Source organism: Macrobrachium rosenbergii, chromosome 53 (genome assembly GCF_040412425.1).
Source record: "Macrobrachium rosenbergii isolate ZJJX-2024 chromosome 53, ASM4041242v1, whole genome shotgun sequence".
Taxonomy (NCBI): Eukaryota; Metazoa; Arthropoda; class Malacostraca; order Decapoda; family Palaemonidae; genus Macrobrachium; species Macrobrachium rosenbergii.
The window spans coordinates 51,259,430-51,331,518 of NC_089793.1; the positions used below are offsets into that span (position 1 = coordinate 51,259,430).

The following is a 72,089-nucleotide window of genomic DNA, read 5'->3' on the forward strand; positions in this document are numbered from 1 at the left end:
AACATGAAACTTCTTGGTGTGACAACATTGTCCTTGGGAGTGTGACAACATGACAATTCATGGTCTGACAACATAACCCTTCTGACAGCATGAAACTTTTTGGTGTGACAACATCAGCCTTGATAGTGAAAGCATGGCATTCCATGGTGTGACAACATGAAACTTCTTGGTGTGACAACATAGACCTTCATAGTGTGGCAACATGACACTTTTTTGTCTGACAACATGAAACCTCTTGGTGTGACAACACTGGCCTTCATATTGTGGCAGCATGACATTTTGTGGTCTAACAACATGAGACTTTTTGGTGTGACAACATTGGCCTTGATAGTTGACAACAGCAAACTTTGTGGTCTGACAACTTGAAAATTCTTGGTGTGACAACATCTGCCTTGAGTGTGACAACATACACTTTGTGATCTGAGAACATGAAATATCTTGGTTTGACAACAGGCCTTGATGGTGTGACAACATGACACTCCTCTTTCTGACAACATGAATTCTTGGCTTAGAGCAATATTCACTTACAACGAGATCCTCCTCTCTTGAATAATTTCCTCTTTATAGCTTTGGTTCCATTCACGTTGAGACAACTTCATGAGCCTGAAGCTTTCAGCTTTATTCTCTCTCTCTGTCTCTCTCTCTTGAAAACTGAGTCAGGAATGTTGTCAGTAGTAATGGAAGATGTCACCTCGAGGCTTCTGCTGAGATGCTGAGGCAACTCCGTGTCTGCCGAGTGGATTTCCTCGTCCGTTTTCTAATCAAACAAACACTTAAATGTGTGTGGAGAGAGAGAGAGAGAGAGAGAGAGAGAGAGAGAGAGAGAGAGAGAGAGAGAGAGAGAGAAATTTGTTTGACATGGAGGTTGTAGATTCACTTGGGACTGCCACACGCTTTTATCTGAGCTTTCAGAATTGCTGTGCAGTTTTGTGTGAATGCAAATTTTTTTTTATTTGTCTTTGATTTAATTTCGCTTGTTTTATGTCCTGTAGCCCTATTGGTATATTTACCAACATTTTCTTTATATTTTGTCTTTAAAGATTGTTCCATTCTGAAGTTTGCACATGACAATATCAAGATAATAATAATTATGGACTGACGACTGACATCTACAAAGCAAACAAATAACACCACTGGAAACTTCTTAAATGAAAAACTCTCAGATGAAGAGCGAGCACAGAGTGAGGCCCCGTGGAGGGAGGGAGGGAGAGGAAACGCAATTAGTGAGAAAGCAGAGTTCTTTCACGCCAGTTGCATCGGAAAACTGAATTTCTACGGTTGAAACGAAGAAGGAGAATCTGAAAACTTGAGATCTCCTTGAAAAACCTTGCAGATTCTTCGAAGTGGGAGACCAGGCATCAACTTGTAAACGACCAGTTTCTCAACAATCACTGATTTCATATTGGATTCAGTTTCACCTTAAATAGAAAAGTTCGATGTCGTCAGAAACCTTAGCCATTTTTCCTTCTGAGAGAGAGAAAAAGAAAAGAATATTCAAAATAATAACAATGAAAATGTAGTACAAAATACATGAGAAACTAGGCTACTGTTCATGTCGTAGTTAAATGACTACTGGGCGAGTTAGAGGACTCGGAATGGAAGAGGGTGAAATGGTGTTGATAAAAAAAAACAAACTATGGAATGAACAATGGAACAGAGGCGGTTTGGCTATTGAGTGTTGGTGATTGTTGTTTGATACGGAGGAACTCTAAAAAAGGAAGCGAATGGCTGTTTTTTGTGTGTCCGAGTATTTGAAAATCACTGTAGTTGTATGTGATGGTGGCAGGATATGGCATGAGTCTAATGGTACAATTTTCTTTTCTGCTTAATGCTGAGCCCATACGATGGCTGACACCTCTATGAGAGTCGACGCGTACCTTAAAAGTAGGCGTTTGGTACATCCCACATAGGTCCCAGAATTACATTTAGGGCAATTAAACTTGTAAACTGCGCAGGCACGCACAGTAAATCTGAACTTGTCAGCATACGAGTACAGATGGCTCAAGAGTGACGATAATTTGCGTTTGATTAGGACAGAATTATCAGTGAAAGGTAGAGAAACATATATTATCTTTTTGGGAACGGTGCAGACTACAGTTTTTAGCCTGAAAATATTGTCTAAAAAGTCTTTGACGATTTTGTTGAACATGTTCAGAGGATAGCAATTATTCTTCAAAGGCTTCTCTAAAAGCCTAACTTCCAGGTGAAAGGTATTCCAGTTGTTAGAGTTAAAAGCCTCCATGAGTCAGAGTTCTACAAGAATTAGCCTTGAAAACAAGGGGACAGTGGCTAAAAAAGTTCAACCCAAGGCCGATAAACGTCTTCTTTCTAAAAATGCCAGTCACAAAGCTTCCCTCAGAACGGGAGACCAAAATATCTAAAAAGGAAATGCGGACATTACGTTCTTTTTCCATATTAAAAGTAATATTAGGATGAAGAGTTGATAAAATCTAAACTGGCCATGACATTCTTTAGTAATAAGTAAAAACGTGTCGTCTACATAGCGTCTATAAAATATGAGTTTAAAAGTATCAGGGCACCGATTCAAGAACTATTCTTCTAAATGGCACATAAAAATATGAGCGAAAGAAGGTCCTAAGGGGAAGCCCATGGTCACGCCATCTGTTTGCTTAAACCTTCGCATTTAGAAGAACAATTTTTTAATCAGTGCCCAGATAATTGTAAACCCATATTTTATAGACGCTATATATATATATATATATATATATATATATATATATATATATATATATATATATATATATATATATATATATATAGAGAGAGAGAGAGAGAGAGAGAGAGAGAGAATTTTATGTGCTTGAACCGGTCCTCTGTTGCCAGGGGGTTTCGCGGACCGCTAACCGTCAGGGGGAACTGTTAAGGCAAACCATTATGTCCAAATTGAATATTCCTACGATTGACGTAAATTATAATAATTTCTCGTGAAATAACTACATACTCACATCACGTTTCTTACTGTACGGCGCTACACTCGATCGCAAACCACCGTACCTACTTGAAGTAAGAACAGTCCAGTTAAATGACCACTTCTAACACAGAACGTGCAAACAAAGGTTAAGTCACAGCTCCTACGAAAATATGATACGACAATGTCAATAGTTCATTTTGCCATCACTCAGAATGAACTTCGGCCACCAACAGGTGGGCCTAATGTCTTTCAGGCGACCGAATTGCCGGAAGGGCAGTTACCAGACTCGCTTCCTCACTTCTGAAGTTTTTCCTCCTGTGCTGTGATTATCGCCCCGCCTCCTCCGTCCTTTCGGCACAAATCTGGAAGGAAGGGGCCTTGATATATTCTTCCTCATTATGGCCGTCATACTACTACCCGTGGCCGGCGATCAGGTGCTGCGTTATTCGATATCAGTTTTTTTTTTATATATTTTTGAATATTGTGTGTGCACGCTTGAAAATAGTTAACATTAACGCTTACGTGCAACAGGATTACAGATACAACGAAGCTGCCTGTCCGACACGAAAGCAGAAGTTCGGGTATGTTGGCATCCGTTTACCATTATTTTTGCATGTTTGCTTTTTCACATGTCGTTGATACTAGAAACATACCGCGAGTCAGTGGAAGAATCCTTCTTGTTTATTCTAATTTGAAACAGGTGGTCAGATGAATGTTAGTGTTCTAATTATTCGGTCAATATTGGTCACTGGCTGAAGTTAGCATAAATTTGGTATCAGCTTTTGACTGAGCGATGAAGCTCGATGGCTCTGAGAGAGAAATTTCCTTATTAATCCTATCTGTGCGAGATTTGTCACAGTCGAGGAAGCAGACTGGACGCGCATTGATGTCTTAGGGCTTTGGTTTCTGTTGAACACCGACTGCACTTGATCGATGGCCATGGGGACAAGTGAAAACGGTTGGGTTTGGCTCAACATTTGAATGCTGTTCAGGTACTGGATATTTGGATTGGATGGCTGACTGGGTAGGCTCAATTTGTGGGGTATATGGAATAAGATATTTTGGATTTGTAGAACGCTTCCTCAGTCACTTGGTCGGCGAATTTTGAAGATGATAGTGGTTTGTGATTGATTTCAGTTGTGGTCTGAGTATTTTGGGAAGCAAATCCCAAGGGTTTATAAAGATACATTTCTGGCCACAACTATTTTAGCTCGAGATAGTATCATGGTAACTGAAGTAGTAAATGCAGTCTGATGCAAAACCAGTTTTATATAAAGGGCGAATACGTACACTGCATTGTCTCCCATGATTTGCCGAAATCGGTGAAAAATGAACTAAAATATCCCTAACCAGGATTCCAGATTAGTGAAATATCCTCTCGATATGTCATTCAAATCTCTTCCTGTGGTTTTATAGGGTTAATTATCACCGTTTCAAGTCAAGTGCTCCTCCACATAGAAATTATTTGAGTATATCATTCTCGAGCTTCAGTCGGGCAACATGCTGGTTTGAAAACATTTTAATATTTTCACTGTTATATTCTAAATAACTTAAGTACACTCCATTTCCCTCTAAGATAGTAATTACGGACCAAAGGGCAATTGGTACGTGAACTGCATTAATTACTGCAGTCATTTCGTGAGAAATAAGTGATTCTTGAGGAAAGGATGCATATATTTTTGTGTAGAATTTGTGTATAATCATGTATATATAGCTGCTTATTTGGACAGGAAAAAATGTAAGAATTTTTTAATTATACATCTCTTTATATGCATTTATCAGCAAATCTTTGAATGCCCTCAGAAAAGCTGTTTATGCTTGCAAGCGTAAGTGCTAAGAACATACGTATTTACTCTCTCTCTCTCTCTCTCTCTCTCTCTCTCTCTCTCTCTCTCTCTCTCTCTCTCTCTCTCTCTCTCTCATACATACACATACAAGACCTCCTTCCCTAAAGACTCCCCCTCTTCTTCAGTTTGCTTGGTGATGCGTCGTTTTGATTGATGTAATGAAATCGGCTCCTCTTCCTTAATGACTGGGCATTTTCTCTTATGGTACGAATTCAAAAGTCTCTTATTCTTCTTTCTCCTCCTCCTCCTCCTCCTCCTCCTCCTCCTCCTCCTCCTCCTCCTCCTCCTCCTCCTCCTCTTCTTCTTCGTCTTCTTTCTCCTCCTCCTTCTCCTAGTCTTCTTCCTCCAATTCTTCCTCATCCTCCTCCTACTCTTCCTCCTCATCGTCATCCTCCTCCTCCTCCTCCTCTTCTTCTTTTCCTTCTCCTCCTCTTCTTTTTTTCCTCCACCTCCTCCTTTTCTTCTTACTCCTCCTCCTCTTCGTCCTACTCTCCCTCCTCCTCTTTCTCCTTCCTCCTCTTTCCTCTTCCTCATGTTATTCCTCCTACTTCTCTTCTTCCTCCTACTTCTCTTCTTCCTCCTACTTCTCTTCTTCCTCCTTTTCTTCCTCCTACTCCTCTTCCTCCTCTCTCTTCTTCCTCCACCTCCTCCTCCTTCTTCTCCTCCTCTTCTTCCTCCTCCTCCTCCTAATCTTCCCCTTCCTCTTTCTCTTCTTCCTCCGAGGATCCTCCTCTTACTCCTCCTTCTCCTCTTCTTCTTCCTCCTCCTCCTCTTCCTGTTCCTCTTCCTCCTCTTCTTCTTCCTCCTCTTCCTCTTCCTGTTCCTCTTCCTCCTCTTTCTCTTCTTCCTCCATCTCCTTCTCCCCCTCTTCCTCCTCCTCCTAATCCTCCTCTTTCTCTTCCTCACACTGAGGACCTGGGACAACCCGAACGAACTGTTAGGTCTGTAAGGTAAGGTAAGGTCTCTTCCTCCTTCTCTACGTCTTCTTCCTCCTCCTCCTAATCCTCGTCTTCATCCTACTCCTTCTCTCCTCTTCCTCTTCCTCCTCTTGTTCCTCCTCCTCCTCCTCTTCTTCCTCCTCTTCATTCTCATCCTACTCTTCTTCATCCTCCTTCTCTTTCTCCTTTTCCTCCTCCTACACCTCTTCCTGCTTCTCCTTCTCTTCCTCATCCTCCTCTTCTTCCTCTTCCACCTCCTCAGCCTTCTCTTCTTCCTCATCCTCCTCACCTTCCTTCACCTCCTCCTCCTCTTCCTCTTCCTCCTCCTCCTCCTCCTCCTCCTCCTCCTCCTCCTCCTCCTCCTCCTCCTCCTCTTCCTCCTCATTTCCCTCTTCCTCCTCCTCCTCCTCCTCCCGCTCCTTCTCTTCTTTCTCCTCCTCCTGCTCCTGCTCCTTCTCTTCTTCCTCCCCCTCCTCCTACTTCTCTTCTTCCTCTTCCTCCTGCTCCTCCTCCTCTTCTTCTTCTTTGCCCCCTCTTCATTCACCTCTTCCTACTTCTCCTTCTCCTCACCCTCTTCCTCTTCCACCTCTTCTTCTCTTCTTCCTCTTTCTGCCCTCTTCTTCCTCCTCTTCATTCTCTTCCTCCCCTTCTTCATCCTCCTCTTCTTCTCCTCCCCTCTTCTTCCTCCTCTTCCTCCTCCTCTTACTCCTCAGCCTCCTCCTCTTCCTCATCCAACTCTTTCTTCTCCATCTTCCTCCTCTCCTCCCCCTCGTCCTCTTCCTCCTCTCCTCCTCCCCCTCTTCCTCATCTCCTTCTTTGTCGTCGTCGTCCTCCTCCTCGACTCCATCTTCCTCCTCCTCCTCTTCTTCTTCCTCCACCTCCTCCTCTTCTTCCTCCACCTCCTCCTCCTCCTCCTCCCTTTTCTTCCTCCTCCTCGTCCTCCTCTTCCTCCTCCTCCTTTTCTTCCTCTTTCTCCTTCTCTTCCTCCTCCTCTTCCTCCTCCTCTTCCTCCTCTTCCTCCTCTTCCTCTTCTTCTTCCTCATCCTTCTTCTCCTCCTCCTCTTCTTCCTCTTCCTCCTCCTCCTCTTCTTCCTCTTCTTCATTCTCATCCTCCTCTTCCTCTTCCTCTTCCTCCTCCTCCTCCTACTCTTCTTCATCCTTCTCTCTTTCTTCCACTGGTGATAAAGAAGGAATGCTATATGCATATAAGGGACCTAATAACGAGACAATCACAAATAAGGAAGCAGTTAAAGACCTTGGTGTGATATTGAACAGGAACATGTTATGCAATGATCAAATTGCAATACTAATTGCAAAATGCAAAGCAAAAATGGGAATGTTGTTCCGGCACTTCAAAACAAGAAAAGCCGAACACATGATTATGCTTTATAAAACGTATGTACGTAGTCCACTTGAATATTGCAATATGATAGGGTACCCACACTACCAAAAGGATATTGCACAAATAGAGTGTACAAAGGTCCTTTACTGCTAGAATAGAAGAAGTTAAGGACCTTGACTACTGGGAAAGACTACAGTTCTTAAAATTATATAGTCTCGAAAGGAGAAGAGAACGCTACATGATAATCCAGGCATGGAAACTGATAGAAGGAATCACCGAAAACATGATGGAGCTAAAAATATCAGAAAGAGCAAGCAGAGGTAGATTAATAGTGCCCAAAACTATACCAGGAAAACTAAGGAAAGCACACAGGCCATTAATCCACTACGCATATATATATATATATATATATATATATATATATATATATATATATATATATATATATATATATATATATATATATATATATGTGTGTGTGTGTGTGTGTGTGTGTGTGTGTGTGTTTTGCATTATACACTGACCGTGCATAAAGTGCAAGAAACTAAAGCATGCAGACATTAAGCGGACTTTATGATAATTTCGAGGAGTCATTGTTTAAACAAACTTGAACTCAGGTCGGAGTGACCCCGTTCCTGTATATGGAAGACATTAACCTCTGCGACTCTGTGCTATAATATAAGCCTGAGTTCACTTTTATGGGCGATTCGTAGTTATTTATGGAATTTGATTGTTTACGGTCTCTTGTCTCTTGGGAGTTATAATTTTTATATTACGTACATTGATATTTGATGTGGTGCACACACACACACACACACAAACATGTAATATATATATATATATATATATATATATATATATATATATATATATATATACATATATATATATATATATATTATATATATATATATATATATATATAATATATATATCTGTATATATATACATATATATATATATATATATATATATATATATATATATATATATATATATATATATATATATATATTACAGAAACAACACGCATGTGTAAAGGTAATACAAAGGTTTCTTCACATAAAGGAGACAAAATAAAGTGATGGAGTATAAAGTAAGAGTGTAAGATAATGGAATAAACTACAGTATCAATATATATCTTAAACAAATGGCGCAAAGGGCACATATAATCACACACACACACACACACACACACACACACAGTGGCTCAAAAACAACACGGTGTCAACTGCCCTATTCATGCTTCTACCACGCGGTCGTCAATGAATCATGTGGGAAAACTTCCAAAATATTAATCGCTTCAGACACCGACAATAAGATTCATTTGCAGTAGGCTACAGTCCACTTCCACCTTGATCGCACTGCGGCAGCTTTCATTCCAAACAAGTTTTCGTTTGAACCCCAGAAGCTGCTGGAACGTTGCATTGTCTGAGGTTGCCGCTGTTGCTCGAGGAGAGAGAAGTTTGAAACCCGGAGCCAGGATCCCACCTGGTACTCATAGACTAGACTGAGCTATATATGATAGACTAAAAGTTAACAGCTTATGATTCTCGGAACCAGCGACAGTTTGAACTAGTAAAAAATGCGCCGAAGTTTCTTCAGAGCAATGAGTTTTCTGCACAGCGTGTAATGAAGGCCACCGAAAACAGATCTATCTTTCGGTGGTCTCCGTATAATGTATATGAGCCGCGGCCCATGAATCTTTAGCCACGGACCGGTGGTGGCCTATCCTATATCGTTGGCAGAAAAACGATTATGGCTAAATTTAACCTTAAATAAAATAAAAACTACTGAGGTTAGAGGGCTGCAATTTTGTATGTTTGATGATTGGAGGTTGGATGATAAACACACCAATTTATAGCCCTCTAGCCTCAGTAGTTTTTAAGATTTGAGGGCGGACAGAAAAATGCGGACAGACAGACAGACAAATCTGGCACCATAGTTTTTTTGTACAGAAAACTAAAACAAAATGCCTATAACAAGAAAATATTGAATTACAAAAGGCTTCAAGAATTTTGAAACCACTTAAGTATTAGAACGTATTTACCTTTCACGATAAAACTGCGAACATGGTGAATATATATTTTTTGGAATATCTTTAGTTCACAAAGTTAAACGCTACTGTCTTTGTTTAAGCATAAGAAGACTTTTCGCTTTACTTGTAGTCTAATGCATAAGTTAGCGAAAGCATTAGCATACGGACTTGAGTTTCACTGAAAATTCATTCTTCAAACCAAGAACTAAACTGTAAAGAAAACAGCTTAGTTGCAATAACAGAACCAGCGGAATTCTGGGCTCTTCCTCACAGCCAGAGTTTAACACTATATTCACTAACCTGCAAATATCTGGAGAAAGTTTATGTCTTGCCACTGTGACAGCAATACACAATTTTCTGTCGAAAAGGTAAAGTAATGATACGACTCTCTATTAACAAACATGGCATGGAAATGTACTGTTTAATCCTGAAGGAATTTATTATTATATTTCTATTTTGAAAATGGGCTAAATATATCCATTATCTCGACCTTTTCAGTAGTCATTTGGATGAAATACCTTCTGACCTTCAGGAATTGCAATATATCCATTGTGGGAGCTTCCATTATCTCGACCTTTTCAGTAGTCATTTGGATGAAATACCTTCTGACCTTCAGGAATTGCAATATATCCATTGTGGAGCTTCCATTATCTCAACCTTTTCAGTAGTCATCTGGATGAAATACCTTCTGACCTTCAGGAATTGCAATATATCCATTGTGTAGCTTCCATTATCTCGACCTTTTCAGTAGTCATTTGGATGAAATACCTTCTGACCTTCAGGAATTGCAATATATCCATTGTGGTAGCTTTCATTATCTCGACCTTTTCAGTAGTCATTTGGAAGAAATACCTTCTGACCTTCAGGAATTGCAATATATCCATTGTGGTAGCTTCCAGTAGTCATTTGGATGAAATACCTTCTGACCTTCAGGAATTGCAATATATCCATTGTGGTAGCTTTCATTATCTCGACCTTTTCAGTAGTCATTTGGAAGAAATACCTTCTGACCTTCAGGAATTGCAATATATCCATTGTGGTAGCTTTCATTATCTCGACCTTTTCAGTAGTCATTTGGATGAAATACCTTCTGACCTTCAGGAATTGCAATATATCCATTGTGGTAGCTTTCATTATCTCGACCTTTTCAGTAGTCATTTGGATGAAATACCTTCTGATCTTCAGGAATTGCAATATATCCATTGTGGAGCTTTCATTATCTCGACCTTTTCAGTAGTCATTTGGATGAAATACCTTCTGACCTTCAGGAATTGCAATATATCCATTGTGGTAGCTTCCATTATCTCTGACCTTTTCAGTAGTCATTTGGATGAAATACCTTCTGACCTTCAGGAATTGCAATATATCCATTGTGGTAGCTTTCATTATCACGACCTTTTCAGTAGTCATTTGGAAGAAATACCTTCTGACCTTCAGGAATTGCAATATATCCATTGTGGTAGCTTCCATTATCTCGACCTTTTCAGTAGTCATTTGGATGAAATACCTTCTGACCTTCAGGAATTGCAATATATCCATTGTGGTAGCTTTCATTATCACGACCTTTTCAGTAGTCATTTGAAAGAAATACCTTCTGACCTTCAGGAATTGCAATATATCCATTGTGGTAGCTTTCCATTATCTCGACCTTTTCAGTAGTCATTTGGATGAAATACCTTCTGACCTTCAGGAATTGCAATATATCCATTTGAAGCTTCCATTATCTCGACCTTTTCAGTAGTCATTTGGAAGAAATACCTTCTGACCTTCAGGAATTGCAATATATCCATTGTGTAGCTTCCATTATCTGACCTTTTCAGTAGTCATTTGGAAGAAATACCTTCTGACCTTCAATTGCAATATATCCATTGTGGTAGCTTCCATTATCTCGACCTTTTCAGTAGTCATTTGGAAGAAATACCTTCTGACCTTCAGGAATTGCAATATATCCATTGTGTAGCTTCCATTATCTCGACCTTTTCAGTAGTCATTTGGATGAAATACCTTCTGACCTTCAGGAATTGCAATATATCCATTGTGGTAGCTTCCATTATCTCGACCTTTTCAGTAGTCATTTGGATGAAATACCTTCTGACCTTCAGGAATTGCAATATATCCATTGTGGTAGCTTCCATTATCTCGACCTTTTCAGTAGTCATTTGGAAGAAATACCTTCTGACCTTCAGGAATTGCAATATATCCATTGTGGTAGCTTTCATTATCTCGACCTTTTCAGTAGTCATTTTGGATGAAATACCTTCTGACCTTCAGGAATTGCAATATATCCATTGTGGTAGCTTCCATTATCTCGACCTTTTCAGTAGTCATTTGGATGAAATACCTTCTGACCTTCAGGAATTGCAATATATCCATTGTGGTAGCTTCCATTATCTCGACCTTTTCAGTAGTCATTTGGAAGAAATACCTTCTGACCTTCAGGAATTGCAATATATCCATTTGTAGCTTTCATTATCTCGACCTTTTCAGTAGTCATTTGGAAGAAATACCTTCTGACCTTCAGGAATTGCAATATATCCATTGTGGTAGCTTCCATTATCTCAACCTTTTCAGTAGTCATTTGGATGAAATACCTTCTGACCTTCAGGAATTGCAATATATCCATTGTGGTAGCTTTCATTATCTCGACCTTTTTAGTCATTTGGTAGTCATTTGGAATTGAAATCCATTGTGGTAGCTTTCATTTCTGACCTTTTCAGTAGTCAGAAGAATTGACCTTCAGGAATTGCAATATATCCATTGTGGTAGCTTCCATTATCACGACCTTTTCAGTAGTCATTTGGAAGAAATACCTTCTGACCTTCAGGAATTGCAATATATCCATTGTGGTAGCTTCCATTATCTCGACCTTTTCAGTAGTCATTTGGATGAAATACCTTCTGACCTTCAGGAATTGCAATATATCCATTGTGGTAGCTTCCATTATCTCGACCTTTTCAGTAGTCATTTGGATGAAATACCTTCTGACCTTCAGGAATTGCAATATATCCATTGTGGTAGCTTCCATTATCTCGACCTTTTCAGTAGTCATTTGGATGAAATACCTTCTGACCTTCAGGAATTGCAATATATCCATATCCATTGTCAGTAGTCATTTGGAAGCTTCTGACCTTCCATTCCATCTTCCATTATCTCGACCTTTTCAGTAGTCATTTGGATGAAATACCTTCTGACCTTCAGGAATTGCAATATATCCATTGTGGTAGCTTTCATTATTATCAGTAGTCATTTGGAAGAAATACCTTCTGACCTTCAGGAATTTTATCCAGTAGCTTTCATTATTCAGTAGTCATTTGAAGAAATACCTTCTGACCTTCAGGAATTGCAATATATCCATTTATCATTATCTCGACCTTTTCAGTAGTCATTTGGAAGAAATACCTTCTGACCTTCAGGAATTGCAATATATCCATTGTGGTAGCTTCCATTATCTCGACCTTTTCAGTAGTCATTTGGATGAAATACCTTCTGACCTTCAGGAATTGCAATATATCCATTGTGGTAGCTTTCATTATCTCGACCTTTTCAGTAGTCATTTGGAAGAAATACCTTCTGACCTTCAGGAATTGCAATATATCCATTGTGGTAGCTTCCATTATCTCGACCTTTTCAGTAGTCATTTGGATGAAATACCTTCTGACCTTTCAGGAATTGCAATATATCCATTGTGGTAGCTTTCATTATCTCGACCTTTTCAGTAGTCATTTGGAAGAAATACCTTCTGACCTTCAGGAATTGCAATATATCCATTGTGGTAGCTTTTCATTATCTCAACCTTTTCAGTAGTCATTTGGAAGAAATACCTTCTGACCTTCAGGAATTGCAATATATCCATTGTGGTAGCTTTCATTATCTCGACCTTTTCAGTAGTCATTTGGAAGAAATACCTTCTGACCTTCAGGAATTGCAATATATCCATTGTGGTAGCTTTCATTATCTCGACCTTTTCAGTAGTCATTTGGAAGAAATACCTTCTGACCTTCAGGAATTGCAATATATCCATTTGTAGCTTTCATTATCTCAACCTTTTTCAGTAGTCATTTGGAAGAAATACCTTCTGACCTTGAATTGAAATATCCATTGTGGTAGCTTTCATTATCTGACCTTTTCCTGACCTTCAGGAATTGCAATATATCCATTGTGGTAGCTTTCATTATCTCAACCTTTTCAGTAGTCATTTGGATGAAATACCTTCTGACCTTCAGGAATTGCAATATATCCATTGTGGTAGCTTCCATTATCTCGACCTTTTCAGTAGTCATTTGGAAGAAATACCTTCTGACCTTCAGGAATTGCAATATATCCATTGTGGTAGCTTTCATTATCTCGACCTTTTCAGTAGTCATTTGGAAGAAATACCTTCTGACCTTCAGGAATTGCAATATATCCATTGTGTAGCTTCCATTATCTCGACCTTTTCAGTAGTCATTTGGAAGAAATACCTTCTGACCTTCAGGAATTGCAATATATCCATTGTGGTAGCTTTCATTATCTCGACCTTTTCAGTAGTCATTTGGATGAAATACCTTATGACCTTCAGGAATTGCAATATATCCATTGTGGTAGCTTTCATTATCTCGACCTTTTCAGTAGTCATTTGGAAGAAATACCTTCTGACCTTCAGGAATTGCAATATATCCATTTGTAGCTTTCATTATCACGACCTTTTCAGTAGTCATTTGGAAGAAATACCTTCTGACCTTCAGGAATTGCAATATATCCATTGTGGTAGCTTTCATTATCTCGACCTTTTCAGTAGTCATTTGGAAGAAATACCTTCTGACCTTCAGGAATTGCAATATATCCATTGTGGTAGCTTTCATTATCTCGACCTTTTCAGTAGTCATTTGGAAGAAATACCTTCTGACCTTCAGGAATTGCAATATATCCATTGTGGTAGCTTTCATTATCTCGACCTTTTCAGTAGTCATTTGAAGAAATGAAATACCTTCTGACCTTCAGGAATTGCAATATATCCATTGTGGTAGCTTTCATTATCTCGACCTTTTCAGTAGTCATTTGAAAGAAATACCTTCTGACCTTCAGGAATTGCAATATATCCATTGTGGTAGCTTTCATTATCTCGACCTTTTCAGTAGTCATTTGGATGAAATACCTTCTGACCTTCAGGAATTGCAATATATCCATTGTGGTAGCTTTCATTATCTCGACCTTTTCAGTAGTCATTTGGAAGAAATACCTTCTGACCTTCAGAATTGCAATATATCCATTGTGGTAGCTTCCATTATCTCGACCTTTTCAGTAGTCATTTGGAAGAAATACCTTCTGACCTTCAGGAATTGCAATATATCCATTGTGGTAGCTTCCATTATCTCGACCTTTTCAGTAGTCATTTGGAAGAAATACCTTCTGACCTTCAGGAATTGCAATATATCCAAATTAGCTTTATTATCTCGACCTTTTCAGTAGTCATTTTACCTTCTGACCTTCAGGAATTGCAATCCAGTGCTTTCATTATCTCGACCTTTTCAGTAGTCATTTGAAGAAAACCTTCTGATGAACAATATATCCATTGTGGTAGCTTTCATTATCTCGACCTTTTCAGTAGTCATTTGAAGAAATACCTTCTGACCTTCAGGAATTGCAATATATCCATTTGGTAGCTTTCATTATCTCGACCTTTTCAGTAGTCATTTGGAAGAAAACCTTCTGACCTTCAGGAATACAATATATAACTATCCATTATCTAGACCCTCAGAAATACCTTCTGACCTTCAGGAACAATATATCCATTGTGTTATCCATTTTATTATCACTTCGATTTTTCAGTAGTCATTTGGAAGAAAAACCTTTGCAATATATAGCTTTCAATCTCGACCTTTTCAGTAGTCATTTGGAAGAAATACCTTCTGACCTTCAGGAATGCAATGTAAATTGTTCCATATCTCAACCTTTTCAGTAGTCATTTGGATGAAATACCTTCTGACCTTCAGGAATTGCAATATATCCATTGTGGTAGCTTTATTATCTCGACCTTTTCAGTAGTCATTTGGATGAAATACCTTCTGACCTTCACGAATTCCAAACCAAATTAGATTTATTTAAACTCCGCAATATTTTGCCCCTCCAAGCAGTGATGGAACTTAGAGCTGAGAAGATGAACTATGCGCATTTCGAAATGTGATGTGAAATATTCGAGATAGGTTTTGGATATTCTTTGTACGAAAATGGGAATACTCATAACTATGCCTAGACCAAAAAATATATAAAATGGTATATCTGAAAATGTTATATATAAAAAAAAACCAGTTTATATATAAAAATGGTTCCTTATTAATCGTGGCCATTTGTTAAGTTAAGAATATTTTAGTTTACCCAGACTACTGAGCTGATTAACAGCTCTCCTAGGGCTGGCCCGAAGGATTAGATTTATTTTACGTGGCTAAGAACCAGTCGGTTACCTAGCAGCGGGGCTGGGCTCACAGACCCATTAACAAAACTTAGGATTTCTAGGCAATACGAACCACCTTCTTCCTGCAGAATGCGTGCTAATGAAGAGTACCAAAAGTAAGTTTTAAACCTCAAAAGTCCTTGGTAACGATTTTTGTCGAATACTTGACAAAAATCGTTGTAGTTTCTCAGGATCCTGAATATACTTGCTTATTATCATTCCCTGGGATTTTTTTTTCACTAACTGATGTCATGACAAGAACGCACGCAACATTAGAACAATGTTTTCTCGCTGACAGACCTTGAAATAAATGATTTTTTTTAATAGGGAGCAATTTAATACCCCGGTTATGTTTAATTTTATAAGACATGAATTTTTATGTTACTAAGAAGCTACGACAGAAAACTGAGCCACTGACTCGTTGTGTAATGGACAGATAAAAACTAATTATTTTGGAATAATAATAATAATAATAATAATAATAATAATAATAATAATAATAATAATATTAATAATTATTATTATTATTATTATTATTATTATTATTATTATTATTATTATTATTATTATTATATTTAATTCTGCCATCACTAAGCCTCAGTTTACTGCTTTCGTCCACATTATTATTATTATATAATAATAATTCGTTAATCATTTTTATCAGATTTTCATGAAATATGAGGAAAAGAATTTCTATGGTAATCTGATTATTTGTTCATTAATGATCATGAAAGAGGTCGACTCTTAAGGTCAAAAGGTCAAAAAAAAAAAAAAAAAAAAAACGGATAATGATATCTCACTAAATATAATTTCATTTGCCCATCAAATCCCAGTCACATGTCACCTCAAAGACTTTGGTACCTCCTCCTAAGGGGTGGATTATGAAACAAGTGTTGCATAAAATAGGTTATGACTCCGTTACCTTAATTCATTGATTTCCAACCCCACACTGAAATGCTGAAACGGTTACTAATACTATTCTCCTTACATTTCAATACATTTTTATCTATTTGTTGATTTATTCATTTTTTTTTCCTTTTTTAATAAGTGAGTGGGATCTCCTCTTTCTGTATTCCTCTTTATCTCCTCTTACTTCTTCCTAATGAACACCTTAATATTCTTTGGAAGCTTGAATTTCAAGTCAGTGGCCCCTTTGGTGGCCTTGTTCCATATGAATAGGTTTCATCTTCTGAATAATAATAATAATCATAATAATAATAATAATAATAATACAACTACCTAGAGGACAAAAATACCATCCCCCACCAGCAGAAAGGCAGCAGAAGGATGTGTTGGGGCACAAAAGACCAGCTCCTAGTAGACGAAATGGTAATGAAGAATAGTAAGAGAAGGAGAACCAACCTAAGCATGGCATGGATTGACCACAAGAAAGCCATCGACATGATACCGCACACGTGACTAATAGAATGCCTGAAAATATAAGAGGCAGAGGAAAACACCATCAGCTTCCTTAGAAATACAATGCGCAACTGGAATACAGTACTTACAAGCTCTGGGATAAGACTAGCAGAGGTTAACATCAGGAGAGGGATCCTTCAAGGCGACTCATTGTCCCCACCACTCTTTGTAGTAGCCATGATTCCCACGACTAAAGTACTGCAGAAGATGGATTATGGATACCAACTCAAGAAAGGAGGCAACAGAATAATTCATGGACGGCATCAAGCTGTCTGGTAAGAGCATCAAGGAAATAGATACCCTAATGCAGACTGTAAGGATTGTATCTGGGGACATCAGGATGGAGTTTGGAATAGAAAAATGCGCCTTGGTCAACATACAAAAAGGCAGAGTAACAAGGACTGAAGGGATAAAGCTGCCAGATGAGAATAGCGTCAAACACATAGATGAGACAGGATACAAATACCTGGGAATAACAGAAGGAGAGGATATAAATCACCAAGAGATGAAGGACACGATCAGGAGAGAATATATGCAGAGACTTAAGGCGATACTCAACTCAAAACTCAACGCCGGAAACATGACGAAAGCCATAAACACATGGGCAGTACCAGTAATCAGATACAGCGCAGGAGTAGTGGAGTGAACGAAGGCTGAACTCCGCAGAATAGACCAGAAAACTAGAGAACACATGACAGTACACAAAACACTACACCCAAGAGCAAATACAGACAAACTATACATAACGCGAAAGGAAGGGGGGAGAGGGCTAGTAAGCATAGAGGACTACGTCAACATCGAGAGCAGAGCACTGGGGCAATATCTGAAAACCGGTGAAGACGAGTGGCTAAGGAGTGCATGGGAAGAAGGACTGATAAAAGTAGACAAAGACCCAGAAATATACGGAACAGAGGAATGGCACAACAAACCAATGCACAGACAGTACATGAGACAGACAAAAGAACTGGCCAGTGACGAAACATGGCAATGGCTACAGAGGGAAGAACTCAAGAAGGAAACAGAAGGAATACTAACAGCGACGCAAGATCAGGCCCTAAGAACCAGACATATCCAAAGAACAATAGATGGAAATAACATCTGACCCATATGCAGGAAGTGCAATATGAAAGACGAGACCATAAGCCACATAGCAAGTGAATGTCCGGCGCTTGCACAGAACCAGTACAAAAAGAGGCATGATTCACTAGCAAAAGCCCTCCACTGGAACCTGTGCAAGAAACACCAGCTAGCTTGCAGTAATAAGTGGTACGAACACCAACCTGAGGGAGTGATAAAAAATGATCAGGCAAAGATCCTCTGGGACTTTGGCATCAGAACAGATAGGGTGATACGTGCCAATAGACCAGACGTGACATTGATTGACAAAATCAAAAAGAAAGTATCACTCATTGATGTGGCAATACCATGGGACACCAGAGTAGATAAGAAAGAAAGAGAGAAAATTGATAAATATCAGGACCTGAAAATCATAGGAACACTAGGCACGATCCCAAGATCCCTGAAAAGGATTCTGGAAAAACTAGATGCCGAATTAACTCCAGGACTCATGCAGAAAAGTGTGCTACTAGAAACACCGCACATAGTGAGAAAAGTGATGGACTCCTAAGGAGGCAGGATGCAACTCGGAACCCCACACTATAAAAACCACCCAATCGAATAAGATGGCTGTGATAGACAAAAAAAAATTAATGATAATAATATGCAGAAAACAATGTGTTAGTTAGTCAGTCTTAAACTCGACCACTGCATAAATTGGGCAGAATCTAAAGTAATTTTTAGAAGTAAAGATGTTGGCATAAGAAGACTAGTGGAGGGTGTGATAGATAGTGATTTATCTATGGAAGGCAATAAATCTTTGACACAGGAAGATAAATTCACCAACAACCTTATTTCCAGGAAGTATATTAAAGGTTTTAAGAATAAAGACCATTATGATAGTGTTGTCTCGTTAGCCAAATCTGATGCTGCGGTTGCCTCTCTTTCTCCCGTTCAGGTAACTCGGTTACTTCCAGTAACCGATGTTGCAGGCGCCTATGCAGCTGATGACCAGCAAAACGACCACATCGGGCAAGGACCAATTAGACGTTCCAGATGACTGGAAAACGACGGCATTGCCTGATCTTTGTTTGACGACTGGTTCCATAGTTTATAAACAACTTTGCTTGTTTTGAGTCCCTTTGTGTTTACTTGCTTGGAGTGCTACATCAACACGTCAGATTGAAAAGGGGAGTGGAACAAGTTCCCGAAAGCTATCTGCACTGATTTACCTTTAAATATATGTACATATACATAACTGTGGATTTGCTTCTCCAGTAATAATACTAATATTAATAATGATATGGTGATAAAATGAAACACATGTAGCACTCAGAACATCTTTATTTTAGAATGATTATGAGGGTTAAAATCAAACTCAAAATTTACTCCATCTGGTAGGGAAAAAATCACAGAATAATGCCACAGTTGGCCACCCTGACCTGTGTAATGTCTGGGTACTTCAAGATGGCGACTCTCAGGACATCCAGTCCTTCCTCCACTGTCCCGAAACAATATCCGGATCCCCAAATGGGTTTACCATCTCTAGTGGCGATCCGAAACTGTGAAGCTTTTTCATATGAGATGTCTCCCCTCACATCTCCCGCCTTCCATGGCGTCGCTTCATAGGTTTCGCTCCCCCTCTTCCTCTCCCACTCCTCCCTCGATGACAGCACTGCTTGAGTTGACGTTTCTCCTCCTTGGGACACATAATATTGTCCCATGAAAACAAATTCACCTCCAAAAACAGGCTTCATCACATGCGAGACCTGAGAGTTGGCATAAGAGGGTCCTTCATCTCCTAAGCACATATGGATGAAGTTCAAACCCAAATAGCCGCCTTGATCAGTGACCCTGATGATGATCCTCCCCAAGTGGATGGATTCATATGCCAGATCCAGGAACGCCCTTTGAGGGAAAGGAGACCCTTGCATCAGGGACTCAAGCTGTCAAGGGAAAGGAGGGGGATATTCGTTAGAATAATAATAAAAATTATTATAATTATTATTGATAACATTCCTAAAGGCTGGCAATTTCCATGGACATGGAGATGAAGAAGAAGATCAAAGAAAGAAGAAGAGGTTAATAAAAATGCCAAATGACAAATAAATACAGTAAAAAAATCAATTGTGAATGAAACCCACGTTCAGGAAACTTCCACAATATCATTATTATTAGCTCTTTATCCTCCTCCTCTTACACCAAAGGTTCATCAGTAGTGCAACTAAACCCTTACAAACACTGCACCATTCAACTTTATCTGTCTTGAGCTCATTCTTCCACGTTCTTCTTCTTCATCTTCTTCACAAAACCTGTCATCCTCCATTCTTTCCACATGACTGAATCATCTCAAAGCACAATGATCCATCCATATTACACAGACAGTTCAGCTCTGTAGCTTCTGTCTTTCTCTTTCATCCATATTCAGTATCAAGACTTCACTTCCAGAAAGGAGAGTTGGTTCAACAATGACTTCATACTTCCCATCTTGGCTTCCCTAGACGTTATAAGCTTCTTCCCTATCCTTTGCACACACCCTGCTGCTTTTCTTCCTTCTTTCCTTCCTTCCTTCCCTCCTTCCTTCCTTCCTTGCTTCACCTATTCTGGACTCACCTGTACTCTTATCCTGCCAACTTCCAATATATCAACTCCAAAATACCTAAGCAGATCATCCATTCTCCCAACATCCATCTACTCTTAACTTTCTTTACTTGCAAACACTTTCAGATTCTCTCAGCAGTTCCTGCTGTTTCTCTTCACCATCCTTCATCAGTACTGTATCATCTGAAAACACGAGTTATTCCATACAATCTATTCAAGAATGATTTTCTTACCACAATTTTGCACCAACATCTGCTGCTGTCCTTTCCATGTTTGCACATACTCCCCTTTCACCTTTGTCTCTCTCACTCAGAGCTAAAACATTCTGCTTTCTTTCTCTCCTTAAACAAATCAGCTGTTGTTGTTCCTCCCTTACCCGCTGCACTACATCCATGCACATTCAAAATTCTAAGTTGCAGTATCTTATCTTTTCTCCAGAAAATGTGACCTGGGCCAGTCAGTGCTGGACTCACATTCCACATCAAGAACTTTTCATGATGATCATTTCAAATTTAGAAATTCATCAAATAATAGTGAACATGGACAATGATTCCTAAAGGATTATGAGAGACAGAAAGGAATCCTACTCATATCCTCATAGGAATAAGCTTACCTCTATGACAAAGCATCTTGGTGGGAGCCTTCTTTCTTCAAGGTGATTTATATAGAGTTGGTGGTTGGACTCGATCTTGATTGGAGCCACCCTCAATTTCCCTTCGACGGTCATCACAGCAAAGATCCCTCTCTGGACATCCCTCTTCAAGCAACCACAAAAACTTTGGAAGTCGTGCACCTGAGGAAAGGTTCATTGACTGAAAATCTAATAACCAGTTCAGGTAAGAGGTTATCTTTTTTAAACGAAAAAGTTATTTTACTTTGATTTAAAGTTATTAGCTGAAAGGGTGTGCATTTACTTAAGTTCTGTTTTTTTAATAAAAACACATTTTTGAAAAACCAATGTCAAGCTTTCAAATACAAGCACATAAATGTATGGTAACCTATTCTAAGTATCAGCATGACTTCCAGACACCCATAGAAGAAGATAAATCCCCTTTTCCTCCATTTGATTATACACCAGGGCCACTGAGTACCCCAGGGGGAAAACTGTCCTTCTCTGTGTTTCTGCAACAAGTAATGGGATGAAAGGGAGCTATCTGTGTCCTGACTGAAACTTGGGGCACAGAAGCCAGTGCTCTGCCAGTTCTATGAATGGGTCACAAAACTTGATAGGTTTGAAGCTCACTATCTCAAAGGGCTGAAGCACAAGCTAGCAAAAGCACGCTCTTACATGTTGGGTCCTTGAGGGAAGCCTGTTCCAGGGGGCCCTTGTGCCTCACTGGAAAGGTGTCTTAAAGCTACAGAGAGGATGTAAAGGTGGAGCAGAAGTATGAGAGGAGACTTGGCCAGAGGAAGGTTTCATTTCATCAGCAGGAGTCAAAATTGGTAATGTGACAGGAGCAGGAATGACTGAAGGCATGACCTCTCTCAAGGAAGAATCATTCTGGCTGACCAGTAACCAAAGCAGCTAAATGCGAAGGCATAAGGTCAGTCATCTTCTGCAGCTGAAAATAAATTGTAGAGTAGGTTCTCTGTACATGCAGCTTGAAGAAGGACCATCATCAGAGTCTCGAGGGCCAGGAGCCCTAGTTTGAGGGCCAATGTCTTGCAGAGCCTTGCCATAATTAGCAGGTGTGGTACAACCACAAGGAGAAGCTTGACCAGAAACAGAGACATTGTGTCCTTGGTTTTAGAGCCTATCAGAAGAATGTTTGGAGGGTGAATATCTGTCACTTTCTTTTTGTGTCTTGAGTCACATGATGGACTATGGGCAGGAGAATCTAGGGTCGCCAACATCAAAGGGAGAGGTTTGGCGTCTGCCACAAGTGCCTTTGGCTCCAGAGGAGCGTGGCCTCTGGAAGGCACAAACTGAATGAGAGTGACCAGAAGGCCTCACTATCCCAGACACAGAAGACTCCAAAGTGTTGCCCCAAGTGTCAGAAGGTGCTTTTGTGGTGCTTAGTACTGTGTCAGGGAACAATTGCTGTTAGGTGTGCAGGAGTGGAGTCATGTGGGTCTCAGTGTCAGAAGGAGTGGTGGCATCTGAAGAGTGCAAGGCAGGGAATGCATGGATCTCCTCACTTGTCCTGATTCCCACCAAATCATTGATCATACTTGGATAAGAGGAAGAAAATATCTGATAAATATCCTTCCAGCACCATAAAATTGACTAGTAAGCAGGGTGATAACTTTATGGAATGGAATAGTACATATTAAAGGTGGGAATGAGCAAAGAAAACACAAAGTCTCTGAACGAGATTGCAGAAGTGTTGGGAACATCACACACTCACACACAGAATGGCCACATTCTCCACCAGGGGCACCCAGAGATCCAGATGCATACTCAGACAAGTGGAAAGGGAAACTCTTTCTCTGTGGTACACCAGGACATTATACTGACCCACAGGACAGGCTCTTGTAAGATAATGGGTTTGTTTACAAAAACTGGACGTTATCATCTCATTAAATTAAATTTACCATGTTTTTATTGAATAGATGTTTCTCAGGACAATTTGTCTTAGCTTTTTTTATTTTCTTTGTAAGAAAAGACTCCATGAACTTACTGTAATGTTCACAACAGTCTCTCCTTTTAAATCCTCAATTATTCTTCCTAAATCCTTCATGGCAGTTTCCAAACCCATTTCGATCTTGCGAGTGTCCTGTAAGACAAAACCAATCAGGACAAAGAGATTACAGAGATTACTCTGGTTATTGGGACTATCAAAATGGAAGAAATCATAAATATCTGCAGGACTAGAAAGATCACTTGAATTGAAAGGTTTTTAAATGAAAGAGAAGTGTTATCATAACTTAACTGATAAGGACAGATCTTATTGATAATACTGGAATATTCTGAAGATATCTGAGGCCTTAGGATGAGTTATACAGAGGAAATACAAAAGAATTATCCCTTTCATGAGCAGTGTTAGATAAGGAGGAACTAGGGACGAGGGTGAGAACTCACCTGCCTCATGTCATCTTTTTGTCTATCATTCTCCTGAATAAGTTGCTTAGTTTCGCCGACTGTCTTCTCAACATCATGAAGAACCTTCTCGGCCCCATCCATAATGGGTGCAGCTGAAATAAAGTCTGTTGCTGTTTCCAATTTCCTTTCTGACTCTTTCATGTTCTGCTGCTCCTGTTGCATAATATCCAATTTGTTCATAAGCTCTTTATTGTTTTGATCAACATTGGTCAAAATCCTTTCACTGGATAGCTTTATCTCCTCCAGTGTCTGAATAAATCCTTCAAGTCCTTTTCTTATCACATTGTTGCTTTCAATGTGGACCTTAACCTCAGCCTCAGTTTCCTGGCAAACAGTGATGCCTTTTCCAGTAACATTCTCCCTGAAATACTCGGTAGTCTCTAGAAAGGATTTCTTTGGTCCTGTAGATGTAGTATCTGATTCTCCATCCGTGGATGAACGCTGTTTTGCGGCATCAAGGAGGTCTCTGTTCATCATGAGGTCTTCAGCTGAATTGGCTGTGAATTCCATCCTGCAATTCGGACACCCTTTTTTTTGGGTTGAGATGAGTTTTTCAATGCAATGGCCACAGAACGAGTGGGAACATGGGAGAATCCTTGGACAGTGATCTTCATTGAACTCATTACAGCAAATCTTACACTCCAAGGGGTTGAATTCCTGAAAATGAAACAGAAATCAGTGACCCTTCCAGATGCAAGTGTGATCTTCCACAAGATCATTATTATCACTAAAAAGAATAACCCTTACAGCTATCCCTGATATCGAGGACTTGAAAGTGTGACCCCAAAGATTTGAACATGATTACCTACATCTAGTGTCGTTCAAAGTACAGCACCTGGAGATGTGAGCCTTTAGTAGAAACAATGACAGAAGGAAGTTGAATACTTTTGGTATACTGAATCTGCTTCAAGAAAATGAGTTGTCTGTGAATTGGGGTTTTACTCAGTTCAGTAACTGAAGCTTTACATTATCCTTATCTGCCCTGTCTCGATTATAGCCCTTACATGTGGTACTTCTTCTGTACTCCCTTCCTTCCTCTGTGTTCAGTTCCTTGACAAGATTCAAGTCAAGGGCAAACCCTCTACTCAGTGACCAAGTGCTAATCTGTCTTCTAGATCTCTTCCTACACTGTCTTTTCTACAGGTACTTTTTCAGTCAGTGTTCCCGGGAAGCAAAGGGTTACACCTCCTTCCACAGAGCATAAAAACGCCCATCAGTCCACCACATCCCACATCTCAAACTTATTCCTCTTTTTTCCTTCATGTTTTCATCATCTTTCTTCAAACAAGAGAAACAGAACCCCCCCCCCACCTCTTTCTCTCTCCCTTTGGCTTTGCTCCAGTACAGACTTCTATGGCAAGAATCACACTACAGTGCTGCAGCATTCTTCTTGGACCTTTCCCTTCTCCAGACATACCTTATACATCACAGTCAGCTACCAAATCACTCTTTCACCATTCTTAACACCACCTCAACTGTAATCCCATTCTTCAGCCTCTTGACTTCCCTCCTTACATCCTCAACAGCCACTTCCAAAAGCATTCTCCAAATGACCTCAACCCCAAACACCCTTGCATCATTGAACTCTGGTCCTCTTCTGTCTCCCTCAATCAACAGAGCTTCAAAATGATCACTCCTTCAGCCCAGGACTTCTTTCCCTTCAGACAGCATTTGTCCCTTCGCCTCTCTTATGGTGACTCCGTTTGCTCCTCCACCTTTCTCTTTGCACTGACCTCCTTGAAGAGACACTTCTTGTTTTTTTATCACATTCTTTCTTTCTCTCTCTCACATTCTTCTCGGCCACCTGATCCATCCTCCCGCACCCCTGTACATGATCCTCCCTTCTCTCTTGGGCTTTTTTCCTTCTTCTCTAAACTTCCCATTTCCTTATCCCATTAGTGAGTAGTTTTATTCCCTCTTCCTATTCTCTTAAAATCAAAAGAACTTCCTGCTGACCTTATGACCCCATCCTGGGACTTTCCATACTTGTCATGACACCTACACTCATTGGACTCTTGTTCTTATCAGCCACATGAGACCTTGTCCCTTATCTCCTTATCGCCGAGGATTCCACATCATTTGATGTGCACTTCGACCAGGTCATGTGACCCCTCTGATAAGGACCTTTGCTCCTTCCTCTTCTGTGTGTGTGTGTGAGGTCAATGCATACATACCTTCTTCTCTCTCTCTCTCTCTCTCTCTCTCTCTCTCTCTCTCTCTCTCTCTCTCTCTCGAAGTGCCCGTTCTTGGTCTGAGGACGCATTCGTTCTTGGTCTGAATAATCAACCCGATTTCACGCGTGTAACATATGACTAGCGAGTGATCTATAGCTAGAAGTGTTCGTGAACTGTCGGTGATTAGATTAAAGTCAGAATAGCACGATAAAGCGTCGACTAAAGATGTTTTTTTCGAGTGAAATATTAAAAAATTAAGCATCATGGAAGCGTCTAGCAACAACAGCAGAAAAGTGTCTAGCAACAACAGCGGCAAAAGATGGAGAATTTCAGCTTGCCTAGCTGACTACCAATATGATGAATTGGCAAGCAGGAAGCTGGGTTTCTTATCGTTGAGATCAATAACAACTCCAACCAAAAAGATGCAAAAACATACACAGACATAGTGAAAGGATATGATCCTTCAAGCTGGAACAAGTCAGCAGAAAACAATGAAAATAATTGAAGGAATGCCAAAGAAAGTCCAAGTGATCAAGAGACTTATAAAGAAAATCTACATCAATCAACACATCCCAACAAAGAAATGAACAAGGTGAATATGTTATACCCCTTTCAGATTAAACACTTCTTTTTAGAAGTGTTACGTAACCGACCTGCAGTCTACCACTCAGAGACGTGTACTCTCAGCTCTCACCACTCCCTCTCCCATCACTTCCTACAGATCCCCTCTCGACTCCGCCACAGATATTTCCTCCTCAGCAAATCTCTCTTTCTCTCTCTCTCTCTCTCTCTCTCTCTCTCTCTCTCTCTCTCTCAGCACACTGAATTCTCTCTCTCGAACATCATCCTCAAAAAAGAAATGGATATTCTAAGGAAACACAATCTTTCCTACAAAAATAGATTTATTATCAACAAACCCAACAAGTAATGAATGAACAAAGAAAAGATTAAAATGCATAATAAATGAATTATCAAGTCAAAATGGTCTACTTCAAGATTTAATCTTACTTGAATTAAAAAAAGTCTTAATATGACTGAAAGTTCTTCATGCACCCAAACTCACATTAATTTCATCTTACATTATACGTCTAGTCTTAAGTCAACCACATGAGAAATAACCACATTGCAAAGATTGCAGGGTCCTTTCCTATAACCACAGCAATTCCACAGACATCTGTCGAAGAATTAAGCAAAATCGTAATCTCCTACAAATATACAAGTGCAAAACATAATAATGAAAAGTTTAAAATGCATGGTTAATAATCGTTAAACAAAACACAATAAAATAGAATATTAAAGTGACATAAATGGTTATGTTCAACTCTCCACACAAATTCATAAGTGTCTTGAATCATGGTAAAATTCACAAGTTCACAGTTCACACAGAAAAACGAAAAGTCTGAACTTTACCTTATCTGCCAGTTTAAGAGATTGAACACTAAAGTTACCGCCTGACGATGTTAACGCTCTTGCTTCGCTAATAATCGATTGGACTTACTTTTGGGCAGAATTAGACAAACAATCTATATTTTCTAACGCACGAACTTACGCACTCGCATACCAGCTCGGTCGTCTGTTTCACATATCAGAGCCAATATTGTGTGTTCATCAAGCCAAACAGCTGAAGTAACCAAACTATTTGCTGAATGCAATGATTTTGCAACTGAGCGCCCGACCCAATTCACTCTTGAAGCGATCTTTCTTTCATCACACCTTATAACATGTTAATTCTAAATTAGACGTATTTCCTTAAATAGTGCTCGTCCACCCCATAGGAGCATCTCGCTCTCTTAATGGCGAACTAAAATAAAAGATATGATAAACGATAACAGAGCTTATGCTCAATTAGCAATGTCTACTGCACTGCAGTTTTAAGTACTGCTCTCATGACGTAATTGCACTGTCACTGGGGTCGTTTTCTTAGAGCCCTTGCATGTAGTCTTACAAGCATAAATAAGCTTTACTACCCCACAATAAGAATTATCAGTAAAATAGCCACTAAAACTATCAATATGGCCGGCATAATATATTGCTGATACTGATCATCAACGGATCATCGTCTTCTCTTCTCTAACATGAACAGTTATTGGTACTACTGTTGTAGGCACTGGAACTACATCTGATCGTTACACATATGACGCATGAATATCTTCTCGGAACTGTTGAACACAGCACGGCTAATTACGAGGAAGTCTGTTGATACCACACGGCATGAAGCATCAAACAGTTTAGATCCCTGAAGAATGAACGACGCCGAATTTGTTACCCCAGCAACATCGTCAGAACAGGACATTCTTTTGCAGTATACGGCAGTAAGAGTTCTGGTGGAGATTATGTGGTATCTAAGTGGAAACTGTACAAAGTCACATTCTAAGTGGTGTCTGTCTATGAACCAATGATAATTCACAACCACCCACAGATACAACTCGTGAATCAAACATTACTGTCACACACATACTTCTCCCTAACTGGGCTAAGGTACAACCTGTCTTATAATCAACTCCGAACCTTGATATTGATCTCCAAAATGAACATAGTTCATTTAATCCATCCCATGTCACTATTAAGTCTCCAAAAGCACTCGGAAAAGTCTAATAACAAAACTCAGAAACGGTTTCATGGTAATTGACAGGAACGTATACTATTAATCCCCGATCAGACAATCTCACCCCTTAAAACATTATAATATGGCTACACCCTCTCCCCTCCACTTCTCGCTCCCATGTAGATAAGCGGAATTCTTAGAACATTTTCTAGGTATCCTAAAGGTAATATATCACCATACACATGACCATCTGCTGCAGCAATAATTGCTTTTATTTGCATTTGCACTTCTATCCTTAAGGAATAATTTTCTTTCTCAATATTAAGAAAAGTATGTTGGATTGTAAGAAGTGCTATTGTCACATCGAGATCTTCTTTCAAACCTTTTACTGTAACTGACAAATCATTCAAAGAATGTCTAATTGTTTCAAAACCATCAATTTCATTACTTTTCAAAACTGATTTAATCCGTTTCCCTGAGCTATTAGGTCTCTTTGAACTTCTGCTACTGAGACTAAACTCAATAGACATAGCTCCAACCGCAGCAATCACACCCAACACCTAGAAGAACTAAAGGTGCTGCTCTTTTTACTTCTCCACATAATTTTCCGGAGTAACGTCAGGAATCCATTCTAAAGTTTTATCTATCCCTTTATCAACTCTGTCTAATGTTATTCTTATTTCTCTCATTAATCTAGTTAAAGAGACTGGTAAAGTTCTCTTATTCTCTACTTCATCTAGCGTCTTTCTCATTTGGTGTAACCTATCCTTGGAATCATTCAGTCTCTTTCTCATTGATCCTATATTGACAAATTCCACACTTATGGTCACTAGTCTGAAGCTAACCAGACTTCATGATCTTTCTTCAACCACTACACCTGGTCCTAAACGAACTTCTTGTGACCCCAGGTTAGCTGTACTCAACAGGATTATTTACTAAGAACTTCAGCATCTAGGAATGAACAAGAGACAAAAAAAAAAAAACAATAAATATCATATATATACAAATATCAACCCATGTATCCTCAAACTATATACAAACGTTCCACATTACATCCAACTTTCTTCAACTTCGAAATATGGGTCAACTTCGTCACACCAGTATTTACATCCTTATTACAAATCTATTCCATTTTTTGATCTCTACAATCTCAAAAGGTCCATGGAACTTTCGACTTAATTTATAATTCGGATCATTCCGAACATTCACTTTAACAAACACTCTATCACCCATGGAAATAGCTACTCCCCGCGATTTAGCGTTACTCTTCACTACCATTGCGTGCGAACTAAGTTCAAGTTCTTTACTAATACGCGCAAATCCTTCTCTCGCTGTATTTATCAACGAAGTAACCGTAACATCGCCCTTAACATGCTCTGGTAACAAATCAAAAGGTCCTTTCAACTTGTACCCATACAAAGCTTCTGCTGGAGATATCTTAATTGTGTCATTCGCCATAGTGTTGATACTCATATCGCATCATCCAAAGATCTGTCCCAATGTAAATGGAAATCCACCCACCGTCATGTAAGGCCTCTCGGATTATTTTCCGATTCGCTCTCTCACATAACCTGCTCGCTTCTGGCCTATACGATTATAGATACTTTCTTTATTCCCAGTAAATTAGCAAGACCAAAGTCTTATTAATAAATTCCCTACCATTGTCTGTGAGCAGACATTCAGGAACACCATATCTACAAATTATCCCCTTGAAGAACGCTATAGCTACTTCCTCAGCTGACTTGAATTTCAGCGGGAAAATCTCGACAAAACGAGTCAACTCGTCAACAACCACTAATAAATGTCTATATCCATAAGCAGATTCTGAGAAGTTACCCAGAATATCCATATGCACTCTCTGAAACGGCCTATTTGGTATGGGATATGAACCCAAACGACACGACACTGTCGTCACCGGCTTATTCGCATTGCAAATAGCGCAATTCTTCACAAAGGCCTCAACTGCAGAAAACATATTTTTCCAAAAGAACTTTGACCTGACGTTTTCATACGTCTTGTCAACACCTAAAATGAGATAATCCAATTATACACTACTATTGTCCAGAACTTGTATAGTACTAGACTCTCTGGCACGATGATTTGTGTACCACCCATGCTTAGGACTACTTCAAGTTATACTTAACTTCCTAACTGATAAATTATTCTCCAATTCTAGTCCAGAAAAGGCAACTTATACCCTATCTTCGGTGAAATCCTCTGAGAAAATGCCTTAGCATCTGATAGTAATTTATCTTCATCTTGCTTCTCTTCGAGCAAGGGTATGTCCTAAGTGACATTTTCACCAGTAATATAACACACAACGTTTCCCTCAACATCACGAATAACAATCTCTTCCGAGACTGCCGACACACTATTTCTCTCAAGTATGCACTATAGGAACGTGTTTGTCCCCTACATGAGATATCTCAGAACTACTAGTATCCGAGACATGAGACACCAAATGTCCACTCGTCTTCTCCGCATTGGTGATTCGTATGTAATTCCTCATCCTCGACCGGAAAATATCTGCTCAATGCATCTGCAACCACATTATGCTTACCTTCAATGTATTTGAGGTTTGTAATCATCACCCTCAATGTCAAAACCAACGTGCTCTCTTGGGCGATAAATTTGGCTTATTGAAAAGCTCTAGCAACGGTTGATGATCTGTAAAAATCTCAACTTTATTTCCCAACAACAACATCTTGAAATGAACAAGGCTAGAGATGACTGCGAAAGCCTCCTTGTCCACAACTGACATCAGCTGTTACTACCACGCCATGAACTTTCTGCTATAAAAAGCAATTGGATGTAATTTTTCCTCAAATTTGCATCAAACACACCTATACCTTCCTGACTCACGTCAGTCACCAAGGTGAACGGTTGACTAAAATCTGGAAACTTCAAAACAGGTGGGTTCACTAAAGCATTCTTAAGCTTCTCAAAAGCTAATTGCTGACTGTCACCCCAAACAAATTTAACGTCTTCTGCTAATAGATCTGTCAATGGAGACGCTATTGTAGAAAAATTCCGCACAAAACGGCGAAAGAAACCCGACATACCTAGGAATGAACGAAATTGCTTCCTGGTTTTAGGAACTGAAAACTCACGATAGCCCTGACTTTGTCATCATTCACTCTGACTCTCTTAGAGATAACATGACCTAGATAAACAATTTCTTTCTTCAGAAACTCACATTTAGCCAATTTGACCTTTAACCCAGCGAACCGTAATCGCTGAGGACTTTAACACCTTTAGATGTTCTTCGATTGTATCTGCATATGAGATCGTCATCCATGTACAAATACCGAATTTTCCTAATAAACCGTGAAGTACTGTGTTGACCAGCCTAGTAATGTTATTGGGGACCTCGTAATCCGGAAAGGCATCCTATTAAACTCGTGAATGTCCCTTTGGTAGAAAATGCTGTAAATTTATTGACTATTCTCGCTAAGTGAACTTGCAAAATCCCTGCATGAGATCTATAGACGAATATATATTCTGCCACTGGATTTCAACAAACAGATCAGGCAAACAAGCCACGGGTATCTATCTGGGCGTGTCTTTTCTGTTCACAATTTACGAAAGTCTACGCGATACCTGATGCTACCGCTTTCTTGGGACCGCTAGTAAAGGAAAATTAAAAGGCGAGGAACTGGGCCTAATAATACCTTCCGACTCCCACTTCTGAACTTCTTTTTCTACTTCTTCTCTGATCTTAAAAGGAATTCGATATGCTGGAAAATATATGGGATTTGTACCTTTCTCTAGGCGGATTGAATGTTCTAAAACATCTGTAACCCCTAGCTTATCTCCTTCAAAGCAATAATATCTAAATATTCTTCATCACTTTCTACTTTATCTGTATACTGGAATAATCAGCTTTAGCCAAATGTTCGTGAAGAACTTGACTTCTGAATTGTAGCGCCCGTTGGGGAAAACATATTACCGCTCCATAAAACCTTACTATCTTATATCTTCCTTAAACTCTTCAAAATCAATTACATAAGTACCCTTGTGATATTTTTTTACTGAATCTTGATAGCTTACCAATTCTACTGCAGTTATGCCTGCGACTGAAACTTCATTTACTGATACCGTACTTACAACGCCTTTTGAATAATTTCTCGGTTCCCCAACAACGCACACACTTGAGAAGGTAAATTTTCCTCTTTCATCACACTTTAATCTAATGTAAGAACTCGCGGGTGCAATTCAATATCTTCTAACAAAAATCCTTTGAAAGACTTTTTGCAGAATGTCTTCATTCTCTAATGAATGTGTTACACATGTCGTGCATTCTGCTGCCTTGGGTTTCTCAACTTTTCCATGTTTCTATATGGAACGAAACAACCTGGCTCACCTATTGTAATCCCCTTAATTCCCGTAAGGATGTTGATGTTATGTCGCATACAAGAAGGGTGTCCTAGCAAAACCATTTCACCTAAGGCTAATCCTTCTATGACCAAAAATGGTTCTACTATTGTCTTTTCACCGATACAAAGCGTAAGAGATGACGAACCTAAGATATTCAATCTTCTCGCCTGTACATCACACACTGTCTCATTAGTAGGAATCCACCTACACTCTGAAAACTTTGGAGTGAAAAAGTCAGAATCTCTCAGGTTAACTGAGCTGCCAGAATCAATGAAGATAGAAATTTCAATGCCATTAGAAAACCACGGGCCAATCGGCCTAGGTTCTGGTGAGTCTAAGACCTGATTGCTCATTATCCTGTGTCCGTCTTCGAACTTATCTTGTGAAAATTTTTTGATGTTCATTTGTACCTAGAACTTACATCATGTGGAATTCTTCTGTCACATTCAGTAAAACCACCCCGTGATTTCCTGAATAATTTCTATTCTTTGTAGCTGGGCAAAATTTCCACCCATGGTCTGAAGATTTGCAAGCTGAACAATATCTCACTCTGCAATTTGACTTACTATGTCCTACCTTATCACAGTTAAAACAACGAATCGTTGTGACTGATCTCTCTGAAGTTTTCTTCGATTCCACCCGCGCACACGCCTTCATTCCTGCATCATTTCCTATATGTGAGGTACTAGCATTATTCTGTGGTTTCGAAACTGCTGCTGAAATTTTAGCACCTCCCTTCACAAAACTACTGTCCAGCGTCGGACATTTTGATAGATTTTTATTAATCTGTGCAAACAAAAAGGATTCATCTGTATTTTGATCAATTCTTTTATCAAAACTATCTGTAATTACATCTGGACTTCGACGCAAAAAGGCAAAGGCAAAGTGTAGCAATTTTTCAAAATTATCTAAGGAGGTATTATTTCCATTTACCCATGGAGAGTTTTTTCATAGATTTCTTTATCTCACCTACTGCATCAAATAAGCGAGCACTGCACGCGACACGAATCATTACCTTTCCTAGTTCTGATAAGCGCTTAGATCTAACGGGCGCATTCTCGGTCAATCCCACCATACGATGCACGTAGAAATTCCCGAAGGTCTTTCCAAGTTTTACAATTTCTGAACCCGAAACTGCGTGCTCGTTCTCCAATGTCCCCTTTGTCTAAGTCTAAGAAAGCTTTTGCTTCTGTTAAAGCTTCGGCGCCATCTGTAATTTTCTTAGATTTCAGATAATTTTCTACTGACTCAATGAATATTTCAATACTCTGAGTCAACTTCCCGTCAACTAACCCTTTAAAATTTGTAATGCCTGCATTGAAGTTCGTCAGCTTATGACACACAATTGATTGTGACGTACTTGTGGTTGCGTCATTCATTTTGTAAGTGATCACACGCCCCGAGCGTAGTAACTTGAAAGAAAAAGAGGCGAAATAGAACAATCCCCTAAAGAAAACGGAAGACTTGCCTTAAGCCTCGTGACTGCTAAACAGAAAACGGAGACCTGCGAGAATGGGAAGCTACCAACTCGACAAAAAAAGATGGAAGGTGATTTTGCAAAGTCACCATACACTTAATTAACTCACAATCGCCACTATTCACACTTATTTGGGTGTTTTCTAAACCCCAAACTACTCTACACATCACCCAGATCTATTTCACAATTCACCACTCAATGCTTAAATAGAAAAAAATCACCATATTAACGCCAGAACCCTCGCACATAGTTGTCGCACGCATTGCCATTCAATACTGATCATTCGCCTCCTGGCCTCCATAGCTATGAGCGAATGCCCCCAGGCGTAATGTTGTCAATTAGCCTATTTTAATTCCTACTTTTAACCAATAAAATTTTTAACTGCTGCTACCAAATTAAACTTTCGCACACTGCTGCTATCAATTAAGCCAACACCGCTGCTACCAAATTAAAGTAACGACCACCGCTGCTATCAAATTAAAGCCAACACCGCTGCCACCAAATTAAATTAACGAACACCGCTGCCACCAAATTAATCTGTTATACCCCTTTCAGATTAAACACTTCTTTTTAGAAGTGTTACGTAACGGACCTTGCAGTCTACCATCAGAGACGTGGTACTCTCAACTCTCACTCGCTCCCCTCTCCCCATCACTCTCCCTACAGATCTCTCTCGGACTCCACTCAGATATTTCCCTCTCAGCACCTCTCTCAGCACACCATTCTCTGAACATCATCCTCAAAAAAAGAAATGGATATTCTAAGAACAATCTTTCCTGGCTAAAAATAGATTGTTATCAACAAAACCCAACAAGTAAATAGAATGAACAAAGAAAAGATTAAATGCATAATAAATGAATTATCAAGTCAAAATGGTCTACTCCAAGATTTAACCACTGACTAAAAAAGTCTTACTATGACTGAAAAGTCTTTACACCCAAAACTCTCACACACTTCATCTTAGACATTGTACGTTAGTCTTAGAGTCAACCACATGAGAAATAACCACATTGCAAAGATTGCAGGGTCCTTTCCTATAACCACAGCAATTCCACAGACATCTGTCGAAGAATCAAGCAAAATCGTAATCTCCTACAAATATACAAGTGCAACATAATAATGAAAAGTTTAAAATGCATGGTTAATAATCGTTAAACAAAACACAATAAAATAGAATATTAAAGTGACATAAATGGTTATGTCTAACTTCCACACACAAATTCATAAGTGTCTTGAATCATGGTAAAATTACAAGTTCACAGTTCACAGAGAAACGAAAAAGTCTGAACTTTACCTCCTGATCTGCTGCCGCAAGAGATTGGAACACTCGTTACGTCTGGACGATAACGCTCTTGCCGCTAATAATCGATTGGACTTACTTTTTGGGCAGAATTAGACAAACAATCTATATTTTCTAACGCACGAATCCACGCACGCATACCAGCTCGCCGTCTGTTTCGATATATCAGGGGCCAATATTGTGTGTTCATCAAGCCAAACAGCTGAAGTAACCGAACTATTTGCTGAATGCAATGATTTTTCAACTGAGCGCCCGACCCAGTTCACTCTTGAAGCGATCTTTCTTTCATCACACCTTATAACATGTTAATTCTAAATTAGACGTATTTCCTTAAATAAATATGGTGGACATACTGATTGGTGCAATAGGAAAACGAATGCCTAAAGCATGCAATCTATGCAATGTGTGGTGTAGTGTTGTAAATCCACAAAACCTGATAAGGAAATGCTATGCATGCCACGTATCAACTCACCCTACATGCGCAGAAGTACAGCAAAATAAAAAAAAGGACACAAAAGTATTTTGCTCAACATGTCTAATATGGATAGATAATTTTATTAAGGCAAGACTTAATGTACAAATATTCGAGGATGATGAAAATGAGGATGAGGAAGAAGATGAAAACGAAATAGAAGAAAATAAGACTGAAGAGATAGAAAACAATAATGAAAACAAAGAACAGGATAAGAGTATGGATGCAGAGAAACTCATAGACTCTACATATGAGGTTATACAACAGCATACTTACGAAGAAATAAACTATGAAATGACAACACAAAAAAAAAATCCCAAGGAGGTTGTATCCTGATATACAAATTGAAGGGAAAGAGCAAAAAAAAAAAAAAGACAAGAAAGACATAGTCTGCACTCTTTTGAAAAGAGGAAACTGCAGATTCGGTGAAAGATGTCACTACCAACATCCCAAGATATGTCACAACTATGAGATTTATGGCAAATGTGCATATCTAGATGGCTATGAGGTTGAATGCAGCAATCTACATCCAAAGATATGTAGAAACCTGAAAGAAGGAAAAGTGTGCAAATTCAACAAAAAATGCAGATATATGCATCCTGTTGCCATGAAGAACGAAAATCAAAATCAAATACATATAAAAAATCAAAGTAAAAAGGAAACAAATAAAGAAAGGAATAAAGAGTATGGGACGAAGGAAAAAAGCAAGCCGGCACCACATTATGAAATGTCAGCACCACGATATGAGGCATCAGCACCCAGGTACTGGAGATAGATGCAGGTACAAACACAAAATGAATAATTATGAAGATGGAAGATCAACTATATTGGAAAAGTTGGATTTTTTAATCTCCGAAGTTACGGAAATGAAGAAAAGAACAACATATCAGAACAGGAAAGAGACATGGGAAAATCCTTATTATTACCCATATTAGATAATGGGGATAAAACGCAAACCATCACAGTGATGAATGCACAGGGTTTAGTTTCGAGTAACTCAAAAAGAAAACTAGAGTTCTTAGAAGAACTAACCCAAACTGAAAAGATAGATATAATGAATATAAGTGAAACCTGGTACTCACAAGAGACTGGTAATGATGATCAGATAAAGGTTTTCCAAACTTATAGATCAGATAGAAAAAATAGGAATCAAGGGGGAACCACGATATATGGGAGAGACGTAATCAATGAAAAATCTGTGAGAAATATAGTAACACAGAATGGGAATTAATAGCAGTAGAATTTGAATCTAAAAAATTAGTGATCATTGTAATATACAGACCCCCTAATGCTAAAGAGTTTGACATAATAATTGACAAATTGGATGATATATGTAGAAATCACAAAGACTGAACAATACTCCTATCCGGAGACTTTAACTTTCCTTTCGTAGATTGGTAAGAACGAATAGGAGACTGTGGTTGTATTTATACATATAAAAAAGAGAGTAATAGTAGCGCAGAAGATAAGAGGAAATTTGAAAAACTATTAGATATGTTACTAGAACATAACATTCAGCAAATAAATCACCTGCCAACAAGAAAGGATAATATTTTAGACCTAGTATTTGTGAACGAGGTGAATTATGTTAAAGAAATAATAGTGTATAATACGAGTACTTCGGACCATAATGTCATACAATTAACAGTCCGTTCCAAAGCACATGAAAACAGAGATAAGCAAGATACGAAAAAATGGGAAGGATATGGAAAATACAATTTCTATAGTAAAAATATAAAATGGTAAAAAATAAACAAAGAATTAAACAAAGACTGGGAAAACATATTCGTAATGATAATATACAGGTAAATATGGATATATTATATAAAATATTAGAGGAAATAGTGGAAAAATATATACCGAAGAAGAAAAGTAAACATCAGTCACACATACCAAGAGACAGAAGGATCCTGTTCCAGAAAATCAGAAAGTGGAAAAAAGGTCTTGCAAAAGAAAAGAATGCATGGAAAGTGATGGAACTAAAAAGTAAGATAGAAAATGCAGAACAAAAGATTATACAGTCAAAAGAAAATGAAAAACAGGTCCTAGAAGAAAAGACCCTACAAAATATCAAGCAAATCCCCAAAATTTTTTACTCATATGCAAAAAAGATGAATAGAATAGAATAAGATTAGAAATAGGCCCTCTAAGAATTGAAGGGCGATTAACGAATGAAAAAAAGGAAATATGTAACATATTAGCAGAAAGATTTAAGAGTGAATTTACACCTAGAATTGATAATGAAGATAATGATACAGAAATAAGAGATGAAAATAGTGAATATTTATTGGACATAGATATTACTGAAGCCGATATTGAGCAGGCTATTAATGAAATTAAAAATGGATCAGCAGCAGGACCAGATGGCGTACCTGCCATTTTGTTAAAGAAAGTGGTTCATTCAATCACAAAGCTGCTCGCAATATTATTAAGACAAAGTATAGATACAGGCAAGATTTATGATGAGCATAAATTAGCATATATTACCCCTACTTTCAAAGGTGGATCAAGACTAGAGGCAAGTAATTATAGGCCTGTGAGTCTGACATCTCATATTATGAAAGTATATGAAAGGGTAATGAAAAAAAAATACAATGAAACGTTTAATGAAAAATAGTTTGTTTAATATAAGACAACATGGTTTTGTACCCGGAAAAAGTACACAAACCCAACTGTTAGTCCACAATGAAAGTATATATAAAAATATGATAAACGAAAAAGATACAGATGTGGTTTACTTAGACTTTGCAAAAGCTTTTGACAAGGGAGACCATAATATATTAGTGAAAAAATTAGAAAACATAACATTGTGGACAAAGTAGGAAGATGGATAAAAGAATTTTTGCAAAACAGAAAACAGATAGTGATTGCAAACAACGAGAAATCGGATGAAGCTAAGGTAATATCCGGTGTGCCACAAGGTATGGTGTTAGCTGCATTGCTGTTTGTCATTATGATAGCAAACATAGACAGTAATGTTAAGGACTCGGTAGTGAGAAGTTTTGCCTATGACACAAGAATAAGTAGAGAAATTACTTGTGACGAAGATAGGAACTCGCTACATAGAGACCTAAACAAAATATATAAATGGGCAGAGGTAAATAGGATGGTATCTAACTCTGATAAATTTGAATCAATAAACTATGGTGATAAAGAAGGAATGCTATATGCATATAAAGGACCTAATAATGAGACAATCACAAATAAGGAAGCAGTTAAAGACCTTGGTGTGATGTTGAATAGGAATATGTTATGCAATGATCAAATAGCAATACTATTGGCAAAATGCAAAGCAAAGATGGGAATGTTGTTCCGGCACTTCAAAACAAGAAAAGCCGAACACATGATTATGCTTTATAAAACGTACGTGTGTAGTCCACTTGAATATTGCAATATAATCTGGTACCCACACTACCAAAAGGATATTGCACAAATAGTGATTGTACAAAGGTCCTTTACTGCTAGAGTAGAAGTTAAGGACCTTGACTACTGGGAAAGACTACAATTCTTAAATTTATATAGTCTCGAAAGAAGAGAACGCTACATGATAATCCAGGCATGGAAACAGATAGAAGGAATCACCGAAAGCATCATGGAGCTAAAAATATCAGAAAGAGCAAGCAGAGGTAGATTAGTAGTGCCCAAAACTATATTAGTAAAACTAAGGAAAGCATACAGGACATTAATCCACCACGCACCAGCATCGATAATGCAGCATCTATTCAATGCGCTACCAGCTCATCTGAGGAACACATCAGGAGTGAGCGTAGATGTGTTTAAGAATAAGCTTGACAAATATCTAAGCTGCATCCCAGACCATCCAAGATTGGAAGACGCAAAATATACGGGAAGATGCATTAGCAATTCTCTGGTAGACATCAAAGGTGCCTCACACTGAGGGACCTGGGGCAACCCGAACGAACTGTAAGGTCTCTTTCTCTCTCTCTCTCTTCTCTCTCTCTCTCTCTCTCTCTCTCTCTCTCTCTCTCTCTCTCTCTCTCTCTGTCTAGGGCTCGGTAGAGTTCTTGGCTAGCACTCCACTAGGTCTGAGTTTGAGTCTCCAGCGGCCAATGAAGAATTAGAAGAATTTATTTCTGGTGATAGAAATTCATTTCTCAGTATAATGTGGTTTGGATTCCACAATAAGCTGTAGGTCCCGTTGCTAGGTAACTAATTGGCTCTTAGCCATGTAAAATAAGTCTAATCCTTCAGGCCAGCCCTTTTTAGGAGAGCTGTTAATCAGCTCAGTGGTCTAGTTAAACTAAGATATACTCAACTTTTTTAACTGTCTAGGGCTGAACTGGATGTCATCTGGTGAACCATAACATTGACCTTTCTTTCTCACACTGTCAAGAAGAGGACAATAAGTGAAAGCAAACTTGGGGGCACAACAAGCGCCTTCTTCCTCATCTTTCTTTTTTTTGGAAAGCTCGAGTAGGTGTGTTGTGATATGCAATAATGTTGGGTATTGCAACAACACCTCTTCGTGATTTGTTACAATGAGGGAATATGATCGTAGGAGGGTTTGACAGGTTTGTCTGTCTGCCTCTCCATCTATCTCTCTCTCAATGGACGGTCATGAACAAATCCTTCCCTTCCATCAGCCATAAGAAGAAAAATGCTCCCAGTTGAAGGAAGAAGAAATAAATAACAGGGCAGATAATGGGGCATTGCCAGTGAGGCTCCTTATCTCCAACAACCCGCCCCCCCTCTCTCTCTCTCTCCCTGATAACGTCTGCATGGGGCGTTCAAGCCACTTGTGCTCCTCCCAAGTGAGTCACTGAGAGAGAGAGAGAGAGAGAGATGGGGGGGGGGGCTATTTCCCTTCAGCCAAGAAGCGTCACCAACGACTTCATCAGTGAGGTCTCACAGGAATCGTCTATTGTTCATCAGTGAGGTCTCACAGGAATCGTCTATTGTTGTGTCTACTCCTTTCATTCGCTCACAATCATTATCCTATTGGCTGCTCTCCTCGCCTGTCTGTCTGTCTCATCTCCCGGACGTCACTGCGCGCGTGCGCACACACAAGCATACACACACACACACACACTTCCACACAATTAGATAAAACAAGCTTGATGGTCAAATTCATAGTATTGAAGCTCATTTCAAACCTAGCTCACTTTGTTCACTTTGTTTGTTTTTATGTCGAGCCCTCCACATGGATAACTCCCTCTCTGGAGGCCCCTTGTACGTTTTCGAACTAAGGTGCCTCTTATATTTTGTAATTGCCTTTCAGTGTTTTCTCGTCAGTATCGTAGCTCCTTCCTGCAGAATAGGAGAGTCTTTAGTTCCTTTTTAAATTTGCATTCTTCTTGTATGCTCTTCACTTCAGGTAGTTCCTCATTGGACGGGTGGGTATCGTTCTCAGCTAGCACTCTGCTGGCCCCGTGTTCGATTCTCCAACCGGCCAATGAAGAATTAGAGGAATTTATTTCTGGTGATAGAAATTCACCTCTCGTAATAATGTGGCTCGGATTCCACAATGAGCTGTAGGTCCCGTTGCTAGGTAACGAATTGTTTCTTAGCCACGTAAAATAAATCTAATCCTTCGGGCCAGCCCTAGGAGAGCTGTTAATCAGCTCAGTGGTCTGGTTAAACTAAGGTATACTTTTTTCTTCACTTCAGGCAGTATTTTGTTGCATAGTCTTGGTGCGCAGTGTACAAATGCTCTCTCGCCTGACTTACAATTTCTTCTAGGTTCAAATAGCCTATATGCTCCACTTGCATGTCTGGTTACAGTATTCATTTCGGGTCTAAAGAAGCTTAAGCAGTTTCTCAGATATGTTGGCTCATCATATTTTAGTGCTCTAAAAACTGTAAGTAGTATTTTATACTCTATTCTAGCTTTTACTGGGAGCCAATGTAGCTCAACTAGTGCTGGGGTTATTCTATCACGGGAACGCAGTCCTTTTATTAGCCTGGCGGCTCTATTTTGTACTCCTTGCAATTTTCTTAGTAGGTAGTTAGGGAGACCGCAGTATATTACATTACAGTAGTCAAGCCTCGAAAGCATTTGGTTGCAAATTGCTGTTTTCAGAGTATCTTCGTTTAGGTATTTTCTAATAAGTGCAATGTTTCTACTATGATAGTTACAGGTTTTTGTAATATGCAATATATGGTTCTTCGTCGATAATTTATTATCAATAAATACTCCTAAGTTCCTCACTGCTGCTACAATATTTATTATTGATGAACCAATAGTTATTCTTTTCAAGTGTCCATATTTTCGCAGTGCAATGTCAGATCCAAATAGCATACACTCAGTTTTGTCTTCATTAAGTTTCAATTTCTTCGCCGACATCTATTTTTTTATATCTTTCATTATTGCATCAATTTTACTAATGGTGTCCTCTACCGTTTCGACAGGAAAATAGAATTGGGTATAATCAGCATACAGTGTATACTTAACCTTGTGGTTATTTAGAATTCTAGATAATTCGATTGTCTAAATGCCAAATAGCAGTGGACCCAGAACGCTGCCTTGGGGCACTCCTTTTGTAAGGCCTTTTTTTCTGATTTCACATTTGATATAACCAATGTAACCTTCCTATTTTCTAAGTGGCTTTTGTACCATTTGTGTACGTCATCTTCGATGCCTGCTGCTCTCAGGTCTTCAAGCAGTAGATTGTGGTCAACTGTGTCAAATGCTGCAATGAGGTCAAATATAACCATGATGCCACATTTTCCATTTACTATAATTTCTGCCATATCGTTTATAACACACTATGTAAGGTTAAGCATAACCAGGGTGCCACATTTTCCATTTGTTGTAATTTCTACCACATCATTTATGGTAGTCTCTGTTGAGTGGTTTTTTCTGTGACCTGACTGATCATCAGGTATGATATTGAGTTGTTTCAAGTGTTTCCACGTTTGTTTGTGAATTTCCGTTCGATATTGGGCTATAGAAGCTTAGATTTTCTTTATTATAGGGCGGCTTTATACAAGCAAGCTTTTCACTATTTGGTAAGGATGCCTGTGCTAGACTCATGTTGACAATACATTTCAAAATATGGCTCCCGCAACTGATCAAAGTTTTTTGCCTCTTTTATATCACTTATGGGAAACGGGTCATTTTCACAAAAGGTGTTTTGTACTTTTCTCATCGTTTTTTCAAAGTCATTCATGTTCAGTTCTGTAAACTTTCCCAATTTGCTATTTCTCATTGCAATCACCGGGAGATCAGGAGGGATCTCCTTACCTGAACTATGACAGATTCTTTCAATTTCTTCTTCAAAGTAGTTCACAAAGTTATCAGCCAGATTTTTACAGTCACTATTCACATCAAGTAGAACTTTTTCATTCTTGAGTCCCAATATTCCGGCTAAATTGTCATGGATTTTGGGGGGATTTTTCTCTACACTAAACATTTTATTGTAATATATCTTCCTGGTTTTCATAATCAAGTCGTTGTACTGATTTCTGGCTGTTTTGTGGTGACCAGTTTTCACTACTTCTTGAATCTTTCGATCTTTTCCACAGATCTTCCATTTTTCTTTTCTTTTTCTTAGCTTCACGTGATTCACAGTTAAACCATTCGGCATTTTCTTTAGCTGTTATTTGTCTCGTTACTTCCGGACATTTATCATTGTAGCTTGACGCCAATATGCTTTTGCTGTGGAATGTAAAAGAGCTTACACACACTGGGTCGCCTGTCAAGGTATTCCTCAAATTACACCTGCACTCCTGGCTTGTTTCTCTTAATTTCTTTAAGCTCTCATCAATAAATTCATCAGCTTTAAAGTTGGCTTTGTTTCTGTAAGTGATAGCTTTTTTCAATGTATAGCCCTTCCAGATATTTATACTAAATATAACTAGTTTGTGTGTTGGAGATATCACGCATTCAGGCTCAACTTGTATGTCACTCACAATCTAGTTAGTTCTGTTTTGTATCACTAGGTCAACGGTTTAGTTCAACAATGATATCATTTTTTTTCACAACACTTACGAGGTCGTGGCTTTCAAGTAACTCTATAAATTCTTTGACATATTTGTCATCGTTGTCATCCAGATGTTGGTTGGAGTCACCACAAATCAGTCTATTCTTGTGATCAGCCAGCAGCAAGTCGAGGAAGTCACTGAATTCATCCAGGAATGATCTCTTGCTTGTGCTTGGTCGTTTATGAATTGTTATGATTTGTATGTGTTTGTTTGTGTGTGCAATTTTGGTGTTGGTGTATTCGATTGTATTGAACACATTTTGGTTCATTATAGACACTTTGTGCACTTTTTTGGCAAAGATTCCCACTCCACCACTTTTTTTTTTCTCGGTACATGGTAAAAGTTGTGAGAACCTGGCGTCACTTCGTTTATTTTGGACTAATCGCTTACATTGTTGCTTAGCCAAGTCTCCGTTAGCATGCATATATCTAGATTGTGATAAATTATAAGATTTCTAATAGTGTTAGTTTTATTTCCTACAGACTGTATGCTTATTAAATTGCATAGAAGATTATTAGTCAAAGCCATGGTCCGTATTATTTTTCACCTTTGACACATATTCTTTATAAACTGTGCACTTGCATCCATCTTATGTTTTATGTTTGGTATCGCTATGGCCTTTCTTTACACAATTTTTACACTTGAAGATGCTGCTAGCACATTCATTTGATTTGGCCAGATTTTCCCCACATCTAGGGCAAGCCTGGTCATTTCTATAATTTATTGTGCTATGACCAAATTCCTGACATTTATAGCACTGATAGGGCATGTAACAGTCGTATACTTTGCAGCGGCTATACAGTGTACACAATCTGTCACCACTATCATAGATAGCCTTTCGTACTTGTGGTGTGCATTTGATGATACAGTGTTTATATTTGTCATCTTTGGCTATCATTTCCTTTACAATTTTTAGGTCGTCATTTTCAGAGATGAGGTTACCTATCCATGGATTTTTCTTTACAATGTTATCGAAAATGTCATCTTCATCCTTCGGGACATAGACTACTTTTATTTTTGGTTTAAGTTTACCCTTCTCATTTACTGATGCATTGCTGATTTCCTGAATCTCCATTTTTGCCCTTTTCTAAGTTTTTCCTGTGTGGAAATCTTACAAATAATTAAGTGTCCATCTCTTGTTGTTTTAACCTGTTTAACTAGCGCCGTTATTTTACTCATAATTTGTCTCTTTGCATTTGCTGCTGTGCTCTCTTCGTTTGCAGATTTGGTCAGAAGCACTTTTTTTTTGTCTTTAATGATTCAGCATAAGCTTTGTCCTTGTTTGTCATGGCCTCTACATCTTTATCAACATTGTCAATTTTGTTTTGGATTTCATCTATGTTGATCATTACGTCACTAGTTTCTGAACCGAATCCTGAATCAACTTTGTTAATATCTCTGTGTTTTCTTTTATTTCTTCAAGTTCATCTTCAATGAGTTTTTTGTGTGTTCTTTGTTCAGGCCTCTTGCAATTATTACAGATGTACAATGTGTTCTTACTACGGAGTATGGGTGTGTATCTGACCTCGATACCTGAGCATTCATAATGGAACCATGTGTCACACATTTCACAGTAAGTTCCTTCATCATCAACTTCCCCAGAGCAATGTCCGCAGGTTGCTGACTCTCTCTCGATTTGGGTTGACTCATCCTTCTCCAGTATTTTCTTTATAGTTCCATCTTTACGTGGTGCTTCGATAATTATGAGATTATGTTCGTATGATAGTTTGATCTTCCCTTTACTCGATTTAATTTCTACAGTACTTATTTTCTCTTTTTCCTTCCTCTTCTTAGTATTCACTTCGAGCATCGCGCAAGTCAGGCACTTTTGCGCAGAGCACTTCACAGACACGTCCCACCCGCACGATCGCTACTTACTTCGTCACATTGATGATAATAATAGCAAAAAGAATAATAATGACAACAGTTACTACGCTGCATATTTATATATATAAATGGATAAAAAGATAGACAGATAGATAGGTAGATAGATACCTACAGTAAAAGCATACATTCATGCGTATCTGTGTTTGTAAGAGGTGCACTTATCAGGAAGGCATTTCCTCTCCCAGTGACACCTCCTCTCATGAGACTTGTGTCTTTATCAGCTACATGATTACGATTGTTTATTGCAAGGCTGCATTTTGGTACGTGATGTATTTTGGATGGATCCCTTCAATTGAATGTTATGTATGTAGAATGCAGCTTAATGGAGTCCAGGGAATGCGTGGGATGATTGTAGTAGCTGAAGACATTCAAGTGCGAACTGATGAGACTTTGTGACTCACCAGAGGGCCAGATGGACCCCTTCAAAGAAGCAGGTGATGAGAAGAGTGTTTGTGAGTGATGAGAAGATGATCCAGAATTGCTTACCATTGTGACTGCTGATCCTGACTGAGGGACTGAGAAACCTCAAGAAGTAAGGAGGAAGATTCCTCAGGACGGGTGATGCAATCCACCGAAGTCTTTTAGCGAAGCAGCCGACGACGACAATGTATCACTTGCAAGGGAACTGATCGCCAGTTGAGGACACCCGGCTTTATATCTGTGTGCCCACCAGCAGCCGGCATAAGACCTTGTCCCCTAATTAGTGGCCTTATCTCCTTGTCACTGGGGAATCCAGATCATATGGCGTGATGGCCCTTGTTACACCTCAGCCAGGCAACGTGACTCTGATAAGGACCTTCGCTGCTGCTTCTTCCGCTTTCAAGCAACTTGACAGAAGAAGAGATGGAAGCTGTTCTTGTTATTGTGAGTCGCTCACGCCTTCATCTGGAGACTCATCAGATGGAGGACTCCACAAGGAGAGACAATGAGTCAGAGGAACTGAACACATATTGTCAACAGAATTCCTCCTGCTGTGCTGCTTCATTGCTTCATGAAATGCAGTTGTCATTATCATCGTCACTTTCTCCTCCGACCGTCATCCAAGTATCTCAACAAATCATCCAGTCTCCCATCATCCATTTATTCTCAAGTTACTCTTCTTGCAGACACTGTCAGAATCTTTCACCAGTTCCTTCAGTCTCTCTTCACTATCCCTTTGGAATACTATATCATCTGCAAACACCAGTCATTCCACATCACTCTGTCCATAAAGATATTAATCAGCCAATGAGACGAAAAACACACTTGTTTTTGCCTAGATTTTACAGTAAACTAGTCACTCTCCCTTGCTACAAATTTCTAACACACACTTTGCTTCAATTGCAAGAACGTTTTGTATACTATATCTATCTATCTGTATATATATGTATATATATGTGTGTGTGTGTGTGTGTGGATTTATACTTCAAACACCACAAATTCACTGTGTATAAAGTTATTACTTTCACAGAGGATCTCAATAATACAGAAGGTTCAAAAGAGGAGATTCGTTACTTCCAAGGTTCTAGAGGCGTCTCTCCCTCCATCCTCAAGGAACCAAAATAAAGGATCTCCTCTTTTGAACCTTCCGTGTTACTGAGGTTCTCTGGGGATCTACAAACACATATACATAAATTCCAGGGGCTTATATGATTCCCTGTGGGGGTGTGTGTGGCTTTCCTTAATGGGGGAGACTGAGAGAATTCAGGACGTTAAGTTAAGTATACTTTAGTTTAACCAAACCACTGAGGAGCTGATTAACAGCTCTCCTAGAGAGGGCTGGCCTGAAGGATTAGATTATTTTATGTGGCTAAGAACCAACTGGTTACCTAGCAACGGGACCTACAGCTTATTGTGGAACCCGAACCACATTATGACGAGAAATGAATTTCTATCACCAGAAATAAATTCCTCTAATTCTTCATTGGCTGGTCGGAGAGTCGAACCCTGGGCCAACAGCGTGCTATCCGAGAGCTCTACCCACCCCCCCAATGAAGAACCGAGAGAATTCAGGACTTGTATAAAAAGGAACAGAAGAGGACAGTAAAGGCCCAGTCCTGAAGGAGTCAAGAGTGCTCTTGAGGTCTGGTCTGAAGATCCAACTGCTTCTTCGCTCAGCTGAAGGACCTCGAGAGGAGGATTGCTGAGAATCCCCAGACTGAAGGGAAGGAGGCCAAGGATTTGCCAGGACCCTGTGGGGAAACACGGAGGACCCTGGACGAGATCGAGGGACAGAAGGTACCACACAGACAGACAGACAGGACTCCAGATCACATCCCAAGGCCCATCTGCAGGTGACAGCCTCAGGAACTATCTTGAGCTAAGAGCTGTATCGTTCAAGTGGTTCCCATGAAAACATGTGACTGTAACAAGAAGGAGAGAGAAGGATAGGGTTCACTTGATGTGTCTCTTTCCCTTAATCACGATAATGATGCTCATAGATTTCCCCTTGATGCTTCTTGCTGTGCACAGAATGATAATCTCAAGACCTGTCTGTTAGGGAGTGGCAGGTTTTAATAGGAATGTTGTCAACATTGACAGCTTCTTTTCATTCTTTTTCGTTCTCTTTCATTCTCTTTCGTTTTATTTCATTCTCTTTCATTCAGGTGTTTCAGCTGAAGGCCCAAATGACCGAAGAGAAGAGATAAGGCGTCCCACTTCAACGGCTGAGTGATAATGTCTCGTGTCCTTCAGACTTCGATCAAAGAGCCTTTGCTGCTGTTTTTTTGGGTGGATGGTGCATTTTGATAAAGTCCTCGGCGTCGCCTGATTAGCCTCGACTGCTCTCTCTCTCTCTCTCTCTCTCTCTCTCTCTCTCTCTCTCTCTCTCTCTCTCTCTCTCTCTCTCTACCCGTTACATTAAAGTCTCCTAACTGGGACTGTCTCCATGTTGGTTATAGATGACACATTTGTCGTATCTAATGGCAAGTTGTGGAGGTTGAATGTTTCATGATGGTCCTGAAGAAGAAGAAGAACTCTTATTGACACCAGGTTCAACAGAGCACAACGAAGGACACCACAGGCTACGCTCGTAAGGGTTTTTGATTTGGTGACGCCTTGTCTGGGGCGTTTTTCACTGAGGAGGTTCCCAAGGGGTCATTTTAGGCTGACTAATGATGTAACCCAAGGTGAGGCACTTCCGGGAGATTGCACCTGCTTGTGGAGGTGTGCCTGTGACTAATGTTCCTTCCATAACATCGAGTGTCCTCTGCGTTGATTGTCCTTTTGTTTATTGCTCCGTCTTGAGGAGGTCACCGTGAGTTTGTCAGGTCATTCTGAGTCCTGAGCGGGACTTAGTACGCTCTTCAAAGTGATGTCCAGTGGAGATTATGTCTCCTTCATATTTGCGGAAATAGTTTGACAAGGAATATTGTATCCTAGAAGTTGATGTACTGGGCAACGTCTAAATGAGTATCCCCCCCCCCTGTCAAATAGTTTAATATATATTACATTCCAGTTGTTACAACAAAATCTCAATGTAAGTTCTGTAAGTGATTATACAACGAAGACAGACTCGCTGGCAACTGGGAAATTCATTCCATTAAAGTTCATCACAGAAATTAGGAATGAAATTCGGCAAAGGTGATTCACAGAGTAATGAAAGAAACACATTTCGGCCCCTCAGTTTTCACTAAAGCCATTTCAGTATCATCATCATCATCATTATCTGCAGAAGGTGACTTCAGCAGCTCCTCCTACTCACCACCTTCCATTGCGCCTGATAAGAAGACTCCATTGCAGAGGACGGTGGCGCTAGTGATAAGGTCATCCTTATCAGGGGGTCTCCGAGCTTTGGACTCCGAGGTTTCAGCTCACACGCCTCTCTCCCTCTCTCCCTCCCTTCCTCCCTCCCTCCCTCCCTCCCTCCCTCTGTGGTTGGGTGGGATTGCCTTCAGGGACACAAATTGATTCTTCGGGACGAATGACTTGCATTTATTGTCATCATAGTCTCATCTATGTCTTTCTGTTTCAATCATGACTCCGGGGTCGAGACTCTTCCACATTCAGTCAGCCTTCATTGTAACAAACAACAAAACGACAGATCCAGTAAGACTCTGAAAGGACTCGATCACATTTCGAAGATAATTGGGGTTTCGATGAAGTTCCTCTCTTGCGAAGTGGTGGTTCCTGCTGTCTGCGGCTGCTTTCGATACAGTAAAAATACAATAAAACCATAGTTGAGAGAGAGAGAGAGAGAGAAGAGTATTAATTAACTCTCTCTCTCTCTCTCTCTCTCTCTCTCTCTCTCTCTCTCTCTCTCTCTCTCTCTCTCTCTCTCTTTCTATGTAAACTGACAGCGGCCGAACCAAACATAGGCCTATCGACATGCTTCGTTTCAAAGAAATTTTAACTTATAATTCTTATCTGCCACTCGCAAAGAGAGAGAGAGAGAGAGAGAGAGAGAGAGAGAGAGAGAGAGAGAGAGAGGCGATCTCCTCCCTCAACCCCCAGAGGGAATCTCGCCCTTATTCCTGCAGCCAAAAGGTCGAGAATGTCGTGCTCAGTCCCATCAGTCTCCCTGAAGCTTTCTTCATCTCTAGACCCACAGAGTCCTGATGTTGTTTCCAAGTTTATTACATCGATTGTCGTCCTAATCAAGCAAATAACGTCCATCAGTTATCAATAGAGAACACAACATTGCTCTTTTAACTTATACAACACCGGTATAGAAGATGTATGAAAGAAACTGTCTAGACTTATAAGCCTTAGCACTGATAAGAATGATTTTCGTATCAGTAACGTCTCACCGCATGGCGCGTGTATGTGTGTGTGTGTGTGTGTAAGAGAGAGAGAGAGAGAGAGAGAGAGAGAGAGAGAGAGAGAGAGAGAGAGAGAGAGAGAGAGAGCTTTATATGTAATATTAATCATACGCATTTTCCACATAGGTCTAAGTCTTGGACCAATAGGTCTACATTTTCAAAGGGAATATGGAATAATGAACACAAAGAGAGAGAGAGAGAGAGAGAGAGAGAGAGAGAGAGAGAGAGAGAGAGAGAGAGTCTTTTTGGTGCAAAATTGGAAAGGAACTTAAGACTCTCCTATTCTGCAGGAGCTACGATACTGACGAGAAAGCACTGAAAGACAATTATAGAATATAAGAAGCACCTTATTTCGAAAACGCACAAGGGCCCTCCAGAGAGGGAATTATCCCTGTGGAGGGCTCGACATAAAACCAAACAAAGTGAAAGAGAAAGTGATTATAGAAACTGAGATGGTGAAGTCGTTATTGTTCTGCACTTGGCCTGAGATGGAAAAATCCTTGCTGTCAACACAAGTTTTGCAGAATTCTGAATGGTTCCGTATATTAGATTGTTCAGGATGAAATAACCTACCGCCAGTTCTTGGCTTAGCCCCTGTGGGGGAGTCTGTGAGTCCTGCCCTCAATGGCCTCTTTGTGAATCCCACGTATCTATATTATATCCCCTTGTGATCACACCTGGGGGAAGTGTGTTTGTTCATAGACGGCGCTGTATGGAAGCTGCTGGGGACTGGCTGGGTCCGTCTTTCTCTCTGAACAGCGACCCCCCAAATTGTCAAGGGATTTTTTGGAATCTTTTCAGATTCAAAGCTTTGACTAATGGAAGTTCAAAAGTGTTTTCGACACCGATCTCAAAGTAAATAAGAAAGAAATATAATTCAGCCATCGAACAATATTTATTCTCATTTGAAATGACTCTCGTCTAGAGTGGAGACAACAGGGACTACTTATCATTAAAGGAAAACGCAAGATTTAAAAAGAAATTGTATATATTTAGGACCATTGAAACTTGAACTCGTCAGTTGTTGCTCCAAATTCACTTGTCACAGTGATAACACTGATAAGCTCTCTCTCTCTCTCTCTCTCTCTCTCTCTCTCTCTCTCTCTCTCTCTCTCTCTCTCTCTCTCCTCCAGCACTCGGGGTATTTAATGATTTATTCCCGATTATTCCATTCAGATTTGTTTTCTTTGAACACCCCACACACCCGATAACCTGGCTTTATGCCAGCACGGGCTCTTGCTCACAGAGGAGGAGCAACAGCCCGTCGGTGTCATTTAGATATTTGCTGTGAAAAAGAGAGTTTAATTAATTGCTTTTTATGATTTTTATGATACAATAATAATATGGTATTTCCCCGAGTAAAATCTCGTCAAGGGTGAAATGAACAGTGTGGATATTTGACCCAAACCTCTGCTGCCTTTATTAGAGACATTGCTACACAGAATTGCTGGAGAGAGAGAGAGAGAGAGAGAGAGACTGCGGGAAAGAGAGAGAGACCTTACCTTACCTTACAGACCTTACAGTTCGTTTGGGTTGCCCCAGGAGGTCCCTCAGTGTGAGGCACCTTTGATGTCTACCAGAGAATTGCTAACGCATCTTCCGGTCTATTTTGCATCTTCCAATCTTGGATGGTCTGGGATGCAGCTTAGATATTTGTCGAGCTTATTCTTAAACACATCTACGCTCACTCCTGATGTGTTCCTCAGATGAGCTGGTAGCGCACTGAATAGACGCTGCATTATCGATGCTGGTGCGTGGTGGATTAATGTCCTGTGTGCTTTCCTTAGTTTTCCTGGTATAGCTTTGGGCACTATTAATCTACCTCTGCTTGCTCTTTCTGATATTTTTAGCTCCATGATGTTTTCGGTAATTCCTTCTATCTGTTTCGAGACTATATAATTTTAAGACTTGTAGTCTTTTCCAGTAGTCAAGGTCCTTAACTTCTTCTATTCTAGCTGTAAAGAACCTTTGTACACTCTCTATTTGTGCAATATCCTTTGGTAGTGTGGGTACCATATCATATTGCAATATTCAAGTGGACTGCGTACGTACGTTTTATAAAGCATAATCATGTGTTCGGCTTTTCTAGTTTTGAAGTGCCGGAACAACATTCCCATTTTTGCTTTGCATTTTGCCAACAGTATTGCTATTTGATCATTGCATAACATATTCCTATTCAGCATCATCACACCAAGGTCTTTAACTGCTTCTTTATTTGTGATTGTCTCGTTATTAGGTCCTTTATATGCATATAGCATTCCTTCTTTATCACCATAATTTATTGATTCAAATTTATCAGAGTTAAATACCATCCTATTTACCTCTGCCCATTTATATATTTTGTTTAGGTCTCTTTGTAGCGAGTTCCTATCTTCATCACAAGTAATTTCTCTACTTATTCTTGTGTCATTGGCAAAACTTCTCACTAGCGAGTCCTTAACATTACTGTCTATGTCTGCTATCATAATCACAAACAGCAATGCAGCTAACACCGTACCTTGTGGCACACCGGATATTACCGTAGCTTCATCCGATTTCTCGTCGTTTGCAATCACTATCTGTTTTCTGTTTTGCAAAAATTCTTTTATCCATCTTCCTACTTTGTCCACAACATTATGTTTTCTAATTTTTTTCCCTAATATATTATGGTCTATGGTGAGAGAGAGAGAGAGAGAGAGAGAGAGAGAGAGAGAGACAGACAGACAGACAGACAGATACTGCGGGAGAGAGAGACACTGCGGGAGAGAGAGAGAGAGAGAGAGAGAGAGAGAGAGAGAGAGAGATAAAAGAACACAGCGGCAAACCATCAACATCGTTTCAGAATTTAACTGAGTGCCAGTTACTTCAAGATAACAAAGTCCTCATATTCATCATACATAGATAATGAAACCCTTCCCCCCCCCACCCCACCCCTTTTCCCTCCCCTCCCCTTTGAGGCAAGAGAGAAGAGCGAATTCCCATGATGCATCATAAGATCGTCATTATCGACTAATGTGGTCAAAAGGACGTTTGTTTACTTTATTATAAAACAAAGGTCAAAATATCTACATAATGATAAATCTCTTTTCGAAAAGTGAAGTTTGATCATTTCACCAAACTCTTCCAATAAACTGTCGAACATAAAGTTAAGTATACCTTAGTTTAACGGGACCTACAGCTGATTGTGGAATCCGAACCACGTTATGACGAGAAATGAATTTCTATCACCAGAAGTAAATCTCTCTAATTCTTCATTGGCCGGTCGGAGAATCGAACGCGGGCCCAGCAGAGTGCTAGCCGAGAGCGATACCAACCCGTCCAATGAGGAACTGTGCCCGCACAAGGCTAGCGAAATCTAAGCAGTAGGTTGGGCCTAACATCATTTGCTACAACTCGGATCCAACCCAGTCTGGGATCAAAACTTTCATTTAGCTAAGGGACGCCATTTTAAAGCTGTGATGGACACAGCTAATGGAGGCAATAAATATGTATAAATCAGATGCATTATCGCGCCACCATTGCCGCTCGCTTCCTATGACACTCGTTCTGTGTCAACGCCATTTGCCCTGGACTGGAACCGGGGCTTCGAAGCAGTTTGCCAAGTTAATAAAATCTCTCTCTTTTAAACATGGAAGTATATAGTATACTAAAACTATGAACTCCAACTTTCCTGCTAGAAAACGATTATTCAGGCTCAGAGAGTATTCATCTGACACACGACGTCCCTCATTCTCTGAAATATATTTCGACTTTTCCTCTGTCATCTGTAGTCTTGGAATGATTTTATGTCCATCTTCGCTGTACATACATCAGAACTCTGTAAATCTGATCTGATCAATCGACGTTTTATATCCGTTAGTATGTAGATATTCAATATGTTGCTTTATATGGACAGAACCTGTTTTTAGAATGACTTTCAATTTTCTGATTGTTGGAAGGAATCGAAATGTTGATAATATTTTTTTAGTATCTGAAACAATAATTTTTAAATAATTTGTAAAATTTCCCTTTTTAATCAAAAATAAACAGTTTTAGTATCCCATAATTAAAACTTTTGAAAAAATAAACCCCATTATGCGACCTACCCTAATTTTCTTCTCTAAGTCATTTTTAATTAATTTAATAAGAGTAAAGCTTTCAAAAAATAAAACTCCCGTTACGTGAACTGTTTCATAAAGCGAGAAACGAAGAGGTTTAGCAATGAGAACGTTTTAAGATGGAAAAGTTTTTATATGTTAACGCCAGGAACGTCCGTTCGATCTAAAGAGCATTCTGATTGATCTGTAAAGAGCATTCCACTGACTGATCTATAAAGAGCATTCCACTGATTTCACTGATTGATCTGTGATTGATCTGTAAAGAGCATTCCACTGACTGATCTGTAAAGAGCATTTCACTGATTGATCTGTAAAAGAGCATTCCACTGATTGACTGAGCATTCTGATCTGTAAAGAGCATTCCACTGACTGATCTGCATTTCACTGACTGATCTAAATTCCACTGATTGATCTGTAAAGAGCATTTCACTGACTGATCTGTAAAGAGCATTCCACTGACTGATCTGTAAAGAGCATTTCACTGACTGATCTGTAAAGAGCATTTCACTGACTGATCTGTAAAGAGCATTCCACTGACTGATCTGTAAAGAGCATTTCACTGACTGATCTGTAAAGAGCATTCCACTGACTGATCTGTAAAGAGCATTCCACTGGGGTCTGGTGGAGCAAGAAGGCGAGACTAAGAGGTTTTGGGGAGGGTCGAGAGCTAAATTTTGACCATGAATACCCCTCTGGGAAACTACTGAACCAAGGACACTATTCTGGGGTTTTGAGGCGTAACCCTGTAACACTTTTGGAAGCAAATCAATAAGGCAACTGATAAGCTTACTATTATTATTATTTATTTTTCTTTTCGGTTTATCACAGTCATCCTATTCGACTGGGTGGTTTTTATAGTGTGGGGCTCCGGGTTGCATCCTGCCTCCTTAGGAGTCCATCACTTTTCTGACTGTGTGCGCTGTTTCTAGTAGCACACTTTTCTGCTTGAGTCCTGGAGCTACTTTGGCATTTAGGTTTTCCAGATTCCTTTTCAGGGATCTTGGGATCGTGCCTAGTTTTCCTATGGTTTTGGGTACAATTTCCACTGGCATATTCCATATCCTTCTTATTTCGATTTTCGGGTCTTGATACTTATCAATTTTTTCTTTCTTTCTCATCTACTCTGGTGTCACAAGGTGTTGCGGCATCAATGAGTGATACTTTCTTCTTGATTTTGTCAATCAACATCACGTCTGGTCTATAGTCATGGAGCCTGGTAGGGTCCCGTATGCACTAAGATGTACCCTGAGTTTAACTTCAGATCTTGTTTAAGGGTTATTTGGGCATAAAAAATAAACTTGGTCACATGTTCCACAACTGGCCTGTTTTCCGCCATTTTGATATCCAAGATGGCCACCTGACAAAAATAATAAAAGTCAATAAATGACCAGAATATACTCAATATGCATATTATTTCAAAGGTCTTAAATAGGAGAATACATGATAGGATGGTTTGACATGAATTTTCATCAGATAAGGGTATAAATATAAAAATTAAAAGAAATTTATTCATACATAATTGTTCATCTATTTCTCCAATACTGTGAGGTAGTAAAATTAAGCAAATAAATCATCCACTTGTGTAACGAACTGTTAATTGCTTGGAATAAAATAAATCACTCTCTCAAACCTTCATTTCACATTCCACCATTAAATCATCTCCACTGTCTCTGGAATCATGATGACTCTTTCTTACAGTATTATGTGGATTGCTACACTGCCCACTTACATCACACTTACAGAATTGACAGCAACTAATGTCTGCTACACGGCAAGGACATACATTTGACCTAAAGCATTTTTCACAGGTGCATGGAAATGGAAAATCGGGGGGATGATTAGCTTCAGGAACGATAAGTGGTGCCAGGAAGTCGTCTTTCAAAATGTAACCATAATCTAGTGGATTCAGTGTATCTATGGTAGCTTTTGTGGCATTTGTCCAGTGTTAACATTGCAAAAAAGCTCGCTTAATATGAAGCTGTATGCTATTTGAAGTTGGAACAAGTCTTTCAAAATTGTTTTTAATGCTTTTATGATGGTACAGGAAATATCGCAGTGCCTGAGACAGGTACTTTCTGAGGAGCTGGTTCTTTAAGTCTTTTTTCAATTGGCATATGCTAGAAAATTATCAGTGACACAGTTGAAGCTGAAAACATTTGGTGATATGGCAGCTCACTTGTGGAAAATATTTTCTTGCATGTCAGCCACTTGCAAACGAACTGATGTTGTCTTTGACATTTATGACCTAGGTAGTGTAAAAGACTGTGAAAGAGTGAGGAGAAGAAAAGTTGATCCAATAGAGGTATCTATCAACTGCAGTGACACTCCACTTCCAGTAGATATGGAAAGGTTCTGGACATCAGTCAAAAACAAGGTTAGGCTGCAAGAATTTTTCATCAAGTGGTTAATTGAGAAAGTGACTCAAGGTACAGAAAGTATGTCCATACCTATATATCTTGGAGGTTCTCATGAAGATGACTTGTATAAGTGCCTGAGAATCACCTCTCAAACTGTTGTGGATGTACCGACACTTCATTGTCAACACAAAGAGGCTGATGACAGAATGTTGTTACATATCAACCATGCCACTTGCACAGAATTAATCAAGAGAGTCATGGTGGCCTCACCAGATACAGATGTTTTAATATGTCTACTGTACCACTTCAGTGAAACTTGGAAATTCAGTGGTCTAGAAGAGCTATGGGTCCTTTGTGGACAAGCCAACACCAAAAGGGCATTGCCAGTCCATGATTTAGTACTGACAATGTCAAGAGCACTAGTTTCTGTGCTTCCAGCTGTCCATGCACTTAGTGGTTGTGACACGACCAGCAAGGTTTCAACGCAACTTGCTGTATTCAAGGCAGCAGAGCAAGGTGGAATAAAGTTAATCAAGGATTTTGGAAAAAATAAAGAACTTTCTCGTATGGAAATCAAAGCAGAACAGTTTCTTGCCCGAGCCATTGGTGGAGTCAACATAGATACATGCAATGAGCTGAGATATTTCCTGTACCATCATAAAAGCATTAAAAACAATTTTGAAAGACTTGTTCCAACTTCAAATAGCATACAGCTTCATATTAAGCGAGCTTTTTTTGCAATGTTATCACTGGACAAATGCCACAATAGCTACCATAGATACACTGAATCCACTAGATTATGGTTACATTTTGAAAGATGACTTCCTGGTACTACTTGTTGTTTCTGAACCTAATCAACACCCCAATTTTCCATTTCCATGCACCTGTAAAAAGTGTTTCAGGTCAAATGTATGTCCTTGTTGCTGTGAATTTTGTAAGTGTGATGTAAGTGGGCAGTGTAGCAATCCACATACAATACTATAAGAAAGAGTCATCATGATTCCAGAGACAGTGAAGATGATTTAATGGTGGAATTTGAAATGAAGGTTTGAGAGTGTGTTTTTTTTCAAAACAATTAATAGTTCGTTACACAAGTGGATGATTTATTTGCTTAATTTTACTACCGCACAGTATTGACAGACATAAGTAAACAATTATGTATGAATAAATTTCTTTTAATTTTTTTATTGATACCCTTATCTGATGGAAATTCATGTCAAATCATCCTATTATGTATTCTCCTATTCAAGACCTTTGAAATAATATGCATATTGAGTATATTCTGGTCATTTATTGACTTTTATCATTTTTGTCAGGCGGCCATCTTGGATTTCAAAATGGCGGAAAACAGGCCAGTTGTGGAACATGTGACTGAGTTTTTTTTTTTTTTATGCCCAAACAACCCTTAAACAAGATCTGAAGTTAAACTTAAGGTACATCTTAGTGCATACGGGACCCTACCAGGCTCCATGACTATAGACCAGCGTGATGTTGATTGACAAAATCAAGAAGAAAGTATCACTCATTGATGCCGCAACACCTTGTGACACCAGAGTAGATGAGAAAGAAAGAAAAAATTGATGAGTATCAAGACCTGAAAATCGAAATAAGAAGGGTATGGAATATGCCAGTGGAAATTGTACCCAAAACCATAGGAAAACTAGGCACGATCCCAAGATCCCTGAAAAGGAATCTGGAAAACCTAAATGCCAAAGTAGCTCCAAGACTCAAGCAGAAAAGTGTGCTACTAGAAACAGCGCACACAGTCAGAAAAGTGATGGACTCCTAAGGAGGCAGGATGCAACCCGGAACCCCACACTATAAAAACCACCCAGTCGAATAGGATGACTGTTATAGACCAAAATAATAATAATAATAATAATAATAATAATAATAATAATAATAATAATAATAATAATAATAATAATAATAATAATAATAATAATAAGTTGCCTTAATGTTTTGCTTCCAAAAATGCTACAGGGTTACGCCCCAAAACCCCAGAATAGTGTCCTTGGTTCAGTAGTTTCCCAGAGGGGTATTCATGGTCAAAATGTAGCTCTCGACCCTCCCCAAAACTCCAAACGTGACCTCTTAGTCGAGCAGTCGCCCTCTTGCTCCACCAGACCCCAGTGGAATGCTCTTTATAGATCAATCAGTAGAATGCTCTTTACAGATCAATCAGTAGAATGCTCTTTACAGATCAATCAGTAGAATGCTCTTTACAGATCAATCAGTGGAATGCTCTTTACAGATCAATCAGTGGAATGCTCTTTACAGATCAATCAGTAGAATGCTCTTTACAGATCAATCAGTGGAATGCTCTTTACAGATCAGTCAGTGGAATGCTCCAGATCAATCAAACTCTTTACAGATCAGTCAGTGGAATGCTCTTTACAGATCAGTCAGTGGAATGCTTTACTGATTAATCAGTGGAATGCTCTTTACAGATCAGTCAGTGGAATGCTCTTTACAGATCAGTCAGTGGAATGCTCTTTACAGATCAATCAGTAGAATGCTCTTTACAGATCAGTCAGTGGAATGCTCTTTACAGATCAATCAGTAGAATGCTCTTTACAGATTTGGAATGCTCTTTACAGATCAATCAGTAGAATGCTCTTTACAGATCAGTCAGTGGAATGCTCTTTACAGATCAATCAGTAGAATGCTCTTTACAGATCAATCAGTGGAATGCTCTTTACAGATCAGTCAGTGGAATGCTCTTTACAGATCAGTCAGTGGAATGCTCTTTACAGATCAATCAGTGGAATACTCTTTACAGATCAGTCAGTGGAATGCTCTTTACAGATCAATCAGTGGAATGCTCTTTACAGATCAATCAGTGGAATACTCTTTACAGATCAATCAGTGGAATGCTCTTTACAGATCAATCAGTGGAATGCTCTTTACAGATCAATCAGTGGAATGCTCTTTACAGATCAATTGGAATACTTTACAGATCAATCAGTGGAATGCTCTTTCAGATCAATCAGTGGAATGCTCTTTACAGATCAGTCAGTGGAATGCTCTTTACAGATCAATCAGTGGAATGCTCTTTACAGATCAATCAGTGGAATGCTCTTTACAGATCAATCAGTGGAATGCTCTTTACAGATCAATCAGTGGAATGCTCTTTACAGATCAATCAGTGGAATGCTCTTTACAGATCAGTCAGTGGAATGCTCTTTACAGATCAATCAGTGGAATGCTCTTTACAGATCAATCAGTGGAATACTCTTTACAGATCAATCAGTGGAATGCTCTTTACAGATCAATCAGTGGAATGCTCTTTACAGATCAATCAGTGGAATGCTCTTTACAGATCAGTCAGTGGAATACTCTTTACAGATCAATCAGTGGAATGCTCTTTACAGATCAGTCAGTGGAATGCTCTTTACAGATCAATCAGTGGAATGCTCTTTACAGATCAATCAGATCAGATCAATCAGTGGAATGCTCTTTACAGATCAATCAGTGGAATGCTCTTTACAGATCAATCAGTGGAATGCTCTTTACAGATCAGTCAGTGGAATGCTCTTTACAGATCAATCAGTGGAATGCTCTTTACAGATCAATCAGTGGAATGCTCTTTACAGATCAATCAGTGGAATGCTCTTTACAGATCAGTCAGTGGAATGCTCTTTACAGATCAATCAGTGGAATGCTCTTTACAGATCAATCAGTGGAATGCTCTTTACAGATCAATCAGTGGAATGCTCTTTACAGATCAATCAGTGGAATGCTCTTTACAGATCAATCAGTGGAATGCTCTTTACAGATCAATCAGTGGAATGCTCTTTACAGATCAGTCAGTGGAATACTCTTTACAGTCAGTGGAATGCTCTTTACAGATCAATCAGTGGAATGCTCTTTACAGATCAATCAGTGGAATGCTCTTACAGATCAATCAGATCAGATCAATCAGTGGAATGCTCTTTACAGATTCAGTGGAATACTCTTTACAGATCAATCAGTGGAATGCTCTTTACAGATCAATCAGTGGAATGCTCTTTACAGATCAGTCAGTGGAATGCTCTTTACAGATCAGTCAGTGGAATGCTCTATACAGATCAATCAGTGGAATACTCTTTATAGATCAGTCAGTGGAATGCCCTTTACAGATCAATCAGTGAAATGCTCTTTACAGATCAATCAGTGGAATGCTCTTTACAGATCAATCAGTGGAATACTCTTTACAGATCAATCAGTGGAATGCTCTTTACAGATCAATCAGTGGAATACTCTTTACAGATCAATCAGTGGAATGCTCTTTACAGATCAATCAGTGGAATGCTCTTTACAGATCAATCAGTGGAATGCTCTTTACAGATCAATCAGTGGAATACTCTTTACAGATCAATCAGTGGAATGCTCTTTACAGATCAATCAGTGAAATGCTCTTTACAGATCAATCAGTGGAATACTCTTTCAGATCAATCAGTGGAATGCTCTTTACAGATCAATCAGTGGAATACTCTTTACAGATCAATCAGTGGAATGCTCTTTACAGATCTTGGAATACAGATCAGTCAGTGGAATGCTCTTTACAGATCAGTCAGTGGAATGCTCTATACAGATCAATCAGTGGAATACTCTTTATAGATCAGTCAGTGGAATGCCCTTTACAGATCAATCAGTGAAATGCTCTTTACAGATCAGTCAGTGGAATGCCCTTTACAGATCAATCAGTGGAATGCCCTTTATAGATCAATCAGTGGAATGCTCTTTACAGATCAATCAGTGGAATGCTCTTTACAGATCAGTCAATGGAATGCCCTTTACGGATCAATCAGTGGAATGCTCTTTACAGATCAGTCAGTGGAATGCTCTTTACAGATCAGTCAGTGGAATGCTCTTTACAGATCAATCAGTGGAATGCTCTTTACAGATCAATCAGTGGAATGCTCTTTACAGATCAGTCAGTGGAATGCCCTTCATGGATCAATCAGTGGAATGCTCTTTACAGATCAGTTAGTGGAATGCTCTTTACAGATCAATCAGTGGAATGCTCTTTACAGATCAATCAGTGGAATACCCTTTACAGATCAATCAGTGGAATGCTCTTTACGGATCAGTCAGTGGAATGCTCTTTACAGATCAGTCAATGGAATGTCCAGATCAATCAGTGGAATGCTCTTTACAGATCAGATGGAATGCTCTTTACAGATCAATCAGTGGAATGCTCTTTACAGATCAATCAGTGGAATGCTCTTTACAGATCAATCAGTGGAATACTCTTTACAGATCAGTCAGTGGAATACCCTTTACAGATCAATCAGTGGAATGCTCTTTACAGATCAGTCAGTGGAATGTCCTTTACAGATAAATCAGGGGAATGCTCTTTACAGATCAATCAGTGGAATGCTCTTTACAGATCAGTCAGTGGAATGCCCTTTACGGATCAATCAGTGGAATGCTCTTTACAGATCTGTCAGTGGAATGCTCTTTACAGATCAATCAGTGGAATGCCCTTTACAGATCAGTCATGAACGGACGTTCCTGGCGTTTACATTTCAAAACTTTTCTATCTTAAAACGTTCTCATTTCTCGCCTTATGAAACAGTTCACATAATGGGAATTTTATTTTTTGAAAGCTTTGCTCTTATTTGATTAAGTAAAAATGACTTAAAGAGGAAAATTAGGGTAGGTCACATAATGGAGTTTTATTTTTTCAAAAGTTTTGCTTTTATTATTTGTAGATACTAAAACTGAAAAAGGAAAATTGGGGCAGATTACATAGGCTAATGACGAATATTGATTAGAAGGGATATAGAAAGTCTTACAAATTATTTAAAAATTTCCCAGGAGTTGGAATTTCATGACCACCGTCATCCTAGAAAAAATATTATCAACAGTTCGATTCCTTCCAACAATCAGATATTAACTTGCTCCAGACAGTCATTCTAAAAACAGGTTCTGTCCATATAAAGCAACATATTGAATATCTACATACTAACGGATATAAAACGTCGATTGATAGTATGTATCAGATATTACAGAGTTCTGATGTATGTACAGCGAACATGGACATAAAATTATTCCAAGACTACAGATGACAGAGGAAAAGTCGAAATATATTTCAGAGAATGAGGGACGTCGTGTGTCAGATGAATACTCTCTGAACCTGAATAATCGTCTTCTAATTCGGAATTACACATCAGATTCTGCAGAGATGTTGAATAAATTAAGGTATTTTACGTTTTCATAGATTTCGTACTTTATGGAGCACAACTAGTTTGATCTACGACATAATTTTTCTTTTATTAAAAAAAGCCTTTGATCCCATGTATTATCATAATTATATATGTCACTGAGGTACAGTTTTAAACAAGGTATAAAAGGCTGGTGTGCTTACTAATACTCATGTCACTGCAATGACGTACGTGTTCACATGACAATCATTATTTCCATGTGTTGAAACCTGCCGTCGTTATGGAAGGCTGTGCAACACGAGGACTTGCAGTTCTCAGAGAATGCAACCAAATTTGAAGAGTCATCTCATTCACAACCAGTATTTGTCTCATGTTTCGATTTCTGACACCGGAGCTGTTATCATTTTCTCATAGCTGGTCCACAATAAAATTCAATGCTATGCAATGTCTGTCTGTAACGAAAGTAACATCCGGTTACCTCAATAGACTTCGGACTTTCATACACAGCCAAGTGCCTTGATGACACGTTTTGGCAGTGGCGAGGTCAAGATACGTGGACTTCATCTCAGCATTCAATGGGCTTTCCTTCAGGTTATAAAGAACGTAGACACTGGTATGTCTCGGCGACTCTGTCAATATCTGAGTATGCAAGGACAGGTGTAGTCGTGGTCTTTTAGCAAGCAGAACAAGAGACTCTAAAAAGGGATCAGTTTCAATACAGTGAACAGGAACAGAAGAAGTATAAGAGCGATACAAAGTGAAAAAACGTGTGCGACAGTAATTGAGAGTTGAGATCTGTTATGCTGTCATGTGGTATGTTAACATGAATGTTTGTAGCTTATCAGTACACAAATTGTTTAGCAATGTTTTTAGAGTTAGTTATAATAACCAGCTATCAACAGCAGCCGGTATGGGTGTGTCATGTGAAAGATGAGAGAGCAAGAGAGATGAAACCAGCAGAAGAGCCTCTACCCTTGTGTCCCATCCATCCAGAGCAATATATTAGTAAGGGGAACTGAAGTGAGGGTGTCATTTCTCGTGACCACCAGCAGCGGTGGGGGCCAAATCGGTACAGAAATGGACACAGGTATTGTATGATGATTTTATAAGCCGTCATGGAGAGGAGTTCAATAATGCTCTCTGGATGTCCATTTGGGCAGGTCTGGATATAAAGAAAGTTGTTATATACCATCCTGAGTCAAACGGACTTGTGGAGAGAGTTCATGGGAAAGTCCTTGACGTTCTTAAGGCTACTGAAGGAGGAGGAGGAATGGACCTGAACTGGGCCTTGGTGTTTGTTCCCTGCAGTTAAGAACACGAGAAATTCAGCTTACCATAGATCTTTCAAAGTGTCCCCATACGAAACTTTGCATGTATAGTGTTTCCAGAGGTCACCTTGCACTCATCTGATTCCATAACCGCTGCAAATCTAGGTTAGCATAAGCTAGGCTAACCCAGATGAGCTTAAACTAGGAAATTATATGCTAACCTAGTTTATGATAACCTTTAGCATCATCGTTGATACTGGAATTCATGCCAACCAATGTTAGCTTTGGCCAGCTAGCTGAGGTTAGCATAACTCAACTTGCATGGCCAACAGTAATGCTAACCATTCATTAGCCACATGCTGGCAGACACTCGCGAAGGTTATCATAGCCTAGACAAACACAGGTTAGCCTATGTTAGGATAACATCAGTTAGCATATCTGAGGCTAGACTGGGTTAGCACAGGCTATGCTGACCCTCAAACACAAAGTTATGCTGACGGTTGGCATAACCTGGATTAATGTTTGTTTGTATAATTAAATCTAATCGAGGCAAGGTTAACCTATTGGTTTCCCTCAGCCCAGCGAACTCTCTCTCTCTCTCTCTCTCTCTCTCTCTCTCTCTCTCTCTCTCTCTCTCTGTGTGTGTGTGTGTGTGTGTGTGTGTGTGTGTGTACGAGGGAAAGGGAGTTATGGCAGTCAATAAAATATTTTGGGGAAAGGGTTCTTCCTGGCTGTCAGGTGTGTGTGTGTGTGTGTGTGTGTCTATTTACAAATACATGCTATAAGCCTAAAAACTTGTAATCTATATAAATGGATGTATGTTTGTATGTTCCACATACACCCTGAAACACATTGAGCAATTTTAACCAAACTTAGTATACATATGACTTACCATCTGGGAAAGAACACTGTGGGGGCAAGATATCATTGGCACCAAAGAGGGGGCGCGGTGTGTGGGAAAAGGGTGAAATGTAAAAATAACCGAAAACGACAGATATTAGTGTCTAATCCATAGTTTTTGAGGTTACCGAGATGAACAGTGATGCTCCAGATGCCCTTCAAGTCCAAGTTCAGCCTTGATAGGAAGGGCGTGTGGGAACGGGTGACATGTAAAATAACCAAAGCGACAGATATTAGTGTCTAATCTATAGTTTTTGAGGTCACTGAGATGAACAGTGACACTCCCGATACCCTTCAAGTCCAAGTTCAGCCCCGATAGAAAGAGGGGTGAGAAGGGTGAAAAATAAAATGTGAAAAATTACAGATATTAATGTCTAATCAATAGTTTTTGAGGCTGCTGAGATGAATAGTGACGCTCCCGATGCCCTTCAAGTCCAAGGTCAGCTCCGATAGAAATGGGGTTGAGAAGGGGTGAAATATAAAATGTCAAAAATGCTGGGGCAATGTAACTGTAACTGAAGCAACTGTCTTACCAGGAAAGGGAGAGAGAAAGTAAGAGGAAGTGAGAGAGAGGAGAGGAAGTGAGAGAGAGAGCAGAGGAAGTGAGAGAGAGAGTAGAGGGGGTGTTGGGAGGAGAAAGAGAGAGAGTTTATCGGTTGTCATTCAGAGTTTCCTGACAGCTCCGGTTTGGTCAGCTAGTTGTATAATAAAGAAGCTTTCTGAAGTCACTTATGGCAGACAGAGAGACCATGGGTATAAGTATCCTCAGTGTTTATTGCAAGGAAATCAAACCGCCCTAACATACTTGTCAGAAAAACTTTTTCTCTTTTTGCCAGCACTGGTTGTGGCTGCTCTTGGAGCAGAGCGTAAGTTATTTCAGCGTGTGTGATAGTGAAGACTATGCTGAGGAAGGAGAAACAATGGTAGAAAGAAAATGCCGAGAGTAATTTGAATAAAGTAGATATGAAGGGTGAGAAATGGAAGCGATTCAAGCGAGAGAGAGAGAGTGAGAGAGAGAGACAGAGAGTGAGTTTGCTGCTTCGTGTGCAGAAATGTCCATGTACGGGTGTGTGCGTGCGTGCGCCTATCTGCACCTGCGCACCTGAGTCTGTGTGCTCTTGTGTGTGTGTGTGTGTGTGTGTGTGTGTGTGTATGTCTGGTGGTCGTAAACATACCCGGGTCCAGGTGGACGGGGCATTTAGGGCAGTGCTGCCGAAGCGTGGAAATGACGTTACTAATACGGCTTATCTTATTCACACTGTGATTAGACGTGGGATGTGGAATCCACAAGTAAAAAATTCCACACTTTTTACTTAAGAACTGTACGTTAGTTGGAATCTAATAAGTTATGAACATTTTTTACTCTTCTATTTTACAAGTCTCGCACATAAATATCTATAAAAATAAAATATTAATATTATCCTTTTTTAGCAAACCAAGATCTAGATAAATTAGATCTTGGGGCAAACTGGCTCCAGCGCCAACCCGCCATCAGTTACTCTCATTTATTTTTTTATCTCGCCCTCAACAAAATCCACATTTATTCTTTTCCATAATACTATTGAGTCTCCTTATTTTGCTAGTTTTGTTGGTATATTTTCTAGAAGATTGCATGAAATATATACATGAATTCATACCACCATTTGGTAGCAAATTATTTTTCAGCGATGAACTCTACAGCGCTGCAATAGCCTACACATTGCAAGTTTTGCATGTGAAAATGATTAATGTGGAAATGATTAATCAGTTTGATTATTCTACAGCTACAGTGACATAACCTTTTGAAAGGAACAAGTTTTAATGATTTCATAACTTTAATTCGTATATCGTAAAATTTTAGCAAAAATCATAGGCCTAGTCTGTGAGCATAGATGATAGCACTTATGATTTCGTTATCAGTTGACATTGCCCTAAATGGATGACGATGTGTATAACGACGATAAAAGAAAGGGATTTTATAATGCAGTGGTAATGAAATCCTCATGTAAAATGAAATGGTCCAGTATATTGGCCTAGGTCCAGGAAATGTAGTCAGTTTACCTTATTCTGAAAAATAAAACATACTGCAGTCATAACACCGGTACTTACTAATATATTTGCAGCTGCAAAATACTCTTTGTGAAAGTGATTGCAATTATGTCTTTTCAGTGACACAATAAAGTGATAATTATTTTTTAAGTTCACTTGCGAGAATATAACCAACAGTGTTAGTTAGCCCAAGATATAGGTCTAGTTATTATATTTGTGGCAATAATGCCGGATTGAACATCATTATAATTTCATCGTTATATTTCATTAGGACGATGAAATTAATATATATATATATATATATATATATATATATATATATATATATATATATATATATATATATATATATATATATATATACATATATATATTATATACTCTCTTGGCTAAAAGTGTAGGTCTAAGGAAATTACAAATAGGCCTTTTCACATTTGAATTTCACGTTTGAATCAAATACACATTTGCACTAACCGCTGATTACCAAATAGGTTTTTATTTCAAATCTTATGCAAGTTGTTAGATTTCATTCACACACTGCTTACAGCTGACTATGCGTGGTGAGCGCAAGTTTCGAGATGCCTGGATGAGAAGATTTTCAGTCTCGGCTAAAACCAGTTGAAGGAAACCAGACTGACAGCAACATTCCCAGTGGAGTGAGTATTACTAGGCCTACCATTTTACGCGCATGTTTCATTGCAGAAAATAATTTGCCATTCACTACTGCCGACAAGTTGGTCGCTTTGCTGGAGCGGACGTTCCCCGACTCTGCTATAGCTCAGGGTTTATTCACGAAGCGTGCCAAGTGCACAGACGCGATTAGAACAAATTTTCCGTCATCTTGGATGAATCGACTGATGTAACCACAACAAAGTCCTGCGCTGTATTTGTTAGGTGTTTTGATTCCCATGAGCAGAAAATCACCACCGCTATGCTAGATCTTGTTAATGTATGTTATGACTCAAATAATGTTCAAGGTTCTACTGGACAAAATCTATATTTTCTTTTAATAGATACGTTGACAGAGTATGATATTTCTCTCGGTAGTTTCATAGGATTTGCAGCTGATGGTGCATCTAACATCATGGGAAGAACATAATTCCCTGTATAGTAGACTCAAGATCTTAGTGCTAGGACTGACTGTATTCAAATGTATGTCATTCTGTTCATTTATGCTCTTCAGAAGCTGTAAAGACTCTTCCTCATCATTGTGAAGATTTGCTTCTCAGTATATATACATTTTTTGAACATAGTTAAAAAAAGGTAGCATGGTTTAAAACTTTCACAGGAATTATGTAGCATTAAGCCCCCACAAAATACTCCATCCACGTCAAACTCGCTGGGTTCTCGAACAGTGGAAACTTTTAACATTGTACTTTAGTCAAATTGAGGAGAAAGAACGATTCAGAGCAGTGCATCAGATAGTTGAAAGAATGAGGGATCCAGCGGTTTTTTTATATTTTACTTTTTTAGATTTCATTTTGCCAAAATTTAATGAATTTAATTCAGTCTTTCAAAAAACCCTCACCCACAATCCATTTGATATTTGACAGATTAACAAAATTATCTAGTTCTATAATGAGTACTTTTTGTCAGCCACACATTTTTCAGAAATATCCTTTGATGAATATTGGTGCATGTGATGACAGTAACTATGTTCCACTGAACCAACTTTCTCTTGGAGCAGAACTTCTTCACAGCTTGTTTCAGACAGATTCCTTCAAAAGCCCTGAAATGGTGCAGGATGTAAGTACAAATGTAGACAGTTTTGTATTTCCGTTTGCGTTGCAATCAGGAAAAGGTTTGATCTTGGCAACCCTTTGTGGAAAATGGTTTCGTTTCTACTAGTCAGGAAGGCTTTAGATTACCGGTCAAGAATAGCCACGCCATCTTTACAAGACATAGTTAAACTTGTCCCTAGAATAGGCGCAGGACAGAAACAGAAGTTAGATGATGAATGGCGGAGTTTAGATTTCGTACCAGTACCAGATGAAATAAGGCACGAAAAAAATATTGAGGAATTTTATAAAGGGTTGGGCAATCTAAAAGATGACGAAGGTCATGTCATGTTTTCAGCCTTGTCAGATTTTTATCTTTACTAACATCAAATGCTGATGCAGAGAGAGTCTTGAGTAAGTTCAATCTTATAAAGACAAACCTTAGAGATTCTTTACAATTGCCATCAATTATTGCTCTCATAGCTGTGTCAGAGGAAGTTAAAAGATCTGGTGGGTGTGCCCAGTACACAGTTAATGATGAGATGATTGAAGCTGTCGAAAGTATGTATAGAGAAAAATTCTTTTTAAACGGCTTAGTGAACAAATTTATCAAACAGCCTAATGAACATTCTCTTGTAACACCTTTGAAATCTATATTTTCAATTGACATACATACATACATGCATATATATGTACATACATATATACTGCATTCTAGTACTGTATATTTATTCAACTTATTGTAATAACTATAAACTTGTTGTAAAAGACCCATGTTACTTTTTTCCATCGTCAAATTAAATAAGTTTCATTTCACTTTTTCATCACCTGTTAAAGGAGTTTCCTTCAACTTTTTCATCGTCAAATTAAGTAAATTTCATTTCAGTTCTTCATCGTCAAATCGAAGAGTATCGACTACCGTTGAGAAGTTTTGTTTCTTTTACCCTCTCGTCAAAAACACTAGAATAAAAATGTAACTAAACGTTTAAACAATACGAACTAAAAACAGAAAGGGTCACTGTCGAATATATTGCATAACTGGCAACTGTCTGAGACCGTGCTTGGATTTCCTGTGTGGAAAATCTGCCGTTAGTAGTTACTGAGAGTTCGTTAAGTTACTGATGCACGATTTTCGTCTGGCCGTATTACTGACAGATCAGTCTAATTGACTGGATTAATATGATGAAAAGGAACTAAGTGGTTTATTATTAATCGCCTACGGATTTTTACTCGGCTTCTGCTGTGGCGAGTGTTTTTTTTTTTTTTATAGTGCTGTGTGGAGGGAAAAATTGTAGATTTTGTGAACTTTCGGTGACGTCAAACCGAAGGCACTTCTGACGAAAGTGCCGGTAAGCGTTCAAGTGCTGCCATTCTATTTATTCTGTCATTTTTTTTTTATCGTAGACGCAGATTAATTATTTAATAGGCTGATTTATGCACTTCTTTATTCACACACATAGGTCTAGGTATGACAGCAGCCAAACTGCAAACAGCCTTTCGTAATAGGAGGTGTTTAGAGGAGGTTTCCCACGAGACCAATTTTTTGCCATCGATAATACTATGCATATTCACAGCATCACAAAACAGCAATTAATGTTTCCCACCAAGAACAATATTTGTGGATATTTAGTTTTGGATGTTTGGGGGAATAACACAAATACTTTAGGCCTAATCGGGAGAGAATCGGCAGTGATTCATTTAGGACCGAGGCCCGCTTGTTTTTCGTACATTTCATGTCATAATAATATCATTCACAATTTAAATATAGCTCTCTTACATAGCTAACAGGAAATCGTGTTAGAATGCATATTGAATATTAACACCCAAGGCTCAATGTATTTAGTACGCTAAACTAATGGATTCCATTTCTACTGGACCCTCAAATAATAATAATAAATAGTAATAGTAATGGCCACTTTCACCTGGAGATCACTGGTGTTTGCACCTCGTCAATTGATGCCTTCATCAGGACCATAATGAAATAGAAAACGAGATTATGAAAGAAGGGGAGGTTGAAAAACAGGGTGACACGAAGAAGAAGAAGAAGAAGAAGAAGAAGAAGAAGAAGAAGAAGAAGAAGAAGAAGAAGAAGAAGGTCTCCTGTCTTCTTGTCGCGAGTATTTTTCCCTCCTCAGGTCTCTCTTACTCATTTTGTTTTTCGTGGCTTCTTTTACTTTAGCCGTTTATTTTTACTTGTTTATTTATTTGCTTTTTAACATTTCCTCCCGTTCCTGTTCCTTTTGACACTCCTAGTTTTCCGCAGGCCGACGGCGGCGTACTCTCTGGGAAATGTGTGTGTGTGGATATATTATGTATACACGGTGTATGTATATGTATGTATGTGTATATATACATACGTATATATACACACATATACAGTATATATATAATATATATGTATTATATATGTATATATATACATATATATATTTATGTAGATATGTATATATATATATGTGGATATATTATGTATACACGGTGTATGTATATGTATGTATGTGTATATATGTGTATATATGTATTATATATATATATATGTGTATATATGAATATATATGTATATATGTATATATATCTGTATATATGTATGTGTATATAACGTACATATATATACCACACATATACAGTATATATATACATATATATGTATATATATTTATTTATATGTATATATATGTATATATGTGTATATATATGTATATATATATGTGTATATGTATATTATATATATATGTCTAGATATATATGTATATATGTGTATATACATGTATATATATACATATACAGTTTACATATATATGTATATACATACATATATACATATACTGTATATATAGATATATTTGTATAGATATGTATATACAGTATATGTATATATATGTATATATATACATATATATGTATATATATATTTATTTATATTATATATATATATATATATATATATATGTTTATATATATGTAAATACATATGTATATATGTATATATACATATACATATATACATAAATATACATATATATGTAAAT

The 72,089-nt window shown here is 38.8% G+C and overlaps 1 protein-coding gene across 1 annotated transcript; it reads right to left on the minus strand.

Annotated features, from left to right (window-relative positions):
* Positions 1-19,330: 19,330 nt before the first annotated feature.
* LOC136834452 (uncharacterized) lies at positions 19,331-46,511 on the minus strand. Its single transcript, XM_067097054.1, has 5 exons — positions 46,309-46,511; positions 23,626-24,303; positions 23,225-23,320; positions 21,217-21,396; positions 19,331-19,948 (listed from the first exon to the last, which is right to left on the minus strand). The coding sequence occupies exons 1-5, from the start codon at positions 46,309-46,311 to the stop codon at positions 19,412-19,414; spliced, it is 1,494 nt and encodes a 497-aa protein (XP_066953155.1). The 5' UTR covers positions 46,312-46,511; the 3' UTR covers positions 19,331-19,411.
* Between the last annotated feature and the right edge of the window lie 25,578 nt (positions 46,512-72,089).

Bases quoted from the DNA above. Each gene is read 5' to 3' on its own strand.
- LOC136834452 (XM_067097054.1), bottom strand. The intron at 21,397-23,224 runs GTAAGTTCATGG...ACCTTTCCTCAG, and splicing joins AGACTGTTGTGAACATTACA to GTGCACGACTTCCAAAGTTT. The intron at 19,949-21,216 runs GTAAGCTTATTC...TTCCCTTGACAG, and splicing joins CAAGATGCTTTGTCATAGAG to CTTGAGTCCCTGATGCAAGG.